Genomic DNA, 71,778 nt, shown 5'->3' with positions numbered 1-71,778 from the left:
ACCCAAAGAATAATTATGGAAATTAGGGTTAGGAATACTGAGTTCTGGTTAGCTAGTTTTTGAGCACAGATTGTAACCCTTGAGTAATCGGACCAGTGATGAAAAAGGGGAGGGTCCATTTGCATTAGGGACTAGGGTTTAAAATGGGGCCTGTGAGCCCACATTCTTGGCACCCACCAGCTGGACACTGGGTTGCCCGTTCTTGAGAGAATGCCAATAAATGAGCCTTTGACACATCACCTCCTCTGAGTTCCAGAGAATTATTGAGCAGGAGTCGTATTCTTCACAATAACCAAGTAGGATAATGGATGTAAAGCACTTTGAAAATATTAAAGAACTATGTTAAATGATAGCTATTAAATCTGACAACCTAACATTCAGCCAAGCAGTGAGTTAGGAAAATAGCCTCAAGTTCTCTCCCTCTCTACCCCTGGCATTCAATATGTAGCCTGTCTTTGCTATATCCACAGGTATTGCCAAGGAAACTCAGAACTTGGGGAAGTTCTGCTGGTTGGTCAAGCAGACTTCCTAGAATTTCCTGGGCCAGGGGCCTTGTGCTTAACCTGGGACAGATTCCCAGAGCTTCTGGATCCCTTGAGTTTAAACTTGAGCCCACAGGGCGACAGAGAAGCCATGGCTGTGATATTGGCTTGGAGGAAAGAGTTTTGGAAGCAGTCAGATCACGAGATAAAGACAGGGCTGGGACTGGGTTGCTGACCCCAGACACAAGCCAAGAGGAATGAAGATGGTGACCTATGACCAAGGACAGAGGGGAACTTCTGCTTAGCTAACAACTCTTTCCTAGTCCTCTGTTTCCCCCAGGGAAAAGCAGATTTGCTTTGGGTCAGTAAAAAAAAAACCCTTTAACTTCCTGTTTCTTTTCCATACCCTCTGTGGAGGTTATACAAACCCTTGCAGTCAGGGTGGGGGAGGTTTTAATTTCTCTAATTTTTGTTTTTGCTTTCATTGTCCATGTTATCAAAATGTATATGTAAATCTTAATGGCCTTTAATACTGATTTGACTTGTATGCTTGGCTTGAGGGAGAGGGAGGAGAAATTTCAAAGATGGGAGGCATTTTTCTAATCTGCAAAACTAGGTTGGGCAGAGCCACAGAGTACTATCTGAGACCTGAGACCAACTAAGAAACCCCGGACTGTGAGGCAAAAAAAGATACAATCTGGGATCCCAGAAAACTGCAGCCGCTCTCTACAGGATGGCTTGAAAGAATTGCCTAGCCCCCAGAGAGGAAGAGGGAGAAGACTGCTGTAGGCACCATTTGTCTAACTAAGGAGTCCCCTGTTGTGTCTGCCCCACCCCCCCACAACCCCGCTGTGTAGTGGGTAACTCTAGTAAGGCTGAGAGCAAGCTGGAGCTGGAGGGCCCCTGTCTCCTCCCTTGTGAACAAGCAGCCCTCATTTATAGCACCTTTACATTTGTAGTCCTTTCCACAAAACATCTTGTGCCATTGGTAATTCAAGTAAAATTACCTCCCATTTTACACATGATCCTGAAGCTCAGAAAAATTAAATGATTTGCCCATGGTCATGTAGTGTCACAGCCTGGATTATGAACCCAGGCTTCCTGGGGTTTGAATCCAACAATCTTTCCATTATAACAATCTGCAGCAAGGACCACATTACCCAGGTGTTAGTGGGGAATGGAGGTCTGTCCTGATTCTGTATTAACCTCATGCTTCATCACTCAGTTCTTTTCCCAGACAGGCAGGGTGAAGGCCTACTCACTTTTTTTTCCCTTTCTTTTTTAATCCGATCTAGGTCTTTCTCTATACCTCACAAATTGCTGCAGAGAGCATGGCCTGTTGACACTATTAAAAAGCACCCACCCCTTCAGGCTCCTTCCTACCACCTCTGTCTCTTTTTCCTTCAAATGGCTCCTGATTTGATAGGGCTGATGCTGTCTGCTCTGGCTAATGCAGTCTGCGGAGGCTAATGTACTTAAAGCTCAGCTCCCGGGCGAGGCATGGCCCTGGAATCGGGGGAGGTAACAGAGCTGAACCCCTGCCCTCAGCTTCAGCAAGGACAGCCAGCCAGAAAGGAACTGGCTGGCACCCAAGATCTCACCTCAACCAAGAGTCACTGTTATTCCCTCTTCCACTTCCTCCCTCTTTCTTGGGACAGGGACAGGGCACACAACTCTATCAGGAAAGTGTGGGGTACTTAGCCTGAGCCAGTCATCCGTGGAGAAAACTACACTCACAAGACTCCTGTGCCACAGGGTCATGAGGCTGCTCATTTAGGGTAGACTACCCTACTGGGCCATGCCCAAGCTCTCTGCCTAAAAAGTATGGGCTCTGCCCCTGCAAACATATCCATTACTCCCCCCCCAGTTCTTCACACAGCACTCCCTGGAGATGGTGGGAGGAACCCAGGGACCTAGGCTGAATTGTGAGATTTCTTGGGGTGAAAAAAGAACAGCAGGCATTGTAGGATAACTGGTTTGTGATGTAGGAGGCAAAAAGGGGTTAACAGAAAAACCCAAGAGCCTCCTACATCAGTTTAGACCTAGAAAGGATTTGAAAAGTCATCTTGTCCAAAGCGTCTTAAACTGTGGGCGGCAACCCCGTAGGGGTTGGGTAAATGAATGTGGGGGCCTTGACAGCAGTAAAAGGTGATTTATACCTATTTTATATACCTGTGAACCCTGGGGTCACATAAAAATTCCTTGGATGAAAAAGGATCTGGAGTGGAAAAAGTTTAAGAAACCCTGATCTAGTCTGTTGCTTCTCCCATTTTGCAGATAAGTCACCTGAAGTCTGAAAGGTAAGTGAGTCGCCCAGTCATATGGGAAGTAAGTGGCAGTAGCAAAATTTAAACCCAGATCTTTTGACCAAAAGCCTATAATATTCTTTCCATTGCACCATGCCGTATGTGTGGTCTAGTGGGACCTTTCACCTGGATTCCAGCAATGGTGACAAATCACATCCACGCAGCCCTTTGAGATTTACAAAATGCTTTCCTCAAAATGACTTGGTAAGGTCCATAGTCTAAGTATTATTTTTCCCGTTTTACAGATGAGGAAACTGAGGCTCACCAAAGCTGTGACCCACCAGTGGTCACATATGAGACCAGAGAGTCTCCAGTGGAAGGGAACCAGGATCCAGGGACAAGCCTTTGGTCTGGGAGTTCACTTCTTCAACTTTCCCACTAGAGAGAGGTGCTAAGTAAAGGTCTCCTCTCAAGATGCTTGGCTATTTCCCCTTGACATGGCTAATCATGGGCAGTACTGACCCCAAGAGGCTCTGTCCGCAGTCAGAGCACTTCCTGGTGCCATCAGTCACTTCCCAGCCCCCATTGGTGAGTCAATAAGTAACTAAGGTCTGGGTTGTGTTTATGGACATTCCCCTAGTGCTGTTTACCTAAATGTGCCCTCCATAGCCCAGCTGAGAGCTAGGCTAATCTGGGTAGGTTAGAAAGAAGACCTTTTTCCCAGCCGGTCAGTACCAGCCTCTGAGTCTAAGATCCAAACCCCTGGCCAAGGGTGGCTCTCAGCCTGGGGGTGGGGTATCCTGGGGGCCAGCTTAGAAGGCAGGTAGGCAGGCAGCAGAGCAAATTCTAAACAGTTTTGGTGGAGCCCAGGGTGGGTAAGGGGGGAAGGAGAGACTGGAGAGGAGAAAGGGATGGAATGAGTTATATAAGGACTGCTACAGAGGAGAGTGAAATTTTATAAAATAAACCATGAAGACAAGATATAGCAGGGCGGAAGTGGGGGTTGGGGAGGGGGGGTTGGAGAGGGCACTGGTAACTGTCTGGAGCTTCAGCATCAAAGAAGAATCCTAGGTACCTAGCAGCTGCTGTCAACAGGAAGTCAACAGATACAAAGATGAAGAATAATAGCTGATTGAAAAATAATAGCACTAGGGGGCGGCTAGGTGGCGCAGTGGATAAAGCACTGGTCCTGGATTCAGGAGGACCTGAGTTCAAATCCAGACTCAGACACTTGACACTTACTAGCCGACTGACCCTGGGCAAGTCACTTAACCCTTATTGCCCCGAAAAAAAAAAAAGAAAAAGAAAAATAATAGCATTTGAAGGTTTGAGACACTATTTAAAATAGATGAAGAGGTTTTATTGATATCTTTTGTTTTTACTACACCTAGATCTCCCCTTGCACCCTTCCATTTCCCCCTTCAGAAAGCCATCCCTTATAACAAAGAATTTTTTTTAAAGAAAAAGATGAGAAAAATTCAGCAAAACCGATCAATACTTTGAAAAACAAACTGACATTATAGACAATGTTACACACCTGTGGATCTCCATCCATTATTGACATTTATTTTCTTATATCCTTACAATAACCCCGGGAGGGAAGGATTATTATCCCCATTTCACAGGTCAGGAAAGTGTGACTCAGGAAGGTTAAGTGATTTGTTCATGAACCCACAGCTGGTAAATGAGTGAGATAGGATATGGACCCAGGAATCTCTCCTAACTGCACATCCAGGAATCCATCATACTCTATGTGTTTATAATAAGACGCAATCAATTATTCTTACAGTCTAGTAGAGATGGCACATAGAAACGCATGATAACAAATACTGAGTGATCCATGACGTACGCACAGAGAGGGGTGGGAGTAAATAAGTAAGGAGACCTTATAAGGGGGAGTCAGTCGTTTTTTCAGTTGTGTCTAACTCTCCAATGACCCCATTTGGGGTTTTCTTAGCAAAGATACTGGAATGATTTGCCATTTCCTTTTCCAGCTCATTTGACAGATGAGGAAACTGAGGCAAACAGGTTGAAGTGATTTGCCCAGGGACACACAGCTAGGAAGTGTCTGAGGCCAGATTTGAACTCTGGAAGATGAATCTTCCTGACTCCATTCTATCCACTGTGCCAACTAGTTGCCCTAGGAATGATATATTCTCTCTAAATTCATAGTGAAACTATGACTCCATGTCTGGTATGCCAACCTCTGTTGAATGCAACTGAACATTTTTTTTTAAGTGAGGCAATTGGGGTTAAGTGACTTGCCCAGGGTCACACAGCTAGTAAGTGTTAAGTGTCTGAGGCTGGATTTGAACTCAGGTCCTCCTGAATCCAGGGCTGGTGCTCTATCCACTGCATCACCTAGCTGCCCCTGACTACTATTTTTTTTTTTTTTAGTGATCATCTGAACATTTTTATAGCAGCCACTTCATACTGCTGCCTCATAATGTGCCTGTAATCATTTAAGACCTCCAAATCTTTTTTTATACAAATTGTTGCCCAGTCAGGTCTTTTCTACATCCTATATATGTGCAAATAATTTTTAAAAACCCCACAACTAAATATAAGAATACATTTACTTCCATTAAATTTTATCTTGTTGGCCTCAGTCCACTGTTGACATTATCTCTCATCTAATATACCATCTCCTCAGAACCAGTCATATAGATGTAATCTGTCATCTATCCCTTCTCTCCCCAAGACCTTCCTTCCATAATTCATGGTTTCACCCATTCCTCCAGTCTTCCCTTCCCTTGCCTCTGCTCCATTCCCTCCAGATCTAAATATAAAGAACTTTCCACTCCTTATCAATCACCCCTCCTCCTCCTAACCTCAGAGTCCACCTCCTCCAGGAAGCCTACCCTAGTTAATGTTGCCTCTCTTCCCAAAGCAGGATTGTAGATCCCCTTCTGGTCTGAGGGCAAACCAAATGAATCAGACTTCATCTGTCTGGCTTTGTTAGAACAGAGAGGGGCTAATAAGGGGGGTGGCAGGGGGCAGCTAGGTGGCGCGGTGGATAGAGCACCGGTCCTGGATTCAGGAGGACCTGAGTTCAAATCTGCCCTCAGACACTTAACAATTACTAGCTGTGTGACCCTGGGCAAGTCACTTAACCCCAATTGCCTCACCAAGAAAAAAAAAAAAAGAAGGGGGGTGGCCAGGATCACCTTCCTCTCTTCCCCCCAACCCTTTCCCTCTCTCTTCCTAAAATAGAACCACAGAATATTGTGGCAACAGGAAATGACTAGTTACTAATGTAGGAGTCATAGCAGAATCAGCTGTCTGTGTGCAGTCAGAACATCAACTAGTTAGAGTAAAGGTCAAAATCTATATCAAATTAGAAGAAAGGATAATGATGAGAAGACACTAAACATAACTGCAATAGCTTCAACCTGACTTGAAGACAAGCTGTTCATCCCAAGCTGACAACCGCCAAAAGCCCACCCCTCTTTTTTTTAAACTTTTGCAAAGGGAGGTTGTTGAGCAGGCATAGTATGCTTGGCTGATGCAATCCCCATGTAGAAGAGTCTGGGGAGCCCACTTCTGGAAAGTCACAATGATGTGTAATGAAAGGACCTTGTCCCTAGATTTGGACCACGTGTAACGGCTTCCAGTCTGCCAACCACATGGCAGAGGGGAGTTTTGATTGTCCTTAGAGCTGGAACTGGGGTACATTTTTTAAAAGGTGCCAATCAGTCAAAGTCTGTGATTCTTGCTCTTTTCCTCCCTGATAGCGTTTGAGGAGAGAGACACGTTGTACATCTCTGCTTGAGAAGAGCTCTTTGGTCTTCCCCATCAGAATCTGACACATCGGCCTGTGAATATAGGTTTCTGTTCTTTTCCTCTTTGTATTTGTTCTTTCCGATTTTAAGGAAAAGAGTATTGGAGACAGCTGTAAGCCTGTGAGCTTTGAAAGGTTAGAACGGTGAGTCAACAGAGGTCTAGGAACTAGTGTTCACGCTGGGTCAAAACCCAGTCAAACAGCCCATCAGTGAGGCCCCGAGGAATGATGTTCAGGACCCAGCCCAACAACAACAATGTCCAAGAATGACTGGAGGGAGATACCAATAGTAGCTGACATAAAGACTCATCCAGACTCTGAACCACATTTGGAAGTGAACTTGGTAGAATGACTGCTATGCAGTAAGGTTGAGCCCAGTCTCCCCAGAGACTGAGGCAGTATAAGGGAAAGTATGTCCCCAGACTGATATGGGGAAATATTTGTACTTTTGTTCTTACTATATCATCATAGTAAATAAACCTTTGTAAAAGCAAATTGATGTTTTTTGGTTAAATGGGACTTTAGCGAACACTCATAATGCCAGTTTCTCTTGTGACCAAACTCCAGGCACATGAGAATCTCAACATGGTTTTTTTTTCCCAAAGTCTTTCTCTCATTGTAAATAGGCTACAGACTACCTGTGCCATGTATGTCGTTCCATTGCCCTTTGGGTTACCCCACAATTTTGTCTCTTTTAGAGATGCTATAGCAAGCACACATCAGCATGAATGTTAAAAAAATAAAGATGGGTTTTCATTAATTAGGGAAAAGCTAAACAGATTATGCTACATGAACGTTAATGGAGTGTTTCTAGACCATAAGAAATGATGGCTATGATAATGATGTGGGTTGCCTGGGTCATTTTTGTTGTCCAAGGATGCATCTCTCTATTAACATACTCCATTGTGCTCATTCTACCCACTGCCACTGTGTGTAGTTATGGGAGAGTTTCCCCCACGTTATGGCAGAATTTTTTTTTTTACTATTTTTCTTACAATACCATGTCAGTAAATGCCTTTCTTTGTTTTGAGCTAATTTTATCTATTGGCTGACTATTGAAGGTAAGCATACCAATAGGGGCTTGTAAGTTATAGTTTTGAGGAACACGGATCTTGAACCTGGGGTAATCATCCCCTTGGGTACCCACTCACCCTGGGAGTGAGAGTTGAGGAGCCAGCCCCTATAAGATATTCTAGGGCTCTTTAGTCTAAGTGCAGGGGAGATGGGTTGTTTTTACCTCTGCCTCTATCTCTGACTCAAGGGTTTCCCTCAGGAGGATAAGAAGAAATGGTCCAATTCTTGCTCTGGAGCCATCTGCCTATACAGATTATTATTATTTTTTTTTTAGTGAGGCAATTGGGGTTAAGTGACTTGCCCAGGGTCACACAGCTAGTAAGTGTTAAGTGTCTGAGGCCGGATTTGAACTCAGGTACTCCTGACTCCAGGGCCGGTGCTCTGTCCACTGCGCCACCTAGCTGCCCCCTGCCTATACAGATTATTAATACTAAGGCTCTCTCCATTCTGAGAAGGCATGCTGACAATCTCTTATCTCAGGGATGAATGGGCACAGGGCTAGGGAGCATAGGAAAAGGCAGGAAGAAGGAGGACACTATGCCCCCACTGATCACAAACCCAGGGACACGCAAACTTCTTAAGTCCTTTAAACCCAGAACAATGTTAATGGACCCTTTGAATCTCAGATACTGCGGAATCTTTAAAGATCTGTTATAGCCCTGGGATACAGCCCTTTGTGGGCCTAACCTTTGAGAGCTCTTCCCCCCACTCCCACCCTGCCTAGCTCCTAGACTCTGAGGAGAAGGCAGGTTTCCCTGCCCTAGAGGGCCGTTCAGGGGTCTCCTCTGTGTCTCAGCTCAGGACCTTGCTCTCTAGCTCAGAATCTGTTTATATTTTATGAATTCAGTTATGTAAATAGGGTTGTCATTGTTGGGGGGAGGGCGGCAGGAAATATGTATGTCTGGTTCAGTTGCTTTCCCTTCCCTTCCTTCTTCTCCCTTTCCTCTTTCCTTTCTCTTCTCTCTCTTCCCTCACATTCTTTCCCCCTCAGCCCACATGTTACCTCCTCCTCCTCTTCTCTCCCTTTATGTCTCCTCTCTACTTTTTTCCTCTACCTATCATTCTTTTCACTCCTCTCTGTTCTCTCTTTTTCTCCTCTCTGTTCCCTTTTTCTCCCTATCCTTCTTTTCTACTATAATTCTCGTTTTACCCTGCACTTCCCCAAATTCTGGATACCCTCTCTCTCTCTCTCCCACAATACACATATATGCATGCACATGCTTATATGTATGTAGATGCATATACATTATTCTTCAATCTCTGCTCCTTTCCTTCAGTTTTTGACGGTGAGGGGGCCCTTCTCTTTGGCAAGGCCAACTCTTCTATATATATACCATTGATCCCATCCTCTCATCTTCGTTAGCAGATTTCTACCCAAAGACTGTCATCCCCTGGCCTCCCACCTCTAATCTTCAATCCTAGTAAGTTCCTTCCTACTGCCTTCAAATATATTCATCTCCCCATCCTTTAAAAAAAAAAAAGCAAAAAAACTTTCGCTAGACCTTTTCATCCTCTAAAGCTATCATTCTATATCTCTCTTTTCTTTCTCAGCTGAACTCTTAGAAAAAAATCATCCACATCTACTGCCTCTCTATCCCCACCATCATTCAGTCCTCAAGCTTTTGTAAATTGGTCATTCAACTGAAACATTTCTCTCCAAAGCTACCAATGATTTCTTTTTCTTTTCTTTTCTCTTTCTTTCTTTTTCTTTCTTTCTCTCTTTCTTCCTTTCTTCCTTTCTTCCTTCCTTCCTTCCTTCCTTCCTTCCTTCCTTCCTTCCTTCCTTCCTTCCTTCCTTCCTTCCTTCCTTCCTTCCTTCCTTTCTTTCGGCCAGATTTGATCTCAGGTCCTCCTGACTCCAGCTCCAGTGCTCTGTCCACTGTTCCACCTATCTGCCCCGCAATGATTTCTTCTTCTTTTTTTTTTTAGTGAGGCAATTGGGGTTAAGTGACTTGCCTAGGGTCACACAGCTAGTAAGTGTTAAGTGTCTGAGGCTGGATTTGAACTCAGGTACTCCTGACTCCAGGGCCATTGCTCTATCCACTGTACCACCTAGCTGCCCCTCTATCTTTTTTTTTTTTTTTGCAGGGCAATGGGGGTTAAGTGACTTGCTCAGGGTCACACAGCTAGTATGTGTCAAGTATCTGAGGCTGGATTTGAACTTAGGTACTCCTGACTCCAGGGCCAGTGCTCTATCCACTGTACCACCTAGCTGCTCCTCTATCTTTTTTTTTTTTTTTTGCAGGGCAATGGGGGTTAAGTGACTTGCTCAGGGTCACACAGCTAGTATGTGTCAAGTATCTGAGGCTGGATTTGAACTCAGGTACTCCTGAATCCAGGGTTGATGCTTTATCCACTGCGCCACCTAGCTGCTCCTCATTGTTTCTATCTTGACTACTACTTCCTCACAAACTCTGGTGGAGAGAGCCCAGGACCCAGAGCCCAAGAATCCCAGGAACAACAATGATCCCCGGGTCACCAGCCCCACAACCCTTATAAAGGGGAGGAACCCTTATGGAGATGTGGCCTGGCAATTAATTACCTCTCCAGATGTTACAGCCTCCTCAGAAGTCACAGCTATTGAGCCCCTGGAAAAGAAAGTTCTCACCACCAAAGCCCTTGGTACTTCCAAATTTAATTAAACACCCATTTGACCAATTGAAATGATATTAAACAAGTTGATTTGCTATTCCATGTAAAAATCTTTTTGTGTGTGTGTGGGCTCTGTTCTATATGTGGAAATGCTTTTCTGGGGAGGGTTTAAGTTCAAAATTGTTCAAAATTAAATTAAGAGGAAGAAATAATGTTTCAAAAGAAGCATTCAGAGAAGGAAATGATAAATAGAAGTATGTATAGAATAATTTTACTTATATATGTAGCCATCTCTAAGGTGGGGAGGAGATGGAAGAAAGAAAAAAAGGGGAAAAATTTACATAATAACTTTGCTATATATTTGGAGGAAACAGCAAGATTTACATGGTAGATTTACAGATTCATGTGCAATCACCTTTTTTATTTTACTGTCTCCTTGAAAGCAAGTACTGTCCTATTTTTCTTTTTTCCCTTTACAAAGCACTTTGTATATAGGAAGCACTTCATAAATGCTTTTTCATGCATTCATTCTCTGCCTACCAAGTCCTTTGCCTCTTCTGAACTTCTCTATTCCGTCCAAGGCACCACCATTCTTCCAGTCCCTCAGGTTTATTACCTCAGCATCATTTTCTACTCTTCACTCTTCCTTACCCATACAGCCAATCTGTTGCCAAATGTTGCTGTTTCTACCTCCACAATTTCTCTCAATCAGACCCCTTCTCTATACTCACACAGCCACCACCCTAGTTCAGACCCTTATCCCCTCAATGGCTTCCTAGATTGTCTTCCTGCCTCAAGTCTCTCTCCACTCCAACACATCTTCTGCAAAGCTGCCAGAATGATTTTCCTTAAGCAAAGATCTGACTGTCACTTTACTGCTTAATAAACTTCAATAGCTTCCTATTGCTTCTATTATAAATATACAAACTCTGTTTAGATTTTTGTTTTTAGTGAGGCAATTGGGGTTAAGTGACTTGCCCAGGGTCACACAGCTAGTAAGTGTTAAGTGTCTGAGGCCGGATTTGAACTCAGGACCTCCTGAATCCAGGGCCAGTGCTCTATCCACTGCACCACCTAGCTGCCCCCAATAAATTACTTCTTTCTCCTCACCTATAAGAAGAGAGACATGAACTAACTGGTCTTTAATAGCCCTCCTAGCTCTCAATGGTCTTTTTTCATACTTTTATGTTTCAGTGCAATTCAACAAATATTTATTAAGTGCCTATTATGCCAGAGCACTGTGCTAGACTATGGAAATATAAAGACAAAACAAAGCAGTTTTACATTCTACTGAGGAGATAGGACTTGTATGATTCTATGCTTCTGTGATTGGAGGAAACAGGAAGCTGGTTGTTGCAACAGGAGACAGTACTAGAGGGAGGGAGAATCAAGGGCAGAAAGCGATGAGGACACCAGGCAGGCAGATATAGCTGGACAGATTTGACATATTCCTGTGCTCATCTGCCCACAGGGTTCCAAGAAGAAAATCCCTTAACAGGGCTTGTAAAGAACCCTATTAACATGATATGAAGGAAAGAACTCTTGTCAAAGAAATAGCAAGAAGGAAGGGAAGAAGGAAAGGAAGGGAAGGGAAGGGAAGGGAAGGGAAGGGAAGGGAAGGGAAGGGAAGGGAAGGGAAGGGAAGGGAAGGGAAGGGAAGGGAAGGGAAGGGAAGGGAAGGGAAGGGAAGGGAAGGGAAGGGAAGGGAAGGGAAGGGAAGGGAAGGGAAGGGAAGGGAAGGGAAGGGAAGGGAAGGGAAGGGAAGGGAAGGGAAGGAGGAAGAAAGGAAGGAAGAAAGAGAGAGAAAAGGAAGGAAGGAAAGAAAGAAGGAAGGAAGGAAGGAAGGAAGGAAGGAAGGAAGGAAGGAAGGAAGGAAGGAAGGAAGGAAGGAAGGAAGGAAGGAAGGAAGGAAGGAAGGAAGGAAGAGAAACTGAATGTTGTTCATTACAATGACCAAGGTTGGCTGTGGAGTAAAGTTGTGCTATTTTATTTTTACTTTGGTCTGATAGCAAGATGATAACTCTTGCTTTAAAAAAAAATCATCTAATGCAGGGTAAATTTTGGTCTAGCCTCTCATTTTCATTCTGTATAGATCTTTATTTTTCAGATGTTTCATGTTCACATAGATTGTTGGGGTTCATTTTTGTGTACATTCTGTCACTATTCCTTTTTATTGAGTTCTTTAATCCACGCACATTTAAAGTAATGCTTGTGTTCTCTTCCATTTGTTTCTTTAGTATTGCTTAAAAAAAAAAAAAACCAAAACCAAACCTCCTTCCTCTTTTAAATCAGCACTTTGTCCCTGGATTAGTTTTATTTCAACTACTTTGGCGCTAATCTATTTCCACAGGCTTTCTCCTCCTCCCCCACTCTGATTTGCTTTCTCTTTCTTGGACTTTACTTAAATTGTTAATTTTTTCCTTTATTTTATATTCAATTTCTCCCCCTCTTTTGTCCTTTCTATTTCCCCATTCTGCTAAGTGGTTATTTCAGAATTTTCCCTCTAATTTCTTATGCTAATTAATTTTCTCTTTCTTTGAAAAAAATTTCCTCAAAAAATTCTGAACTTAACAAATATCAAATAAAATAACATTTCCATATCCATATTAGAACAGGAAATGAGAATCTCTATTATGTACAGCTTGCTTTTTTTTTCAATTATGTGATAAATTCAATATGTACCTCTCAAAGCTGTTCTCCTTGTCTATTATTCCTTCTGGCTTTCCTTCTATTATTTTCTATATATTTAAAAAAATGCTTCAGTGATTTCTTTATTGTCTTTTTTTGGGGGAGGGGGGAAGACCCTAGCGCTCTTTCTCTCTCATCCTCTGAAAATTGATTGAAAAAAATAAAACATAACAAATATATTTGCATAGTCAAGCAAAACAAATTCTCACACTGTCCATGACTAAAAAAAGTGTGTTTTATTCTGCATTTTGAGTCCTTCACCTCTCTGAAAGCAGGTGAATAGATGTTTCCTCATCTATCCTCTACTATAGCTGTTGCTAATTACACTGATCAGAGTTAAGTCTTTCAAAGTTACTACACCTTTTTCTAAGAAGTTTTTCTTTGTTAGTCTCTTTATTATTTCTCTTCCCTTCCAGCTTATTCTGGATTTTATTTTCTGGTTTATGCTCTATACCTTGATTTGTTCCTTCTTTCTTCTGTGTCCCTCATGAGCCCTAGACCTTCTACAGTAGTACCAGGTTGGAGCTCCCTCTCAACCAATTTCTTCGTTATCTCCTTTGTAAATCTTACTCCATTTTTCTTGTTTTCTGCCATGCCTCCCTCTTCACTCAGCTCATAAGTAAAGCAATGCCTAGAGTAGGATGATGCTGGATGCACATGCCTCTCATCTCCCTCCCCTCTTTGCAGAGGTGAGGGACTATTGATAAAGAACACTGTATGTATTTCTGATTTATTTGCTGGTTAGTTTTGCCAAACTGCTTTCTTTCTTTCTTTCTTTCTTTTTTTCCAATGTTTGTTCCAAGGGATGATTCATTGAGAAGGAAAAAGATTTTATAAGTACATATACATATACATATACACACAGAGATGCACACATAAAAGAAGGTGATGTAAAAACAAAACATATCAATAAAAAATAAAACTTATTTTAAAAGTTTGTTCAATTGAATTGACTTGAATAAAACAAGCTAGCCTCACCTCCCTTCCATGCCAAAATATCCACTTTTATGCAGGCAGGATTTTCTGACCTTTACTCTCTGACCTGTGACTACTGGATAGCTCTTTAGGCCAAGATACACAGATCTCAGGTCCTATGAAAAGCAAAGAAGAATGTGTCCACGAGACTCGGGTACAGGCCATTCACGAGAGTAGGTGATTGCTCACAGACTTATAGAATGTTAGAATTAGAAGGTCCCTTAGAAGTCATTGAGCCCAACCTTATTTTACAGATGAAGACACTGAGGCTCAGAAAGGTTTTACTGACTTAAGGCCTCTCACAGAAAGTTGGTGAGAGGGTATTGTGATCTCCTCCCAGCCATTCCCAGACAGCTCCATTCACTTGCCTGGTTCCACTCCACATCCTGGAGAGGGACAAGTGAGGCAGAAGGAAGGGAAATCCAAAGACTAAGATGCATTGGAAAGCTATTAGACCAACAGTAGCCAGATAAATGGGGCAAGGATAGGTAGTAGAGGAGGTAGGAGTTGAGAGGAGAGCATGCATCTCCATGACCTGGAAATAAAAACTCCTCTTGTTATAAACAACAAAAGCGGAAAGTAACCTTGAGTGTGTGTGTGTGTGTGTGGGCAGCTAGGTGGCGCAGTGGATAAAGCACCAGCCCTGGATTCAAGAGTAACTGAGTTCAAAACACTTGACACTTACTAGCTGTGTGACCCTAGGCAAGTCACTTAACCCCCATTGCCCCACAAAAAAAAAAGGAAAAAAAAGAGTCAGTGGGGGCTTTACTGCTAGGAAGGTTCAGGGTGGGAAAAGAGCTAGATTTAGAACCTAGTCCTGGCTCTACTAATGACAAATCCTGGGCTCATCAATTCACCTATCAGAGCCTCAGTTTCCCCCTTTGTAAAGTGAAAATAATAATAATAATAACAATAATAATAATACCTTCATTCTTTGCCTTGATAAAATGGAGTTAATGATACTTGTATCAACGAGTCTAATCCCAGCTCAGCTTCTTATCACCTGTGTGACCTTGGGCAAAGCATTTAACCTGTCTGGGTCTTAGTTTCCTTTATTTTACAAATAAGGTTTCTTCTATCATGATCTTCTCTCTCTCTCTCTCTCTTTCTCTCTCTCATGAGCCTTTAATGAAAATAGAGTTAATATCTACCCTATTTTCCTCCCTAAAGTCTTGTGAGAAATGAAATAAGGCCTATGAAGGTGGTAAATCTTGAAGGACTAGATAAATGTGATTGCCTGTAATTATGGTTATCACGAGACCTTTGGTCACCTGGAGACGAATACAGTGTGGATAGGGTTAAAAAAGACCCAGTGGGGGGCAGCTAGATGGTGCAGTGGATAGAGCACTGGCCCTGGAGTCAGGAGTACCTGAGTTCAAATCTGGCCTCAGACACTTAATACTTAACTAGCTGTGTGACATTGGGCAAGTCACTTAACCCCAATTGCCTCACTTAAAAAAAAAAAAAGACCCAGTGATGGTGGAGGGAGGAAGCAAGCGTGTAAGGAAGAGAGTTTTTAAGGCAAATTTTGCCTCTTTCCTGATTGGACTTGGGGCCAGCCCTGGACTCTGGGCGCTTCCCAGGTAGGGAAGCGGCTCCTTTTCCCAGGTATGCGGGGGGGGGGGGGGTATGCCCACCCACTGACCATCCTGCCCCCCTCACCATCAGCCAGCAGAGTCCAAGCTGGGCTCTAGCCCCACCATGCCTTCTCTCCCCGCCCCCCTTCGTGCTCCATCACCTCTGCCTGAGCATTGGTGTGGTCAGCAGGGGTTCATAATTACTTCTCGTCATTCATTAGCGGTGGCTGGTGATTAGTAAGGGGTCAGCTTCTTCCAGAATTTCAAACAGCAAATCAGGCCGGACCCCCTGGGAAGAGCTAATGATCAGAGAACAGGGGTAGGAAGATGGCCCCGGAGGGGGTGATTGAATGAATGATTAATAACCCCCCAAACATATCATTCCTCCTCCCCGGGTGCCCTCGCACTCACATTTCCATCACCCCTGACTCTGGTTAGGGGAAGAACTTAAATATTGGCTCTCAGAGCCTCGGAGGGGTGGGGGGTGGTCTGGCAGTAGAGGGGCTGGAACTGGGGTCTCGGACTTCGGGAGCCGCCTGGCCGGTGACGCTATCCGGGTGGAGTAGGGGGGAGGCGGCCCTTGGGGACGTCTCCTCCTCCTCCTCCCCCCCTCCTTCTGCAGCCACCGCCACCACTGCAGCCACCGGTTGTCGCGGTCTGGAAAGTTTGCGCTGAGCGCCAGGGAGTCGGGAGCGAGGATCCCGAAGCCCGATCTCGGGGATTGGTGGCGAGGGGAGCTGCGATCCGGCCCCAGCCCCAGGACCACGAGGAAGAGGACGAGGAACAGGACCCCCCGGGAGCCGGGAGGCTCACGTTGAGCACCTGCTGGCGGCTTGTAGGGTGAGCCTGGGAGAGGGGCAGAGGGAGGGGGGCGACTGCTCAGCCAAGGTGGGAGGGGGCAAAGAAAGGGGTGAAGGGGAGGAGAGGAACAGAGAAGAGAGGGGAGGAGAGAAGGGACACTAGGAGACAGTTGCGGGGGGGGGGGGTGAGGGAGACAGAAGGAATAGAAATGGAAGGGGAGAGAAGAGCAGAGAGAGATGAAAGTAGAGAAGAATAGAGAAGGGAGATGATAATCAGAAGGAAGAGAAGTGAGAAAAAAGGGAAAGATAGGGAAGAGAAAGGGGAAGAGAGAGGAAGGTGGTGATAGCCGGGGACAGAGGGGGACACCGAAGAGGAGACGGGAGATGAAAGTGGAGATGGGAGCAGTAAGGGAGGTAGCTGCGGAGGGGTCTACTGGTGAGGCTATGTCTGTCCACATGGGACTACCAGTCAATATTTTTTCCATTCCAACAATTTTCTTCTTAAGTCCAAGGGTTGAGGTTGTCTCTCCCCTCCACCCCCCAGATCTCAGGGACATTCAGGCTGACCTCTTCAACTCATTCCATACCTCCCCTAACTCTTGCCAAGACCAGGGGAGTTCACGCTGTTACCTTTCTGGGAATCCACTGGGTTTCTCCTCCAAATGCCTGGGCTCCCCTTCTGTCCCTTGCTTTCCTGGGATCTTTTAATCCTTGCTCTTCCCTCTCCAGTTTTTCACCATCTAGTCCTTGGAGGCTGCTGCCTGATCTAGGAGTTGGGGTGGGGGGAACTGCCCAGAGCCCCTATTTTTCTCCCTCTGGCCACTACATCCTAGCCCCTCACAGTCTCAGTTCTCCCAGGCCTTTGCCCGTTTTTGCCTGACTCACCCTCATACACATACATATACATGTTTACACACACACACACAGAGACACACACTCAGAAAACACTATTTTAAAACACCATCTGGTCTTTCCTGCTGTGCATACACCATTCACACTCGCCCATATACACACTCCGAGGTTTTTGCCCTAATAACCTCAGTACCTAGAAGCCCCCCCCCCACTTTCCTCTGTCCATCCCCAAAGGTGGTGAGGTGGGGGTGAACAGACGCAACAGTAAATCTGTCCCTTCCTTCCCAGCAGCAGCTCCAGGGACCTGAGGTAGACTCCATTGGGGCCCCCCTCCTGCTTCCTGAAATGAGTGGGGTGGGGGAAACCTTGTTTGGGGGCAGCCAACCCCTCAGTTCTGGGGAGCCAGATCTCGTCCCCAGAGTAAAGGTCATTGCCCTCTGCCACCAAGATGCCTTTTCTTAGGAGGGAAAAGACATCGACTCTCCTTAGGCAAAATTTTCCTTTCCTTAAGTTGTATTTGACCTCTGACCCTCAGTGCCCAGATTTCCATACGCTAGGAGCCTAACAGCTCGGAGGCGAACCTCTCCTCCAGAGGAAAGGGAGATGAACTGGGGAGGGGAGGCATAACCCAGCCCCCTGGCTGCCCCAAAGCCCTTATTTGTAGGCTCCAGGAATCCAGTTGTGTCAACACTGCATGAGCATGTGTCCTAGTGCCCTCAGGTCTATGACCTTCTGCTGCCTGCTGGGTTTCACACAAACAACCCCCCCCCCCCCCATACACACACACACCTTGAATTTCATCTTCCCTTCTAGGAGCCCCTGGGAAAGGGCTCTGGGTACCTGAAGTGGGAAACTTTTCCTACTTGTTGTCCACCTTCTCAAATTCACATCATACTTCTGCCTCCTGTCCCCCACCCCTGTGCCCTCCACTGCTCCCCCCCTCCCCCCCAGGCACCTCAAAGGTCTTGCTGCTGCTGCTCCCAGTCTCCTGTAGCATCCTTGGAGGAAATTGGTGTGATGGTCCCTCTAAGCTCTGATACCTTAGTTACCTTAGTTGAGCAGGGCCTGAGCACCCAGTGGGAGGCCTGGGCACTGGCCAGCCCAAAGAGACTCCACAAGCAACCATGCATGAACCTGTTCGGTCAAGCATGGACACAGGCGTGTGCATGCAACTGTGTGTAGGGGGTGTGAGTGTGAAAAGCTGGGCATGTGGCCAATCACACATACACTTGTGACTGGTGCCTCTTCTGTACTCAAAATCTGGGGGGCATGTACTGAATATATCCTTCCTCTTGCCCTCCTTGGTTTGTTTTCCCCCTGACCAGTCCTTAAAGGCTACTGCTTGGAGAGAACTGGGGGCAGCTTCATGGAGCAGTGGACAGAGCACTGGGCTGGGAATCAGTAAAAACAGTCTTCTTGAGTTCAAATTCAACCTCAGACATTTTCTAGCTGTGTGAACCTGGGCAAGTCCTTTAACCCTGTTTGCTTCAGTTCCTCATCTGTAAAATGAGCTAGAGAAGGAAATGGCAAACCACTCTAGTATCTTTACCAAGAAAACTCCAAATGGGGTCACAAAGAGTCGGACATGACTGAAATAACTGAACCACAAAAACCAATGGCCACTATTCCCTCCTTCATGCCACTACATCCTAGACTCCCAGGCTCATCTCTGCCTGACTCACTCCCATACAATGTATGCATACATTGAATTGACAAGCATTTATTAAAGTACTTTGGCATTCTTAAAAAATGGCTATGGAGACAAAGATAAAAAGTAAAAAAAAAATTCCCTGCCCTCAAGTTGATTAGTCTGAGGAAGACAAACTAAACTTAAAAAGAAGATACACATTTTTTTGAGCACCATCTAGCTTTCTCCACTACACATGCATCTTATACACACACACACACACACACACACACACACACACACACACACACACACACTTTTTTTTGTCCTAAGGTGTCCAGCACCTTTCTCTCTCTCTATTTTTTTTTCTATATTGCCAATGTGGATCTCTGTATCCTTCTTGTGGCCTGGAAGAGGAATAGAGGATTCTAGGGTCTTAGGCCTTCTAGGCCCTAGTAAGCCCCAAATCATATGTTGGCTTACTGTACAGCCCACCAAGGTTAACTGTGAGCTACTTGATAGCCTTCAAACATCCTGAGCCTCTACACACAAAAGTGATTTTTAATTTTGTTTGTTTATTCACCAATCTATTTTATAAGCAGTCATTATCATTCTCTCCCACTTGCCCTTCAACTGAATAATTTTTTTAAAAAAACCCTCATGATAAATATGCACATTCAAACAAAACAAATTCCCCCTTGTTGACTTTGGGTTTTTTTGCGGGGCAATGAGAGTTAAGTGACTTGCCCAGGGTCACACAGCTAGTAAGTGTCTGAGGCCAGATTTGAATTCAGGTCCTCCTGAATCCAGGGTCAGTGCTTTATCCCCTGCCCCACTTTGCTTCACCCCCCCACCCCGTTGACTTTGTCTGAAAACGTATATCTTTTTTTTTTAATTTTTAATTTTTTGGGGGGAAAAAGGTATATCCTATTCTGCATTTTAAGTCCATCACCTCTCTGTCAGGAAGTGGCTGACATGTTTCGTCTCTAGTCTTCTGAACTCATGATTTATTGTTCTATTGATCAGAATCCTAAGGTCTTTCAAAGTTGTTTTTCTCAATAGTGTTGTTATCATTGTATAAATGATAGCTCTGCCTATTTCACACTGCACTGGACCATTGAGGTCTAGGAACAGTGTCTTTCTAGATTGTCCATTTCATAGTTTTTCATGACATGAGTATATTTATTCCATCATATTCATATCCCACAGTTTGTTTAACCATTCCCCAATAGGTGGCCAAATTAGTTTCCAGTTTTGGCTGCTATGAAAAGAATTGCTATAATTATTTTTACACACATGGGTCCTTTTTCTCCTTTTTTGATCTCTTTTGGGGATAGACCGGGGGCGGGGGGCACAGGTTGGTCAAGGGGTATAGAGTTTAATAACGGGAGATATGGTTCCAAATTGCTTTCCAAAATGGCTGGACCAGTTCACAGATCCAAGTGTACGAATGTACAACCCCCTCAGCATTTGTCATTATCTTCTTTTACCATCTTTGCAAATCTCATGGGTATGAGATGGAGACTCGGATTTGCTTTGGTTTTCCTATCTCAAATTGTTAGTGATTTGGAACATTTAAAAATATAGTATTGATAGCTCGGATTTGTTCCTTTAAACATAAGGGGCAGCTAGGTGGCACAAGGGATAAAGCTCCGGCCCTGGAGTCAGGAGGACCTGAGTTCAAATTCAGCCTCAGACACTTGACACTTAATTAGCTGTGTGACCCTGGGCAAGTCACTTAACCCTCATTGCCCTGTAAAAAAAAAAAAAAGGAAAAGAAAATAGCCTCTATCTTTTGGCCATTTATCTATTGGGGAAGGGTTCTGAGATTTATAAGTGTGATTCAGTTCCTTATAGATCTTCATCCAAAATATTCAACTGAGATTTGTGTCTCAAAATCACCCCAGGGGTGCAGTTTACCTACAGAAGGAGGAGTTCACTACCTTGGCAAAGAATACAAAAAAAAAAAAAAAAAAGAAAAGAAAAGAAACTAAGCCTCTGTCTTTAAAGTGAATAGGAAAAGGGGGAAATAAGGTGGGAAAGTGATATTCCTGGAAATTTGACCAATCAGTACATATTGGCCTTGGGGTTATTTGCATGGTGCCTGCTCATTGGTTCCAAGGTGGTCAGTGTTGGCTGAAGGGATCAGTAGCTGCTATGATGTTATTATTGGAATAATAATTTTGCCACACATTTTTTCAGACTAAACAGAAATCTCATTATTCAACTTTCCCCCCCTTTTATCACCATTCAGAAAATCACCTGGTAGCAGAATGAATGGGGCGGGGTGTGATTCCTGAGTGAACTTGGGCAAGTCAATTACCTGTGCCTGATTTTCCTCATCTGTAAAATGAGGGGGCTGGACTCAGTGGCCTCTAGAGTCCCCCTCCAGTTATAAATCAATAATCTTATAATCCAACCATCCTGAGCCAGATTCCTCCTGCCAGCCACATTTCTTCTCCTATTTACCCTACTCCCATTCCCCAGGGACTGGCATGAGCTTAGAACTGGTGCTGCCAAGCCCTCGAGGTCAGGTTCCTTGGAATCTGAGAAGGTGAGAGTGTGCCGGCCGGATGGACCAGAGCTGTGGCCTTGCCACGCTCCCTCCTCTGCCTGGGGGCTTCCCTGACTTCGATGCCAAGAAGCCCAGCCAGAACCACATATGTCCTGCTGGAGAAGAGGGCACCTCTCCTGGCACTTGCTATTGGCTGGCATGTTCCCCTGCCAGATACACTGGGGGCCTTGGCATGGTATTTTGGGCCTCAGTAAGGAGGGATACAACGCAAGGAGGTGTGGCCATGGTGGTGTTTTCTGTGGTTTCGGGCCATCTGGTCCAGACTAGCTTCCCTTCCCTGGCTGGGGGTCAGGCAGTGAGGCAGAAGTGGGCCCACGGAGGGTCTCTCCCTCTTCTCCATACTTCAAGCCTTCTGGCCCTAATTATACCACCTAACCTGTGATGTTCTGGGAACATCTTGGTCTGCACAGCCCAAGGCTGGACAGTGTATTAGTAGTAGAGAAAAGACCAGAAGCCAGATCTCCTGATTCCCAATCCCATGCTCTTTGAGCTCAGCCCCTCTTCCCAAGCATTCCTCTCCCTCTTTCTGAGACATAATTGATGCTTGGATTATTTTCTGCAGAGGGCTGGCACCTTTCTTCCTTTTCCTATTCCCCTACATGCCCCACCCCCACCCCCACCCCCTCTAAGATCCATCTCATTTAAGGGCTTTTTTTTTTTTTTTTTGGTTTTGGTTGTTGTTCAGTCATAATTTTGTTTGTTGGTTTTTTGGTTTTTTTGCGGGGCAATGAGGGTTAAGTGACTTTCCCAGGGTCACACAGCTAGTAAGTGGCAAGTGGCAAGTGTCTGAGGTCAGATTTGAACTCAGGTCCTCCTGAATCCAGGGCCAGTGCTTTATCCACTGTGCCACCTAGCTGCCCCTAAGATCTCTCTCAAAATGAGAAGCTCAGAGACCAGCACGGTCCTCCCTGACCAGCCCAGCCCAGGACTGGTCTCATCATTGGGAGCTCTGCGGTCCCAGTAATCTCCTTCACCCTGTTTTAGGAACTTTTCCTCAGGGCTGTCCAGGAGGCTCTGTGTCTCTCCCCAGAAAGCTAAGAGGAGGCTTCTCTTTTTTTTTGCGAGGCAATGGGGGTTAAGTGACTTGCCCAGGGTCACACAGCTAGTAAGTGTCAAGTGTCTGAGGCTGGATTTGAACTCAGGTACTCCTGAATCCAGGGCCAGTGCTTTATCCACTGTGCCACCTAGCCGCCCACCCCAAGGCTTCTCTTTCTTGGTTCTGTCCACCCTAGATTGACAGAGATTACAATAGAAGAAAAAAGATAAGACAGGATGAGTAGGTAATATGGGGTTCAGGCTAAGGTCCCTAGCCAGATGGCCCTGCCAGGCCCCAGAGCCTCTGCCTGTTCTGGCCAATACATACATACCCTACCCTTCTCACACCAAGAGCTCTGAGGCAAACCCCTAATGTCCATGCCTTTGCAGGGTCAGAGAATAGGGTTAGAGCTTTGGTGGAACAGGTAGTGAGGGCACTGGTCTAATGATAAAACCTCAGCTCTGTAACAACCTGAGCGTCACCACAGCCACATGCACCAGAGAATTCCCATAGGAACATTGCTGTGGCCATTCCCAACATAGGGGACAGAGAGGACCCAGGAGGGTCTGTTCCCAATCTCTTATTGATTCTGGTTTATAGAGTCCCAATAGAGCTGGGCACATATTGGCCAGAGAAGCCAGAGCAGATGGAGCTGTTTGATCAGATGTCAGGATGAAATCAGGTGCCCGTTGGTCCTCTCCCTGCCTACCTGCTAGTTTTGCCCTTCCGTCCTCAGAGCCTAGGGCATTCAAACAGGAGCCCGGCTAGGTGAATGGGCACTGAGGACAAATGAGGTGGCGGAACCAGAGTCTGGTGACCTCACTGCTTCTTTGTGTCTGTCCCCCAACCCTGACTCACCCTTTTGTCTTCTTTCTCTGTCTCCAAGAACCTCCCATTATTTTCATCTCAGCCTTATTTCCCCACTACCCTCAACTTCCCAATCTGCTCCATCTTTTTAGTAGGCTTCTCTCCCTCTTCAGTCAGCCCTCTGCATTCTCTATGGAAATATCTTTGGGGTTTAGGACAGGGACTAAGTAAGGATGATTGGGTCCTGTTTCTCACCTAGCCCCCCATGCCGGGTCTATTCCATAAGGACAGGGTTCTTAGGGAAATGAGAAGTCCCTGGGGCTGAGGATTGGAGGGTTCATGATTACAAAGGATCATAAAGGGGGGTAGTGGATAGAGCAGTGGCCCTGGATTCAGGAGGACCTGAGTTCAAATCCAGTCTTAGACACTTGACACTAGCTGTGTGACCCTGGGCAAGTCACTTAACCCCAATTGCTTCACAAAAAACCAACCAAACAAACAAAAAAAACAACAACAAAGGATCATGGTTGTTGTGAGGATAGAATGAGATAATATTCGAAAAGCACTTTGCCACCCTTAAACCTTGGCTATTATCATTTTAATTAATTTTAAAATTAAATATTTTAAAAGATTAAAATGAATTTAAAAATTTTAATAAGTGTTTATTGACAGACTGATTGATCCTTTTACAGATGAGGAAACCGAAACCCATAGAAAGTGGTTAAGTCAATCTCCTCCAAGTTTCCACCAGTAGTAAGTGGCAGAACAGAGATTTGAATCCAGGTCATATAACGCCAAATCTGGAGCTCTTTTCACTGTGCCACACTGCTTCTGTGAGAAAACGTGGTGGCACCGAGTGTAGCAGGCATGGCACCTCCAGGTGGCTGTTGACAATTATGGTTCAGACGCGCTGGCATCCCAGAGATGCTGCCTTCTGGGGGAGGGAGGGAGGCTGGTGGGGCCTAGGCTGAGCCAGCCCCTGATGAGATGTTAGGTGGATTTTCATCCTTGCCAAATTCAACTTGGGAACAACTTCACAGCCTTTGGCTAAAGACAGGAGTCATCTATACCACAGAGAAAAAGAACCTTACTTCATTCTCCCCTTTTCTTTCTCCTTTGCCTTCTCTCTTCCCTTATGGGCTCCTTAATGGGCTTCTGTGCTATCCTGACAGCCCTAGTTTTCATGCCCTGCCCTATGGGTTTGCTCCCTGTTAGCAGAGCATCTTAGTATAACAGGGCATGATGAGTTGGGTAGAGGGGCTCCCTGTACTTGGCTTCCTATTACCTTTTTTTTTTTCTTTTGGTGAGGCAATTGGGGTTAAGTGACTTGCCCACGGTCACACAGCTAGTAAGTGTCAAGTGTCTGAGGTCAGATTTGAATTCAGGTCCTCCTGAATCCAAGGCTGGTACTTTATCCACTGGGCCACCTAGATGCCCTGCTCCCTGTACTTGGAATACAGTAGAGTGTATATGTGTATTGTTGTTCTTCAGTCGTTTTCAATCATGCCTGACTCTTTGTGACCCCATTTGGGACTTTCTTGGCAGAGACACTGGAGTGGTTTGCCATTTCCTTCTCCGGCTCATTTGACAGATGAGGAAATTGAGGCAAAGAGGATGAAGTGATTTGCCCAAGGTCACACAGCTAGTGTCTGAGGCTGGATTTGAACTCAGGTCTTCCTGACTCCAGGCCTGATGCTCTGTCCTTCTAGCCACCTATCCACTGGCCTGGGGATACATTGATCCAACCTGATGACTTGGTTGCCCATATCCTTTCTAGAAAGGGCAAAAAGCACAGTTTTGGAATTCCCCTGCTCCTAATTGGGAGATCCCAGCACAACCTCTAGCTTCCTCCAGGGCTGGGGGGAAGGGGGGGGCAGGCAGGGGAGGGAAGGGGCAGTCCAGCCACAGGGACTGCCTTGCTAAATATGGTGATTGGGCCCTTTGAGACAGCTGGGACTCTGTGATCAATGGGGCTCCCTCCCTGGGAGGCCTCCCACAGCCGCTTGCCACTGGGGGTCACAGTCATCCAGCCGAGATGATTTTCCCAAGGGCTAAAAATAGGTAGGGAGGGAACAGGGAGAGGGAAGCTCCCAGTCATTCACCCAGACCCTGGCATCACCCCAAGGGACAGGAGCAAGGAGAGAAAACTGCCCTGGTGCCCTCTCTGGCTCCAGAGGGGAGATTGGAAGGGAGGAGGGATCCAGGATCTGTGTTTGGAGCATCAGAGGAGAAGCTGTCCTAGACAAAGCAAGAGTAGCCATGCTCCTTGTGGAGTAACAGAGGGGCCCTTGATAAGGAGCTCAGGAGCATGGCTGATAGCCCTCGTCCTAATTAGAGTCCCTGACCAAACAGATGAGACCTGCCTGAGAGGCATTCAGCCGAGGGGCAGCTCTCCTTGTTGGAGGTGTGCTGGGGAAGTCGGGAAGGAAGGCTGGTGACAGCTCCTGAAGCCCTCCTCCCTACTGGCAAGAGGAAGCCAGGGCCCGAGGGAGGGCGTTCAGAACTATGACTACCCCCCTGGGTGGGGGGTAGGGGGAAAACTGTGGACTGAATGGACTCTTTGTTAGTTAAAAGACAAATCCCAAGGCCTGAACCAGCTATAGAGGAATTAACTGGTTTCTTGAGGTGCGGATTTGTGCTTTGCTTGGCAGATCCCAAAGAGTGTAGGGGACCCACCAAGTACTGACACCTAGCGAATGGGTTGGGCACTGGAAGATGATAGGGACGACTCAGTAACTCCCCATGGACAGTAGCAGTAACAGCAGGAGCTCAGTAACAGACCTATGGACAGGCAGCCACACCAACGCTAACCCTGCACTGAGTTGCTGGGAAGGGTAGAAGAGTATTCTCACAATCATTTGGGTGTTATTATCATCCCTGTTTACAGAGGGGGAAACTGGGAAGGGCTTGGAAGCAAGAAGAGAGACAGAAGTGCCCCTTCAATATAATAAGACCCCTACCCCTTCAATATAATAAGAGCAGCTCCATACATGTAGAAATTTGTCATTGCTCATTCCATTCTTTCCTTTTAGCCTCACAGTATGTCTGTGAGATTGGTAGGAAGAGTGCTATTATTTTTTATGGATGAGGAAAACTAGAAAAGGCAAGTTTAGACTTGAACTTAAAGCAGGGATTTTTAGTCTTGTTTGTATCACAGTCCCCTCTCACAATAACATTTTCAAATAAAATAAAATGCAGAGGATCACAAAAGGAATCCAGTTCTATTAAAATACAATTATCAGGGCAGCTGGGTGGCGCAGTGGATAGAGCACCAGCCCTGGAGTCAGGAGTACCTGAGTTCAGGTTCAGCCTCAGACACTTAACACACACTTACTAGCTGTATGACCCTGGACAAGTCACTTAACCCAATTGCCTCACTAAAAAAAAAAATACAATTATCAAAATTTTTTTTTTTACATATAAGGTATTTTATTTTTTCCATTACATGTAAAGATAGTTCTCAACTTTCGTTTATACAAGCTTTACAATTTCAGATTTTTCTCCCTCCCTCCCTCCCCCCTCCCCTAGACAGCAGGTAATCTGATATAGGTTATATCTATATATCTATATACATATAGATATATATACACACATATATATACACATAATTACATTAATCCTATTTCTGCATTAATCCTGTTACAAGAGAAAAAATCAGAGCAATGATTAAAAACCTCAAAATAGAAAAAAAACCCAACAGCACCCAAAATAAAAGAAATAGTATGGTTCAATCAGCATCTATACTCCACAGTTCTTTTTTTTTTTTTTCTTGGATTTGGAGATCCTCTTCTATCATGAGTTCCCTGGAACTCTTCTGTACCATTGCATTGGTGAGAAGAATATAGTCCATCACAGTAGATCAACACTCAATGTTGATGATACTGTGTATAATGTTCTTCTGGTTCTGCTCATCTCACTCATCATCAGCTCACACAAGACCCTCCAGGTTTCTCTGAACTCCTCCTGCTCATCATTTCTTACAGCACAATAGTATTCCATTGTATTCATATACCACAACTTGTCCAGCCATTCCCCAATTGATGGGCACCCCCTCAACTTCCAATTCCTTGCTACCACATAAAGAGCAGCTATAAATATTTTTGTACATGTGGGTCCCTTTCCCCCTTCCATGATTTCTTTGGGAAAAAGACCTAAAAGTGGAATTGCTGGGTCAAAGGGTATGGACAGCTTTATCGTCCTTTGGGCATAATTCCAAATTGCTCTCCAGAATGGTTGGATCAGTTCATAGCTCCACCAACAATGGATTAGTGTTCCAATTTTCCCACAGCTTCTCCAACATTTATTATTTTCCTTTTTTGTCATTTTAGCCAATCTGATAGGTGTCAGGTGGTACCTCAGAGTTGTTTTAATTTGCATCTCTCTAATCATTAGAGATTTAGAGCATTTTTTCATATGGGAATAGATAGCTTTGGTTTCTTCATCAGAAAACTGCCTGTTCATATCCTTTGACCATTTCTCAATTGGGGAATGACTTGGATTCTTATAGATTTGATTTAGTTCCCTATATATTTTAGAGATGAGGCCTTTATCAGAAGTACTGGCCTCAAAAATTGTTTCCCAGCTTTCTGCCTCCCTTCTAATTTTGGATGCATTGCTTCTGTTTGTACAAAAATTTTTTAATTTAATATAATCAAAATCATCCATTTTGCATTTTATAATATACTCTATCTCTTGTTTGGTCAAAAACTGTTTTCCTTTCCAAAGATCTGATAGGTACACTATTCCTTTCTCTCCTAATTTACCTATGGTATCACCTCTTATGTCTAAATCATGTATCCATTTTGACCTTATTTTAGTATAAGGTGTAAGATGTTGGTCTATGCCTAATTTCTGCCATACTATCTTCCAGTTTTCCCAGCAGTTTTTGTCAAATACTGAGTTCCTATGCCAGAAGCTGGAGTCTTTGGGTTTATCAAACACTACTACTGATATAGGTTATATCTATATATCTATATACATATAGATATATATACACACATATATATACACATAATTACATTAATCCTATTTCTGCATTAATCCTGTTACAAGAGAAAAAATCAGAGCAATGATTAAAAACCTCAAAATAGAAAAAAAACCCAACAGCACCCAAAATAAAAGAAATAGTATGGTTCAATCAGCATCTATGACACTACTAGTGTCATTTACTACTGCATTTCCTGAGCCTAGCCTATTCCATTGATCTACCACTCTATTTTTTAGCCAGTACCAGATAGTTTTGATGACTGCTGCTTTATAGTAAAGCTCCAGGTTTGGTACCGCTAACCCACCTTCCTGTGAATTTTTTTTTCATTATTTCCCTGGATATTCTTGATTCTTTGTTTTTCCAGATGAATTTTGTTATTATTTTTTCTAGCTGTATAAAATAATTTTAGGTAGTCTGATTGGTATGGCACTGAATAAGTAAATTAATTTAGGCAGTATTGTCATTTTTACTATATTAGCTCTGCCTATCCATGAGCAATTGATATCTTTCCAATTGTTTAGATCTGATTTGATTTGTGTGAAGAGTGTTTGGTAGTTGTGTTCATAGAGTTCCTGGGTTTGTCTTGGCAAGTAGACTCCCGAGTATTCAAAATATTTTTTAAAAATCCAATTTTTGTTAGAGTAATATGTTTAGCAGTGGCCTAATATAACTACAGGAATTTTTAAGTAGCAATGAATGTAAGTGATATTTTTGGTAGTTGCGACAACTGTAATTTTTTTTTTTTTTTGCGAGGCAATTGGGATTAAGTGACTTGCCCAGGGTCACACAGCTAGTAAGTGTTAAGTGTCTAATTCATTGTTGGTGGAGCTGTGAACTGATCCAACCATTCTGGAGAGCAATGTGGAATTATGCCCAAAGGGCGATAAAGCTGTCCATACCCTTTGACCCAGCAATTCCACTTTTAGGTCTTTTTCCCAAAGAAATCATGGAAGGGGGAAAGGGACCCACATGTACAAAAATATTTATAGCTGCTCTTTATGTGGTAGCAAGGAATTGGAAGTTGAGGGGGTGCCCATCAATTGGGGAATGGCTGGACAAGTTGTGGTATATGAATACAATGGAATACTATTGTGCTGTAAGAAATGATGAGCAGGAGGAGTTCAGAGAAACCTGGAGGGTCTTGTGTGAGCTGATGATGAGTGAGATGAGCAGAACCAGAAGAACATTGTACACAGTATCAACATTGAGTGTTGACCTACTGTGATGGACTATATTCTTCTCACCAATGCAATGGTACAGAAGAGTTCCAGGGAACTCATGATAGAAGAGGATCTCCAAACCCAAGAAAAAAAAAAAAGAACTGTGGAGTATAGATACTGAATGAACCATACTATTTCTTTTGTTTTTGGTGATGTTGTTTTTTTTCTATTTTGAGGTTTTTAATCATTGCTCTGATTTTTTCTCTTATAACAGGACTAATGCAGAAATAGGATGTATATATATATGTGTATGTGTGTGTATAGATATATATCTATATGTATATGTATATAGATATATAGATTACCTGCTGTCTAGGGGAGGGGGGAGGGAGGGGAGGGAGGGAGAAAAATCTGAAATTGTAAAGCTTGTATAAACAAAAGTTGAGAACTATCTTTACATATAACAGAAAAAATAAAATACCTTATATGTAAAATTTAAAAAAAAAGTGTTGTGTCTGAGGTCAGATTTGAACTGAGGTCCTCCTGAATCCAGGGCTGGTGCTCTATCCACTGCACCACTTAGCTGCCCCCAACAACTGTAATTTGATATGAAAAGAGCCGTGATTTCTAACTGATGACAAAGTTACAGATGCCACTAATGCTACTGTGGTTTGTTGCCTACGTTTAACACCGAAAGAAATGCTAAATTTCAGTTAGAGGTCAAGGAGGATAAAGGTGCATTTTCCCCCTCATTGAAGTTCACAGACCCCTTGAAATCTATCCACAGACTAGGTGGTCTGCAGACCTACCTAGTTACATAAAATGGTCAAGAGGGAGGTGAAGAGCAGAACCAAGAGAATGTTCTATATAGTAACAGCAATATTGTTTTCAGAAAGACTTTGAGGGGGCAGCTAGGTGGCATGGTAGATAAAGCACTAGCCCTGGATTCAAGAGGACCTGAGTTCAAATGCAGCCTCAGACACTTGACACTAGCTGTGTGACCCTGGGCAAGTCACTTAACCCTCATTGCCCTGCAGAAAAACCAACAAAAAATAAAAAACATAAGAAAGACTTTGAGCGACCAAGTCGTTTTGATTATTATAAATACCCAAATTAGCAACAAAGGACATGTGAAGAAAGATACTATCATCATCCAGAGAAAGAATTGATAAGTAGAATTATGTAAGAATAATGTTACACACACATACATAATATATATGTGTGTGTGTATATTATATATGTGTATATATATATATATATATATATATATATATGTATACACACATACACGCACACACCTATTTGTGGCTAATGGTAGCCTTCTCTAGGGAGGGAGAGAAAAAAGAGGAAAAAAAGAAACTTCCATGAAAATTTTATTATATATTTAAAGGGAATAGCAAGTTGTAGATAATAGATTTGCAGTTTCATGTACAATCATCTTTTTTTTATTATATTGTATTATGGAAATGCTTGTTTTATTCTATAAATTAAAACTTAAATACTTTTTAAAAAAATCCCTGGCAGAGGGGGCAGCTAGGTGGCGCAATGGATAGAGTACCGGCCCTGAAGTCAGGAGGATCTGAGTTCAAATTTGACCTCAGACACTTGACAGTTACTAGCTAGCTGTGTGACCCTGGGCAAGTCACTTAACCCCAATTGCCTCACACACACACACAAAAATCCCTGGCAGAACAGGGCATACAGGCTATCCAGGGGCAAGACAGATCTTCTGACTCTGAACCTGTGATCTTTTTTTTTTTTCATTTTAATTCGATTTTTATATTTTCAGGTCCGCGTCTATACCTCAGTCTCTCTGCACTCTGAATTCATCCCGTTCCTCTCTTGAGGTGAGTAACATGTCTTATCATGAATCTACTGGAATCATAGATGGTCTCTATGTTGGTCAGAGTTCCAAAGTCTTTCAGAGTTGTTTGTCTTTACGATATTTTCGTTGTTTCTTGTTTTATAAATTGTTCTTTTGGTTCTGATGAACCTGTGATCTTTCCCCTGAAGCCTGCTTCCTCTAGCCCCCAACAAGAGCCTAGATGCCCTTGGGGAATTTCAGTGGATAGTGGCCACAAGACCTCTGACCCCCATCCAGATGTGGGGGACAGCTGTCCAGAGGCATGCCTCTCACCCATGTCTTGCTGCTACTGCTATTGGTCTCCTATCAGGTGAGCGCTGCCCCCCCCCCACCCTGGGCCCTTCTCTTGACCCACTGTTCCCCGCCTGGGCTCCTTTACCATTCATCTCTCCCTCTGTTCTTGCCCCTCAGCTGCAGACTCCTTCTGCCCAGGTGATGGATTTCCTCTTTGAAAAATGGAAGAGCTACAGCGATGAGTGTCATTACAACCTGAGCCTACTTCCCCCTCCTACGGGTGAGGCACCCCTGCTCCAGGGACACCTCTCCAGCACGACCCCAGGCCCTCCCTGATTCTCAAACTTTCCACCCTGACAGCCCCTTCAGGAAGCTGTTTGGCAAGGCAGCATGTATTTTCCTTTTTTGTTTTTTTGGTGGGGCAATTGGGGTTAAGTAACTTGCCCAGGGTCACACAGCTAGCAATTGTTAAGTGTCTGAGGCTGGATTTGAACTCAGGTCCTCCTGAATCCAGGGCCGGTGCTTTATGCACTGTGCCACCTAGCTGCCCCTATTCATTTTCTTTTAAAGATCAGTATCACAAGGGATAGCTCCCTGGATAGGGGGATAGGGAGGGATATAACTGGATGAAGATGACATTGAAGGTTTCAGTAGGTTTTTTTAGTTGTGTCCGAATCTTTGTGACACCATTTGAAGTTTTCTTGGAAAATATGCTGGAGTGGTTTGCCATTTCCTTCTCCAGTTCATTTGACAGATGAGGAAACTGAGGCAAACAGGGTTAAGTGACCTGCCCAGGGGCACACAGCTAATAAGTGTCTGGGGCCATATTTGAACTCAGGAAGATGAGTCTTCCTGACTCTAGGCCTAGCACCACATAGCTGCCCTGAATGTTAAAGGATAGCTACACAAATAAAATTTAAAAATTAAATAGAAAAACGTTTATTTGGCACCCGCTGTGGGCAAGAAATTGTTCTTAGCGCTTGATTGGGGTGCAAGGAATGAAATTGGACTCACTCCCTGGCCTCAAGGAATACAATCTAGAAGAGGAGAAAAGATACAGACACAAATATTTATGGTTCAAATTAGAGTGGGATAAGTATAATCCCCTGTAATACTGTGAAAAATTTAAGAAGGGAAGAGGGGGCCTCCACCTTCTCTATGTCCACCATCTTCATAGAGGCTCCTTGTCTTAGAGGAAAGCAATTCTGGGGGCTGGGGCGTCAGAGCTGTGCCATATGTCAGCTGAAAGTTAACAGTCTCAAACCAGAGAGATTGGGTGGGGTGAGAATAAAGGGGAGGCAGGGCCAGAGCAACCCCCTTTCTCCTCCTCTTTCTCTGCCCTGCCCTATAAGCAGAGCTGGTCTGTAACAGGACCTTTGACAAATACTCCTGCTGGCCCGACACCCTCCCCAACACCACAGCCAACATCTCCTGCCCTTGGTACCTGCCTTGGCATCATAAAGGTAAACTTTAGGAACTGAGGGAGGGGCAGGGGGATGGGTCTCACTGGAGAGGAGCCTTAACCAATGCCAGTGTGCCCCCCTCTTCTAGTGCAGCACCGATTTGTCTTCAAGAAATGTGGACCTGATGGGCAATGGGTGAAGGGGCCCCAAGGCCAGGCCTGGCGCAATGCCTCTCAGTGCCAGATGGACATCAATGACATCTGGTCACAGGTCAGTGGGGAGCCTTGGCTGGGGAAGGGGGTCAGCTGGGAGTGCCCAGATGAGGCAGGCCCTTGACGACACCTTTACCCCCCAGAACAAGTCTGCTCTGATGTACAGCAGTTTCCAGGTGATGTACACTGTGGGTTACTCAATGTCCCTGGGAGCCCTGCTCCTTGCCCTCCTCATCTTGCTGGGCTTCAGGTACCTGGGGAAAGGTGGTCTGAGAACATGGGCGGGGTGGGCCAGGATTCTTGGGGCCCTTATCGAAAGAGCATGAAAACCTGTACAATCCCAGGAGGCTGTGGGAACTATGCCACATAAATGGTAGCTTCAGGTTTGCAAAGCAGTTTACATATATTATTTGTTTTGTTTTTTTTTTGCATTTTTTTTACATATATTATTTGGTTTTTTTTGGGTTTTTTTGCATTTTTTTTTACATATATTATTTGAAGCTCACACACAGGCAAAAAATTAGGAAGTTGATATTACTATTATGCCCCGTCTGCAGATAGGGAGACTGAGGCACAGAACTGTTACATGACTTGCATCCTTATGAGGTCTCAGGAGCTATAGGAAGTTTCCAGGGAGTAGTCATGTGGTTTCTGTTTTTTTTCACGCAAGTTCTAGGGGGGAGGATTGGGGGGGGAAATGCCTACAGTATGAGGGAAAACCTTGGTTCTGAAGTTCAAACCCAGACTTGGGTTCAAATCTTGGCTCTTCTATTTACTACCCATGTACCTCGAGTTGGTCACTCTCTGGGCCTCTCTAGGCTCCAGTTCATTGCCTGTAAATTGAAGGGCTTGAGTGATCACTAAAATCCTTTCCAGGAAAAATGATTCTAAGGAATTTTGCTTTTGTTATTGTTCAGTCATTTTTGTGATCCCATTTGGGGTTTTCTTGGCAGAGATACTGGAGTGGTTTGCCATTTCCCTCTCCAGCTCATTTACAGATGAGGAACCTGAGACAAACAAGGTTGAGTGACTTGCCCAGGGTCACACAGCTAGTAAGTGTCTGAGACAGGATTTGAACTCAGGAAGATGAGTCTCTCTGACTTCAAGCCCAGTGCTCTAACCACTGCGCCACCTAGCTGCCCGTTGTGGGAGTTACAGGGTGGTAAAGCCAACAAAGAGGAGTCTGCATTTGGAGGCATGTTTGTGGGGCGAGTGAAGAGTGGGGAAATTGGTGCACATATTAGGAGGGGCAGGAAAGGAGTCTGGAAAGTGGTTGGGCATCTAGTCTGAAAGGGTGGGTAGGGTTCTTTCATTCCTGCTCTTCCCCCACAGCAAGCTGCACTGTACCCGTAACTACATCCACATGAACCTGTTTGTCTCCTTCATTCTCAAGGCCAGCTCTGTGCTGGTCAGTGATGCCCTGCTCAAGACACGCTACAGCCAGAAGATCGGAGACGACCTCAGTGTGAGCATCTGGCTCAGTGATGAGGTCAGTGCCTCTGGTCCAGCCCAGCCCAGCCCAGCCCCACCCATACCAGCCTTTCTCTCTCTTGCTTCTCCTGACCAGTTCTGCTCATTCTCCTTTGGTGGATCACTGTCTGTGTCAGGCTCCCTCCCTACTTGCCACTGTGCCCCTGAGACTCTGTCCTGGACCCCCTTCCCTTTTCCCTTTATGCTCTTTCCCTTGGTAACCCCATCAGCTCCTCTGGGTTCACTTATCATCTCTATGCAGATGACTCCCAGATCTACATAACCAATCCTGGTCTCTCTTGTGGAGTTCCAGTCCTACGTCACCAGCTGCCAATTGGATGTCTTGGCGATGTCTCAAACTCAACATGTCCAAACCAGAACTCATTATCCTTTCCCCCAAACCCACCCCTCTTTGGAGCTTCCCTGGTTTTTTGTTTGTTTGGTTTTTTTGGTGAGGCAATTGGGGTTAAGTGACTTGCCCAGGGTCACACAGCTAGTAAGTGTTAAGTGTCCGAGGTCGGATTTGAACTCAGGTACTCCTGACTCCAGGCTGGTGCTCTATTCACTGTGCCACCTAGCTGCCCACGCACCAAGTTTTGCATGCTGAGCTTGCAGCTGGATATTATGCTCCTCAATCCTCACCCTGCTTAGCCAATCATTTGCCAGATTTCATCTTTTTCTTCTTCTTCTTCTTTTTTTTTTTTTTGGTGAGGCAGTTGGGGTTAAGTGACTTGCCCAGGGTCACACAGCTAGTAAGTGTCAAGTGTCCAAGGCCGGATTTGAACTCAGGTCCTCCTGACTCCAGGGCTGATGTTCTACCCACTTCGCCACCTAGCTGCCCCTCATCATTTCTTTCTCCATGACATCTCCCAAATATACCCTCTACCTCCTCTTGTTCACACATGTCACTCCATCTCTCATTTACCTTTCTTTGCAATGCCTACCCCTCATATGTGGCATGTCCTTCCTCCTCTTGGAAGCCCAAGTTTCCTACAAAATTCAGTGTAAGCACCTACTTCTGCATGAGGCCTTTACCAGTCCCTCCAGCTGCTAGTGACTTCCCTTCCAAGGTTACCTTGGATCTGCTTTGTACATTTCAAATATACATATGCATACACACACACACACACAGAGTGAGAGAGAGAAAGGAGGGAAAAAGAGAAGGAGGGAGGGAGGGAGGGAAAGAGGGGGGGAGAGAGGGAGAGAGAGACAGAGAAAGAGACAGAGAGAGGCAGAGAGGCAGAGAGACAGAGAAAGGCAGGTGAGGGCAGGGACTATTTCAATTTTTCCTTTATAAACCTAGTACCTAACCCATAGTCATTGCTTTATAAGTTGATCTCTCCCAAGCCCTTCCCCTCTCCTCTAGTCAGCCTACCCACAGAATTCCTTCAATCCAAATACAATTAGTCAATCAGCAAGCATTTATTAAGCACCTACTGTAAACCAAATGCTATATTAGATGCTGGAAATACGAATGAGAAACAGTCCCTCCCTCACGGAGTTTTCATTCCACTAGAATTGTTTCCTTTCCTTGGCCCTTGATGCAATTCATGAATTCCTACCTCTTCCATCCTCTCCTTAATATAAGAAGCTCCAGTTCTGGGATCTCCTTGACCCTTCAGGTTCCCCACTAGTCCCCATGCCCCAATTTCCTCTTTTGCCCCCAGCATCACTGCACAGACCTCCATCATCACCACCTCTCTTCTCCGAGACCTGCCCCCCCCATCTAGTACCCAAGTGACAGGTCCCTCCCACCCAGGAAACTCCAGCTTGGAGGGTGGGTGTGTGTAAAACCTGGTATGGGGTACCCGTGGCACCCCCTCCCATGTCAGTGTATTGCCAGGCGGTGGCGGGGTGCCGAGTGGCCACGGTGGTCATGCAGTACGGCATTGTGGCCAATTACTGTTGGCTGCTGGTGGAAGGAGTCTATCTGCACAACCTGCTGGTGCTGGCTGTCTTCTCAGAGAAGAGTTACTTCAACCTCTACCTGGGCATTGGCTGGGGTGAGCAAGCCAAGGGAAACTGGAGGGAGGTGTCGAGACAATGGGCCTCATGGCAGGGGGGCTGGGAGATTGTGGTGAGGATTCTTCAGTGGTTAAGTCCTGGCTCCCTAAAGGGAGCCTCATCATATCTTATCAATTGTCTCCACAGGGGCCCCCATACTATTTGTCATCCCCTGGGTCGTGGTGAAATTTTTCTATGAGAATATCCAGTAAGTACCAAAAGCTAATGGGGGAGGACCACAGGGCTTCTGAGAAGTAGAGGGTAGGGAAAAGTTACATCCCAGAGTGGGTGAGGTATATAGGTAAATTCAGGATACCTCTGACTCCAGAGGGGGACCCCCACTCCCTTCATGATCTCTGCCTTGGGAGACTTCTCAGATAGGGTGTCAGGGCTTTTTACCTACTGGATAGACTCCCTCCACTCCACCCCTCCAATTTCTAGACTCTTTTTCTTTGCCAAGTTCACTCAGGGTATATGTCTTTCTATTTGTATAATATCTGGGTACTACACCTCTGGGAATGTTGAAGTGTGGTGGGTAAGAACTTGACTCGTGTCCCTTGTGTCCCTTTTTCAGTGAAGGTGTCTATATGTGTATTTGTGTATGGGCAATTAAATCTCAGGCTTTAAAAGTGTACGGCTATGAGTGTATTTGTGATCAGGTGTGTGAATTTGTCTATGTTGGTGTCCTATTGGTCACCCAACAACAAATGTGGTGTCTTTCTAGTCCCCAAAGAGGACTGGTTTCTGCATGTATGTGTGACATCTGGTATTTACTTTCTCGTTCAACCCTCTCCTTCAGCTGTGTGCTGTCTGGCCATGAGGATGGGTATCCCTGGGTCCTGTGGCTATGGGAGCTGGAAAATGTGTTATGACTGGTTATCCATTTGTGTACTATGGAATGAATTGGATCCATGTTTAGTCATCACTGGGTTGAAGACGCACATGTTACAACACAGACACTGATCCCTTTTCTCAGGTGTTGGACCAGCAATGATAACATGGGTTTCTGGTGGATCCTTCGATTCCCTGTCTTCCTAGCTATCCTGGTGAGTGACAGCATCCTCCAACTGTCCCCTCCCCCTGCCAATTGTTTCTATGCTTCTTCTCCATCACTTTTGCCGATTGGTCAATCAATGGTTTGGTCAATCATTTGACTAGCCAGTCAATAGGTCAGCTAGACAGTCAGCATATCAAACATAAGATCATAGAGTGTTAGAGTTGGATGAAAATTTATAGATCATCTAGTCTAAGCCCCTAAAATATTGATAAGAAAACTGAGTCTGAGAGAAGGGATCATATCAAACCTATTCCCAACTTCCCTGTTTCCCTCAATAGTGCCAACAGCCACCAAGGCTTGACAGAGTAATATCTCACTGGTCTCTCCTTCCCTTTCCCTCCTTATATACAATCACTCAGTCCATCTTCCTTCAAGATGCTTTTCCAAGCCTGTCCCATTCTCTCTATTTCGACTGTCAAGACTTTGTCCCATTCCTGGACCACTGAAATGAATAACCGTCCTGACTGACCTTTCTACCATTAGCCTCCAATCTCCACTTCATTCTTACCCAATCCCTAATTCATTTTTTTGTAGGGCAATGAGGGTTAAGTGACTTGCCTAGGGTCAGACAGCTAGTAAATGTCAAGTTTCTGAGGCCAGATTTGAATTCAGGTCCTCCTGAATGCAGGGCCAGTACTTTATCCACTGTGCCACCTAGCTGCCTCCTCCCTAATTCATTTAACAGTTGTTTTTGCATGTCACTTCCCTACTCAAGACTATACTCAAACTAGTTCCCCTTTACTTACAGATTAAAGTTAAAATTCCTCATATTCATTCTTTACAGTCTTTTTTCATGCTATTTCCCAACCTTATACTTTCCCTTACACTACCCCTATTCAAATCTTCCTTATCCTTGAAGGTCCTATTTCTGGATGAAGTCCTTCACAACTACCTCATTCCCAACTGCTCTTGACTGAACTTGTCAACACTTACCATTTGAATTACACACATGTTAGCTCTGAATCACATACTGTGTTTGACAGTCAATTGGTTGGCCAAGCAGTCATTTGGCCAAGCAATCAGTAAGCTGATTGTTTGGTCAGGTTGTCAGATGGCTAGCCATTCAGACAGTCAGTAGGTTAACATCAGTTGATTGTTTAGTCAGCTAGTCAATTGATCAGTCAGGTTGCTTGGCAGGTCAGTTGGTTAGGCCATCAGTTGGTTGACCAGGCAGCCAGCCTATTGTTTGGCAATTCAGTCCCTTAGTTGGTTTGTCATAAGTCAGTTGGTTAGTTTAAGTTCAGATATAAGCTATACAGAAGCCCCCACTAATATATATGCACAAGCAGTCCCCCCTTTCTAGCTTCTCACATTTCACCATTCCAGTTGTATACTATTTAAAGAGACCCATCTTACCCTTCTACTGTCTTAACCTCATCATTCCTTGTTAGCAACAACCCATTTGTTTGGCTAATCAGTTGGTTCTTAGCTCAAGATCAGTCAGTTGGTCAGTTGCTCGATGAGGCACTTAGTCAAAGGCAGTTGACCATCCGGTATATCTCTCATGCTGCCATGTCCACTTTGTGGCCAGACTTGTCAGTTTTACCCTTGCAAAATATCTAGACTACACCCCCTTCTCTCTGCTGACACTGCCACCATTGTAGTACAGGCCCCATCACCCCATGCCTGGGCTATGTCAAGGGCTTCTGGTGGCTTCCTGGTTTTTATAGGAACAAGACACTAACTCTTGGATTCAGGCATTTCTTGGCTGTCCCCCATGCCTAGAACACTCTCTCTCCTCTGTTCTGCCTACCAACCTCCCTAGCTTCTTTTAAGTGCCAGCTGAAATCCTTTATTTTACTAGAAATCTTCCCTAGCCCTTCTTAATTCTAGTGCCATCCCTCCATTAATTACTGTTAACATACTTCTGTTAATTACTCTTATTTATTCTGCATATGGGGCAGCTAGGTGGCACAGTGGGTAGTGTGCTGGGCCTGGAGTCAGGAAGACTCATCTTCCTGAGTTCAAATCTGGCCTCAGACACTTACTAGCTGTGTGACCCTGGGCAAGTCACTTAACCTCATTTGCCTCAATTTCCTCATCTGTAAAAATGATCTGGTGGGGGCAGCTAGGTGGCGCAGTGTATAGAGCACTGGCCCTGAATTCAGGAGGACCTGAGTTCAAATCCGGCCTCAGACACTTGACACTTCCTAGCTGTGTGACCCTGGGCAAGTCACTTAACTTTCATTCATTGACCTGGAAAAAAAAATTGAGCTGGAGAAGGAAATGGCAAAGCACTCCAGTATCTTTGCCCAAAAAAACCCTAAATGGAGTCATGAAGAGTCAGACACAACTGAAAATGACTGAACTGAATGTTGTATATAGCTTCCTTGGGTATATGTTTACATATTGTCTTCCTTATTAGATTGTAAGCTCCTTGAAGATTCAAACTGTCTTTTGCCTCTTTTTGTATTCCCATCATTAAGCACAGTGCCTGGCACATAGTAGGTGTTTAATAAATGGTTATTGCTTGATTGAGTGGTCATTTGGTCTAGTCATTCAGTTGGTTATTAGTTAAGTAGTGATTTTGTTGATTGAGTAGGCAGTTGATTGAGTTGGTCAGTCATCCAGACAGTTCAAGCTCAAATATAAGCTATAAAGAAACTACAACTTACACAAACACCAGGGGTCTCTCCTTTTTTAGTTCCTCACATTTCATCAATCCAATTATGTGATCAACAGTCAACCGGTCAGTCACTCGGTCAGTCATCTGGTTACTTGGTTAGTCAGTGGGGCAACAACACCATTTACTGACTGTCTTTCTATGTATGAAAACACATGATAAGTGTTGTGTGGAGATATGAAGACAGGATCCCTGCCCTTTTAAAATAATAGGAGCATAGCTGTGTGACCCTGGGCAAGTCACTTAACCCCAATTGCCTCACTAAAAATAAAATAAAATAAAATAAAATAAAATAAAATAAAATAAAATAATAGGAGCAGACATGGGAAAAACGTCAGGGACATACCTCAAAGATCCAGAGGCCAGTCTGAATGGTCAGGATGCTAATCAAACCTTTTCAAAATAAAAAAAATTTAAATTACAAAAACAAGCAACCCAATGCTCCCTTCTTAGCTACACTGGCTTTACAGAGTGGAATTCTGTTCTGATTAAGGCAGCACACAGAGAGAGGAGAGTTTCACAAGACACATGGGCAGTGATTAAACAGGCAACTGCTATCAAGTTAGAGAACTGTAATTATTTACAGTTTCCAGGGAAAGGAAGGGAATGTGCATTTCTATTGAGCCAGACACTACATTAAGTGCTTTTTACAAATACGATTTCGTTTTATCCTCACAACAGCACTGTAAGGCAAGTGAGGAAACTGAGGCAAACAGGGTTAAATGACTTGCCCAGGGTCACACAGCTAAGGAAGTGTCTAAGACCAGATTTGGACTCAGGTCTTCCTGACTCTAGACCCAAGCCTCTATGCATGGAGTGGATCCCCTAATTGCTTCTTTCAGCTTGAAAAATCCTACAAGTTTCAGATTTGGGAATGGGGAGTTGCCTACTTTCTCTTTCTGCAGATCAACTTCTTCATCTTCATCCGTATTATCCAGATCCTCATCTCCAAACTTCAGGCCCACCAGATGCGATACACTGACTACAAGTTTCGGTGGGTGGCTGGAGGAGTGTGGGTATATGTGAGTATGTGGGTGCAAATATGGATGTACATAACTCACTGGACTCCAACTCATTGCCCATTCCCTGCCTCCCACATGGATAAGGGGCATTAATAATGATATTTATGAAAATTATGATAATGATGGTGGTGCTGCTGCTGCTAGGGATGGGGAGTAGACTTTTACTTTCATTGATTTAGGGAATTCCAGGCTAAGGAAACTCCCTCAATCAATGCAAGTCATCACCTTCTCTGCAATTTATAGTCTTAGAGGAGTCTAGGGCAGAGGTGTCAAACATGAAGCATTGTGACCCTTACAAATGTAACTGGGAAATATTTACCAAAATAAATGAAATTTAATAAAACAAATAATATCCAAATTTGAAATTAAGTCGATATGTAGCTCTCTGGGATCCTTGTGTATGGATTAATGGTCTCCATTTCTATTTGAGTTGGACACCACTGAGGCAGGCTAAAATACTATGAGGTAGATAGCAGAAGTCTCATTCTCCTTTTATAGGTGAGCAAATTGAGTTTCAGAGAGGTTTAGGGAGGTGCCCAAGGGTATAGACAGTAAGCAGCTGTACTCAATGCTTCAGGGAAGCATTCAGCCCCAAGGCGAGGAGTTGGGGGTAGCTGTTAGGGAAGGGGGAGGTCGGGCTATGGCTTGGCCAGTGGGATCCCGCTCCCAAAAGGGGGTCTTCTAGATCTCTTCCGCCTGCCCTGTTCTCCACCACTGTCCCCGGGGTGTAACTGTGGCTACATCTTGTGAGTGACTTCATATCCCTTCTGGCAGACTGGCTAAGTCAACGTTGACTCTGATCCCTCTTCTGGGCATCCACGAGGTAGTGTTTGCCTTCGTGACAGATGAGCATGCCCAGGGCACCCTACGCTCCGTCAAGCTCTTCTTTGACCTCTTTCTCAGCTCATTCCAGGTGACTATGCTTCTTGACACTCACAGCCCTAATGTCCCCAAGCATAGGGACTAAGCCCAATTCAGGACTGATGCTCTATCTCCTCTGCCCTGGGCCTTCCGGAGTCCTTTTCTCCAGAGAACCTATTCTGGTAGCTGGTAGCAATGGGGGACATGGGGGCTGCTCCTTTCTCCCCTGATCCTGCTCTCTCTTCTACCCAGGGCATGTTGGTGGCTATTCTCTATTGCTTTGTCAACAAGGAGGTAAGTGTGACAGTCTCAGTCTGGGAACCCTCCCCACCCTCCATGTCCCCCACATCAGGCCAGCCTATCCACCCTGATGGATAAGGAGCTAAGGAGGGCCAAAGGAACAAAGCCGAGCATCAGCTCCGGCATCTCACCCTCAGTCTGAGTGCTGGTTTATCAGCATAGACCTTTCAAGTTCCAGAACGCATGGCACATCAGAGATGGAAGAGACCTTATCCCAGTCCCTTCATACAGAGTAAGAAATAGAGACCCAGAGAGGGAAAGGGACTTACTTGGGTGATACAGCTGGTTAACATGACAGAGCCAGACCTAGAACACAGGGCTCCCAGATGCCCTCTCCAACATGCAATGGCTTTCAATAAGATTCCAGCACTGAATTACTCTCACCACACCCTCCCACGCCTCCCTCTGCCCATGCCAACTGTGCTCTTCTAAACAAGCTCCTATTCCAAATAATACATGTCAGTCAGTGTGCACACTTGTGCCCATATGTATTCCTACCGGGATTATCTTTTCCCAGCCCCATGGTTGTGATGTTCTATGTTCCCACCTCTGAGTACATATATGTGAATATGCCCAATCACTGGCTTGCAGGTTCAGGCAGAGCTGCTGAAAAGCTGGCACCGTTGGCAGCTCGGGAGGGCCCTGGAAGTGGAGCATCGTCACACATTCAGCCACATGAGCACTGGCCGGCCAGGGTCCACCTGCCCTGGTGAAAAGCGTCAGCTGGTAAGCTGTAGCAGCACCAGCAATGGGGCAGGGGCTGGTCAAGCAAACATCCTAACCCAAAGCTCTTACCTTGAGAACCCTGGGGCCAGCCCTAGTGACCCAGGCACTGAGGGCAAGGAAACCCACTGCTATACCTTCCCTGGAGTAGCAGAGAGCAACTTCTGAGCCTTTCTGTGTGAGGGAAAGGCTTCTGGACCCAGAACCTAGAACACAGAGCCTGGAACCCAGAAGCTGGAGTACCAGGTCAGGAGAAAGACAATACTGGCATCTGAAACCTAGAAAGCCAAGGTAGCCCAGCCAGAGAAAGGGGACATTCATTACTCAAAGGACTTGGAGGCAGCATGGTGCTGTGGAAAGGCCACTCAGTTCATATTCTGGCTCTGTGGCTAACTAGTTGTTTGACCATAGGCAAATCTTTTCCCCACTCTGAATTTTATTCTCCACATTTGTAAATGAAGGAGTTGGATTAAATGATTTTCCGGGTTCCTTTCAGCTCTAACATACTATAAATCTAGAATCTAGAGTCTAGAATCTGTAGCCCAGAAGCTGGAGATCTAAGGCTGAGAGAAAGCCTGGCAGATGGAGTGAGGTGTGGTGGGAGAAGGGAAGTAGAAGGTGTGCCCTGGTATCCTCCTGCCTAGGTACCAAGCAGTGCTATCTGCACTTTCTGTAGCTCTCACTTTCTTCCCTGCAGAAGAGAGCAGACACATAGAGAATGTGGACCAGTATCTCTGCATGGAGTCGTATCTGTGTAGCAGTGTTAAAGGGATGGTGTGGCATTTAACCACTCCTATTTCCCCCTCATCCTACTACTGACTTATTGTCCAGATAGGTGTTTCAGTATAAATGCTCCTTCTCCATTCTGGGAAGTAGTATCAAAAGATCTGTAATTCTGTATCTTTTTGCTAGCTCCAAGTCCCCAACCAAAGACTGTACTTCTGGCAAAACACCTCGGTGTTATATTTATCTCTATGTCTTTTCTGGGGATGTTTCCACCTCAGTAGCTTCTTCACAACTATATTCTTAATAAGTACACCTTGACTAACAGGTGAGGTAATTAATATGTGAAGAAAATATATTAACATAATTAAGATAAAAAGACAACGTATTGTCTTAATAAAGACAAAATAAAGGTCTAAAACAGAGAGAGGTAAACAGATTTTCCTCAAGCCCAGAGGAAAAATTCTGGGCTCATGTGAGAGAGCTCAAGGGGGTATAGGATTACTGTCTTGGAATCGGTAATGGTGAGGGTAGAAGCTTGGGAAAATTGGAGGGTTCAGCAACACAGCTTCTATCCTGACATATGTTTTGCCCAAGCAGCTTCATTACCAGAGTTCTAGCCCCTTTCTTCATGGTGGTTGCCTCCACCCATACTTTCCCTCTTCCCAGCTCTGCACGGCTTCTTACAGCTTCCCTTTCTCTGGCTTCTTGAGTCTTTTGCTGATCCCTTCAGAAAATGGGACTTTCTTCAAGACTCTTTTCTGGACTCAGTGAACTGACTTCGAAAAGTCACGCAGAGTTGTGGCCTATCATTCTTCATACTATCATGTTGCTTCCTTTCTGATTCATTCAAAGGACCTCATCGTTTGTACCTCATAAAGGGATCGCCCGGCATGGCACCTGGTTCAATACCACCAGCCCCTTTTCTGTGATTGTCTGTGAAAGACCCTCCCCCTTATCTACATTCCTTCCTCCCTCCCTGATACCACATCAAACTCTGCCCCAGAACCCAGAAAGCATCCAATTGATCTCTGCACACTTGGGCAGAGAATGTGGATCAGTCAGCTGGGGTGAAGTAGATGGCAGACGTCCAAGGAGAAGAAAGCCCTGGATTCCAATGGGCATTTAGGGATCAGAGGCAGGCCCGTGGTGGAGGGGGGATGAGGGAGGGGAAGAGTCAATGTGTTGTGTATGATGTATGTGTGTTTTTATGCATGTGCATTGTCTTCATGTATATGTTCCTGCATGCATGTGGGTTTGTGTATGCTGCAAAATAAATAACTCCCACAGTTCTTTCTGATCTGTGCTTTCCTTGCTTTCCTGGGGGTGAGGGTGGAAGGAGGTCAAGGGGTGGTAACTTAGAACGAAAAGAAGAACCATCACTCCCTATTTCGGGCTAAAGTCAGATGGGTATCACTGTAACAACTCCAGGCCCAGGAGAGGAGGACAGAGACTGACAGGGGGAGCTCATGCCAGACTTCATTCAATAGCCCGGATCATTGGGGAAAAGGAGAAACAACTGCAATGTCAGTGAGATGGCATCAGCTCCTGTCTCATTAGTGCCACTTTCATAATGTTGGAACTTAGAAGCCTGGAAAGAATATCAAGGACGGGGCATCCTGTAGGCCAAAGAGGCTGATTGAGGGTGTGGAACGTGTAAAAGAAAAAAAGCGTCTTCAAAACCTCAGGGACTTTGCCAGGCAGATGTGCCAACTTTTAGGAATGTCCAGAGCCTGAAAGAGGAGTTTGGAGGGTCCAGTTTGTGCACCCCTAATTTGGTTCTCCAGAGAAACTGATACCAGGGACTAACGTGACTATTATGGCTGCTTTGGCCACTACGTGAGTTGCTGGGCTGATGCAGACCATGGTTGGTGAGCTAACCCAAGAACTCTCAGAGACAATTTTCCTCCCCCATGATTCTAACTCTGCCTCACTTAAATCCAATTCACAAAGGAGCCAAGTGATGTCACCTATGATGTCATTGGTCTTCCTCAAAAACAAAAGACAAATAACAAGTTGGAAAAGGAAACAGTCTAGTGGGGAAGAACCAAACTGTTCATTTGCTGAGCCAATCTTTTGAGTTTTTGCCTCCCCCTCTTCCCTATGAAGGAAACAAGCAGAAACACTTGATTCCTGCTCCGGCTAGCAGTATGGCCTGGAGTTGAAGGCTCTCCTCACATCCAGCCCACCTTCCATTCAGCTGTCAAGCTGGTCTTCCCAGAGTGCAGGTAGGATCATATCACCCCTGTCCCCCAAGTCGATCAACTCAAGTGACTTCCTATTAATTCCAGGATCAAACAGAAAAGCCCATTTGCCTTTTCAAGCCCTTTATAAGCTGGTCCCTTTCAATCCTTCCAGTCTGCTTATACCTTACTCCCCTCCACATCCTCCAAATTCTAGTGACACTGACCTCCGTGCTGTTCCTCCAACAAGATGCTCCATCTTCTAATAATCCAACTCCTGAGTCCATGTAATTTCACTATGGAATTCTCTTTCTCCTCCACCTCCTGGCTTTTTTCAAGTTTCATCTAAGATCCCACCATCTGTAAGAAGCCTTTCCTGGTCCCTCTTCTTTGTTGGTTTTTTTTTTGTTTGTTTGTTTTTGTTTTTTTTTAGTGAGGCAATTGGGGTTAAGTGACTTGCCCAGGGTCACACAGCTAGTAAGTGTTAAGTGTCTGAGGCCGGATTTGAACTCAGGTACTCCTGACTCCAGGGCCGGTGCTCTGTCCACTGCGCCACCTAGCTGCCCCTCCTGGTCCCTCTTAATGCTAGTGCATTCCCCCAAGATGATCTCCAATTCGTCCTGTGTTTATGGAGCTTTTTTGCAATTTGTCTTCCCCATTAGATTGTAAGCTCCCTGAGAGCAGGGACTGTTTTTGCCTTTCTTTGTATCCCCGGTGCTTAACACAGTGCATGGCACATAATAAGTGCTTAATAAATGCCTGTTGATTTGACTTGACTTGCTTGGCTGCTCATATATCAGGGAAAAGTACTTCCTCCCCCTTACACTATTTTTTTCATTGCTATCATCTATTTCCCCTTCACATAAAGAAAACTGGTAGCCACCAATCCATCTTGTATAATTAATGATAGCAGCAAGGATAGAGGTTTGGGGGGGAAAATGTGTGTTGGGATAGAAAATGAGAGACACGTACCTCCTCAATATTAAATGAGGAGGTGATAGAGGTAGTGAACTCCCAGTGGAGGTCACAAACACTTTGGGTTTACTTTTCAATTGTATTGCTAAGCCAGCTCAAGTTGATTTACAGGGAGATATTGAAAGCAAAGAAAGATTAATATACTAAAGCGGATTTTTAAATACCCAGACATATCGAAGATAAACCCCTTCAGGTAGAAAGAACCAGGATGCAGGAATAAGACTGTACATTACTATGTGTATAATGTGGGTCCCCTTTTTGGACTATTTCTTGGTGTTACATGAGAATCTCCCCTTTTTCTTATATACCTTCCAAGTTATTTGTAGGTATAAGAGGAATGCCCTTCACCTATTAGCAACATCTCTCTGTCTCTCTCATTCTGTTTGTCTCTGTCTCTTTTACTTTGTCTCTGTCTTTCCATATATATACATATATAATATGTATGTATACATATGCATATGCACATTTATATAGATGGATAGATAGACAAATAACATGTCACAAAGGATGTCTAATGGAAATAGATTGCATTTCTCAGACTGGACCTTCTACTCGCATATCTCCACACACTCTCTTTCTCCATGATTTTATTAGTACTCTTGAATTTAATTATCATCTCTACAAAAATTATTCCCAGATTGGCATAGCCAGCCCTGATCTCGTTCCTGAGTTCAAATTCTGCAGTATCAATTGCCTACTGGATCTTTAAAACTCGATGTCCAGTAGGCAACCCAAACTCAATATGCCTAAAACAAATTTCATTATCTTTCCCCCCTCTTTATAACTTCCCTATTTCGGTTGAGGGGACCACCATCCTTTGAGACCCACAAGTTGGCAACCTTGGAGTCATCTTCAATTCTTCCTTCTCTCTCATTAGATTAGGTATCTAATCAGTTACCAAGTTTTGGCAACTTCCTAACATCTCTCACATCTGTTCACCTTTTTTCCATTCTCTCCTCATCCTCTTACACTTGGATTCATTCCAAAGCCTCCTAACTGATGTCACTTTTCCAAGCCATCCTTCACACAACTTCCAAAATGATATTCCTAAAGCATAGGTCTAAACAGGTCACTCCCCTCCTCAATAATCTCCAATGGCTCCCTATTGCCTCACCCCCATCTCTTAGAATCTCTAGCTTCCTTCAAAGCTCAGCACAAGTGCCACCTCCTAGATGAGATCTTTCCTCATCCTGCCAATTGCTAGTGCCTCCTCACAGAAATTGCCTTGTATTTAATGTGTATATATTATATATGCATGTATATGTGTGCATGTTGTTCCCTCCACAGAATGTAAGGAAAGGGGATGGAGACACTATTTTAATTTGCATTCCCAACACCTAACACAGAGACACAGTGTGTCATCATGACTGGCACTTAATAGGTCTTTAATAAAGGTTTGTTGTGATTGATCCAAACATATGGTAGAACTCACTGCAGAAAAAGCAGAGCAGCTCAAAACATCTTGACTTGCTTTCATGTTAATTTTATTTTTTAAAAGTTGGAGGAACTAACAAGAGGAAATTCCTTATTGGAAGGGAGGAACTGGTTGATGGGATAGAAATGATGGGAACCACTCTATTGTAGTACTTGTGACACGGAAGAAGAAGAAAATCTAGGTATAGTCTAATATATGTCCTAATTTAAAACAAAACAAAACAAAAACAAAGTTCAAAGAGTTTAGAGGAAGGATGAATAGGAGCTCATGGATTTCAATTCTTTGGATAATTCAACCCAGGAGGAAAGAGAAACTTTCAGGAATGAAAGCTGATGACACAGTGTGGAAGAGTGAAAAGGGTGCTGACTTAAGGCTCAGAAGATCTCAATTCAAATCCTGCCTCCTTGACCTTGGACAAAGCATTTAACTTCTCTGGGTCTCAGTTTCTACATCTGTAAAATGTGGGGATGCCAAGTACAATGAGCTCTGTATGTAATCCCTGCTACCCATAAAATGGGAGGAAGCTGAGAGCAGTGGATTGGCTGAGCTCTGGTGTTCTAAGCTACAGTAGGCAAAGTGGATCAGGTTTTCTGCGCTAAGCCTGGCACCAATATGGTGAGCCTGGGGATGGGGGGAGGGGAAGGTGAACCAGCCCAAGTAGGAAATAGAAGAACTTCAAGCCAATTAGTTGTGAGACTCAGGTTTGCGAGTGGTTGTTGCATTTCTAGTGTGAGAGAGAAGACCCAGTATCAAGGGGGAAAATAAAAAAAAAAGTAAAAGCGTTGGGCTAGATGAGGTTCCTTCCAGTTCTACAACAGTAAACCTATCTAATAAGTCCAAGGATGAGGAGAAACAGAAGTTGTTGGGGCAGCTAGGTGGCGTAGTGGATAGAGCACCAGCCCTGGATTCAGGAGTCCCTGAGTTCAAATCCAGTCTCAGACACTTAACACTTACTAGCTGTGTGACCCTGGGCAAGTCACTTAACCCCAATTGCCTCACCAAAAAAAAAAATACAAAAAAAAAAGTTGTCTGAAGAAATGTGGATGCATAAAAAACTCACCACCCAACTTAGCTTTTTATAAGATTTATATAGAAGATGGAAACAAGTTCAGTTTTGTTATTGTTGAGTTGTTTCAGCCATGTCTGATGCTCTGTGACCCCATCTGGGGTCTTCTTGGCAGAGATACTGTAGTGGTTTGCCATTTCCTTCTCCAGCTCATTTTACAGATGAGGAAACCAAGGCCAACAGGGTGAAGTGACTTGCCCAGGGTCACACAGCTAGTAAGTATCTGAGACCAGATTTGAACTCAGGAAGATGAGTCTTTCTGATTCCAGGGTTGGTGCTCTAGCCACTTAGCCACCTGGCTGCCCTAAGGGAAGTTAACAGAGCATAACTACGATAGCATAGTACAGTCTTGTAAAAATAGTGTCTGGAGTGCTAATACTCAGAATGAGCTGAGATTATCGAGAGGAGCCAAGGTCAACATGAAAGGGTATTTTTAAACCATGTTGGGAAAAGAGAAGGATTGCAGAAGGAATAGGACTGGGTTGAGTGGGAAGATGATAATCATCCACAAAGAGAAAGAATAACTACTTAATTCTTTTTGCTTCTGTTTTCTCTCTCAAGGAAAACAACCTTTGCCCTAGAAATGGCAAAATATAAATAGCCAATGGAGAGTTGATACTCTAGGCAAGTCAGGAGGTAGTAGGAAAGTAGCTAGTTACCCTTGATGAATTCAAAGCACCTGGCCCAGATAGACATCTCTGGGTGCTGAAATAATGACCAGATGTGATTGCCAAGCCATTGGCGTTAATATTTGAAAGAGCACGGGAAATGAAAAACTGTACTCCAAGACTGGAGAACGGCAAACATCCCAATTTTTTTTTTTAAAAAGGGGTGGGGAGAAGAGAATAGAGTATGTAGATTATAGGCCATTGGCCTTGACTTCAATCTTGGGAATATTCTAAAATAGATCATTTAAGAGACAGCTGGTGAAGCTCTAGAAAGGGAAGCAATGGTTATTTTCATAAGATTTAGAGTTCTAAATTTTTCTCCCTCCCTTTCCTCCCCCCTCCACAAGACAGCAACCAGGTTATATATGTACAATCCATAAGTGTTCTTTTTATCAGTTCTTTCTGTGGGGGTGGATAGTAAGCTTCTGTCATTAGTCCCTTGGGATTGTCTTGGATCATTGCATTGCTGAGAGTAGTTAAGTCATTCACAATTGCTCATTGAACAATACTGCTATCACTATGCACCATGTCCTCCCAGTTCTGCTCACTTCACTATACATCAATGTTCATTAGTCTTTGCAGGTTTTTCTGGGATCATCCTGTTTGTCATTTCCTATAGCATAAGACCATTCCACCACAATCATATACCGCAGCTTTTTCCATCATTCCTCAATTGATGGACATTCCCTTGGTTCTCAATTCTTAGCCACCACAGAGTTGCTATAAATATTTTTTGTGCAATTTTCCCCCCTTTTCTCTTTTTCATGATTACTATTGTTAACTGTTTGCCTTCCATCCTATTCCCTTCCCCATGATATTTATTCTATTGTCCATCTTCTTTCATCCCATCCCTCTTCAAAAGAGATTTGCTTCTGTCTGTCTCCTCCCCCAATCTGCCCTCCCTTCTTTTGCCCCTCTCTCTTTATCCCTTTCCCCTCCTATTTTCCTGCTGGGTTAGAGAGATTACTCCACCCAACTGAGTGTGTATCTTATTACCTCCTTGAGCCAATTCTGATGTGGCTGAGGTCTTTGAGCCAGTTCTGTTGAGTGTTAGGCTCATTTACTGCCCAGATTAAATAGAATACTCCACCCAGTTGGGGATGTGTGTGTGTGTGTGTGTTAATCTCTTCTTGAGGCAACACTGATGAGTTTAAGGTCTTTGAGCCTTTTCTGATGATGTAAAATTCATTTACTGCCCTGTTCCTCCCCCATCTCTTCCCCCCACTCCATAAGCCTTTTCCTGTTTCTTTCAAGTAGGATTTCACCTCTGCCCTTCCCCCTTCCCCTGTGCATTCCCCTCACCCCTCAATTTAACCCTAAAGATGTCATCATGGGGCAACTAGGTGACACAGTAGACAAAGCATCCCCCCTGGACCCAGGGGGATCCCAGTCAAAACCCAGCCTCAGACACAAGACAGTCACCTACTGCACAACCCCAGCTATGTCCCCCAACTCCAATTTTTTATGGTTCTCTAGGATCTTGAAAAGTTCTCTAGGATCTTTGAAAGTCAAATTTGCCATTCAGTTCAGGTCTTTTCATCATGAATACCTGAAAGTCCTCTTTTTCATTAAAATGCCATTTTTTCCTCTGAAGGTTTATGATCACCTTTGCTGGGTAGGTGATTCTTGGTTGTAAACCCAATTCCTTTGCCCTATGGAATATATTCCATGCTCTCCAGTCCTTTAATGTAGAAGCTGCTAGAGCTTGTGCTATCCTGACTGGGGCTCTACAGTACTTGAATTCCTTCTTTTTGACAGCTTGAAATGTTTTCTTCTTGACCTGAGAGCTCTGGAATTTGGCTATAATATTCCTAGAAGTTTTTCTTTTGGGATATCTTCTGGAAGTAATCAGTAGATTCTTTCAATTTCTATTTTAGCTGCTTCTTCTAGAATTTCAGGGCAATTTTCCCTGAGAATATCTTGGAAGATGATGTCTAACCGCTTTCCTTGATCATGGTTTTCAGGTATACCAATAATTTTCAAATTATCTCTCCTGGACCTATTTTCCAGGTCAGCAGTTTTCCCCAGAAGATATTTCACATTGCCCTCTATTTTTTTATTCATTTGGATTTGCTTTATTGTGTCTTGGTTTCTCATAAAGTCACTAGCTTCCATTTGTTCAATCCTAATTCTTAGGCAATTATTTTCATCAGAGAGCTTTTCCATTTGGCTTTTCAAGCTGTTGACTTTTTTCTTGTGTCTTTCCTACATCACCCTCATTTCTCTTTCCATTTTTTCCTCTACCTCTTTAACTTTATCTTCAAAGTCCTTTTTGAGGGCTTCTATGGCTTGATACCAATTCATATTTTTCTCGGAAGCTTTAGATATAGGGGCCCTGATGTTGACATCTTCCTCTGAGGGTACCCCTTGGTCTTCCTTGTCACTGAAGAAATTTTCTATGGTCCTCACCTTTCTCTGTCTGCTCATCTTGCCTTTCTTTTACTTGACTTTTAGCTCCTTAAAATGGGACACTGTTTCCAGGCTGCAGTATCCCAAGCTTCAGAAGTCCCAGGTGGTATGATTTAAGGAGGATCAGGTTCTTCACTCACCTGGCCTGTTCACTGGTCTGTAGATGAACCCAGACCAACTTGCTAATCAACCAGCTTTGTGTGTTGTGGTTATCAGCTTCGATTTAAATGTTGAAGGAAGGGGGCAACTAGATGGCGCAGTGGATAGAGCACCAGCCCTGGAGTCAGGAGTACCTGAGTTCAAATCCGACCTCAGACACTTAACACTTACTAGCTGTGTGACCCTGGGCAAGTCACTTAACCCCAATTGCCTCACCGAAAAAAAATGTTGAAGGAAGATTTTATTCCAAGAGATGGAGATGAGTAGGTAGAGCGTTTCAGGGGTGGGGGTAAGGGCCAAGGGAGCAGCCAGGGCAAAGTTGTAGAGATAGGAAATTTAAGGAACTATAAGTAAACAGCAAGACCAGACCATAGAGTGTGTAGAAAGATAGAAAAGGGTCTTGGGATACCAATCAGAGAAGTTTGTGATTATTTGTTTGTAGAGTTATAAGTAGACAGTAGAATATGAGTGGAGGAGGAGGAGGTGACTGGCATGGGCAGACCTATGTTTTAGGAAAATTATTTAGCAGTTGTGTAGAGGAAGGATTGGAGTTGGGTGAGACTTGAGGCTAGTAGAGGCTAGTAGAGAGCTTTTTTTGTTTGTTTATTTGTTTTGTGGGGCAATGAGGGTTAAGTGACTTGCCCAAGGTCACACAGCTAGTAAGTGTCAAGTGTCTGAGGCCAGGTTTAAACTCAGGTCCTTCTGAATCCAGGGCCGGTGCTTTATCCACTGTACCACCTAGCTGCCCCTAATAGAGGGCTTTTGCAATAATCAAGGGGAGTGGGGATGAAAGCCTGAACTAGGTTGGTGGATGTGTGAGTAGAGAGAAAGAACACATGCAAGAGATGTAGAGAAGAGATTACAACATCTGGCAAACAATTGAATAGGTGGGGAGAAGTATGTCAGCTTCCAGAAATGAGATCTTTCTATAATAGGAGATGAGGATTACAATGAGGTCAAGAACCTCAGTGGCTAGAAGTTGAAGGAAGCTTATAAAAGAGAAGACTGTGGAAGAATTTGATAGCAGCCTTTAAGTATTTGTGGGATTGTCATATTGGAGATTGTTCTCTCTGGCCCCAGAGGGTAATAAAACCACAGGCAATGTGTGAAAATTACAAAGGGGAAAATTTTGATTTGATGCTGGGAAAAATTTCTTCATGATTAGAACTGTCCAAAAGTGAAAGACAGGGGAGGAACAGGTTGGAGATATTTTAGCAGGTGATGGGTGATTTCTTGTCTTGGGCATGTTCTGGCTAAAGGCGAAACTAGACAGCCACTGAGATCCATTGCAACTTTAAAACTCTGTGATTCTGTGAAGAACATGGACAAAGATAAAGAGATAGAAGTGACTGTGGTCAGGGGACAGAGAGTAGTCCAGTTTGACCAGAGCTGAATTCCTGGAGGAAGGAGAAGTGTAATATAAGATATGTCTAGTAAGGCAGGATGGTCCAGAATTGTACAAGGTGGTCCAAAATGTACCAGGCAAAGGAGACTGATCTTTAATTAATGCGGTATAGAGCCTCACAGATTTTATTTTTAATATTGTATTGGAAATGTAATAACCACCAATTAAGACATGATCAAATAAACATACAAAATAAGAGACAAAATATTACATGAAATCCTTAGCATTTAATGAGGTGGAAGCAAGTAGATGAACAGACAACAAAGAAAAAATGTCCACACTGTGTCCCCTTCAACAGTTTTGGAGTTATGTTACCTTCAGCTTTGTTTTCTTTTTAGATAGGAGAGATATGGACTATTTGTGTTCGACCTGTGGTAGAGCATTCTGAGCTCATATTGGTTATGATCAGCCACACTCAATCACACTTGGGGACATTGTTAGCAATCTGCCCAAAAAAGATTTAGAACTCTTAGTGGACCAAAAGCTCAATATGAGTCAGCAGTGTGATGTGACAGACAAAAAAATTAATGCAATCTTGGCCTGCCTTCAGAGAGACACAATATAGTGATGTCATTTTGGTCCTCTTTGAGAACAAAGGATGGCAACCAACCAGCCAGCCAGATAGGAGAGATGCTTAAAGTCAATCTTCAACATTCCCATATTTAATTCTCATGATTTCCAGCATTTGTGTGATTTTATTAGTAACCACATTCCTGGCTTTGCACAGTAGAGAAAAATAAAAGGCACAATTTGGACAAGTGTGTAGAGCGGCTGGTGTCCTACTTGACACTTCACTGGTCTTGTTCACCCTACCTCTGTAAAGAGCTCCCCCTGCATTCATTGCATATTTGTATTGTTTGCTTTTAAAATTCAAGATTTGTGTTGCAATTATGCCCCCAAAGCACAGTTCAAGTCCTTTGGGCTCTAAGGTGATGTCTTGACCATGCCAGTCTTCAGAAAGTTGCAACTAAAGTCCTAGCAACCTCTCCACTGATTTTCAGAGGGTGGCCAAGGTAGAGAGGTTTACAAAAGTATAGTAAACAACAAAAAGTACAACAGACTCACACTACCATCTGACACAGTGGAAGATAAGATTCAGGTAAAAAAAATGTTTTCATTACATGTATAAACTATATCTGCTTACTGCCTTAGGGAGGGGAGAGGGGAAGGAGGGAAGAATAAAAATTGGAACCCAAAACTATAAAGAAAAATGTTTATTACTTTGAAAAAGTTTTAGTTTTAAACATTTTATTTGCCGTACACTATTTATGGGACTATCTGGTACATGTGTTATGAAAAGTGAATATTGTCTGAAATCAATTTTTGTTTGGGGTTTTTTTTTTGAGATGTTAGAACAAAAGGTCACAAAATTCTGGAGAATTACTACTGGGAAAAATATTTTGTATGTTACCAATTTTATTTTGTGCACTGCATTTTCGAGGTTATTTTATGATTACTGTGTTAGGAAAAGTATATATTATCAGAATGAATTTTTTGTTATAAAGAGATATGTGTAGAAAAGTGTATTTTCAGCAATCTCTAGTGAAAGATTGTAGTTTTTGGTGGTCACAGGAATCTAACTCCCTATTTCCCATAGGTTCAATGTACTAACATTTGGGTTTTTTACTTTCATGCCATTTTTAGGGGGGTGGTGGGGCAATGAGGGTTAAGTGACTTGCTCAGGGTCACACAGCTGGTAAGTATCAAGTGTCTGAGTTCAGATTTGAACTCAGGTCCTCCTGAATCCAGGGCTAGTGCTCTATCCACTGCGCCACCTAGCTGCCCCTCGTGCCATTTTTTAAGGAATAATTACCCCCACAAAAATTGAGAGTTGATTGTACGTGGTTAGAGTTGTGCTGACCTCACATTGCATCACTTCACAAAGGTTTAGTTTTTTTTTTATTTCTTTACGTCTTTCATATTTATCATTTTTACAGCATCATACTATTCAACACATTACTAATGTACCAGTCTCAGCAGGACCACCAACAATGTGACACTGGAAAATTTTGGGACAGAGGAGTGATGGTCAGATCTATCTACAAGAAAGATTGTTCTAGCAGTGATCTGAGGAATGGGTTCGAGGGAGAGAATGACAGAGAAGAGGGAAAACTCTCTTAGAGGAAATAACAAGAGTCCAGGCTAGGGGTAATAAGCACATATACTTGGATGATAGCACTGGAAATAAAGAGGCAGAGATGTATGTATCCAGTGGTGTTCTGGCAAATGTCAAATGACAGGCTCTTTGGGAAGGAAATGTACAAACTTTTAAGCTTAATCTCCATTATTAACATTTTTCCATTACTTTCTTAAGTTTAAATAAAATAAAATAAAACAATGAATTAAGCTCTGACTTGTAGCATTTGCCAATTTCCGAGATGTAAATGTTCACACTGAAAATTTAACAATTGATTCTTGCAAGAAGGTATGAACTGGCTTCAGCACACCCCACTAAATGTTGTGGAGATAGAATCAACAAAATTTGACAATTAATTAGATGTGAAGTAAAGGAAAGGCAAGAGTCAAAGATAACTCCAAGTTATCAAAATGGAAGCCTGAGTAAACAGTGATGCCAAAGTCAGAAATAGTAGAATCAGAATCAGGGTGAAAAAATTTTTGAGGAAAGATAAAGAATGAATGGAGCTTGGTTTTGTTTATTTTTTGTTCATATTTGTTCATATTGTTCATAAGGTATTGGTAAGACAAGACAGCTAGGTGGCGCAGTGGATAGAGCACCAGGTCTGGAGTCAAGAAGACTCATCTTCCTGAATTAACATCAGACACTTCTAGCTGTGTGACCTTGGACAAGTCACTTAACCCTGTTTGCCTCAGTTTCCACATCTGTCAAATGAGCTGAAGAAAGCACTCCCGCATCTTTGCCAAGAAAACCCCAAATGGGGTTACAAAATGTCAGACATGACTGAAACAACCGAAAAACAACAAAAATTGGCAAGATAGAAATGTCAGAGTGTTCAAAGGAACTTTGTTAAGGTATAAATGAAAAATAAAGAGGGACATGGAATGATCCAAGAGAACAATCACAGAAATAAGATTCCTTTCATACAAAATATCCAGAGGTCATCATTTAGCAACTTCAACTATTTGATATAGCTAAAAACCAGGAAAGAAGAAATAAAGGCCTATGATCACCAGCATGAGTTGTCACACAGCCTCCAGGCTCTGAAGTTCATGCACTTTACTTACAGAAGAGCCCTGTAGGCCCTCAATCAGAGCCTGTTTCCTCTTACTTTTGACTCAGTTCTAAGAAACTTGATTATCTAGATTCCCAGTTGATAACAAGTTAGAAGTAAATTTGGGGTAGCTACTCAAAGAAGGTACACCAACAGAAATGAGAGATGGCTGACTTAACAAAGAGGGAAGGAGCAGAAAAAAACTATTAAAAGAAGTAGACATGAGCTAGGAAGGCACAGTAGGATGGGATGATTTAGTAGAGGGCCAATTGTCTTCCATGTTACAGTACAGCACAATAATTGTTATTCCTGATGATTTGGGGGCAGCTAGATGGGGCAGCAGATAGAGTATCAGGCCTGGAGTCAGAAAGGCATCTTCCAGGGTCAAAATTCAGCCTCAGACACTTACTAGCTATGTGACCGTGGGCAAGTCACTTAATACTGTTTGCCTCAGTTTCCTATATGTAAAATGATCTGGAGAAGGAAATGGCAAACCACTCCAGTATCTTTGCCAAGAGAACCTCAAATGGAATCACAAAGAGTTGGACAGGACTGAATAATGATCTTGAATCATCAATAAAGATTGGATCATGTTGGCATGATCTAGGTAAGAAAGTAGGCCTGTATTTCAGAAAGATTCCTATCCAAAATGATTATAATAAAATCAAGTCTGAGGACTTAAAAAACCTGAGAGAGACCTTACTTCCTGAGGGTATTGATGTCTACCACTTTATTGATGACATGATGTTGACTAAGCCAAGGTGTCAGAGAAACTAGGTGGAGTGGGGGCCCATAGTTAAAGCCTGACGTTATTCCAGCAAGAGGTGGAAGATCAACCAACCCTAAGAAAATAGGGAATCCAGCTCACTCAGTCAAGTTTTCAAGAATACCGCAGATAGGGGGCAGCTAGGTGGAGCAGTGGATAGAGCACTAGCCCTGGATTCAGGAGGACCTGAGTTCTAATCCCGCCTCAGACACTTGACACTAGCTGTGTGACCCTGGGCAAGTCACTTAATCCCCATTGCCTTGAAAAAAAAAAAAAGAAAGAAAAAAAAAAAGAACTGAAAGAATACCGCAGATAGAAGAACTCAGATATTCTAGACACAGCCCAGAAAGAGGTTCTGACAACCACTTCCCAACAGTCTAAAAAAGAAGCCCAGAAGCTTACTGTACTGATTGAGTTTTAGAGAACCAACATTCCTCACCCGCGAGTAGACTGATGGCCCCCATTTACCAAGTTACCGCAAGTCTGCCTCTTTTGAGTGGGACCTAGAATAGGCTTCAACCCCAAAAGACCTGAAGTGGACCATCCAACAGTTTCTCCCCCTAAGCCCTTATGATACCATGAAGTCCAAATTTTTGGAAGTCTCTTCATAAAGAGAAGGATAAGTAGAACCTTTGGCAGACATCAAGAGGCCGAACCAAATGACCATCAGGGTTATGGAGATACAACATCCTAAAGTGGCCACTCTCTGTACCACTTTGTGTGTGTGTGTGTGTGTGTGTGTGTGAATCGGTGTTAAGTGACTTGCCCAGGGTCACACAGCTAGTAAGTGTTAAGTGTCTGAGACCGGATTTGAACTCAGGTCCTCCTGAATCCAGGGCCAGTGCTCTATCCACTGCGCCACCTAGCTGCCCCTCTGTACCACTTTTGAAAAGCAATTGCTCACCTGTTACTGGGCCTTTGTATCCATTGAATGGATGAGTCCTTTCATCTAGAGTTGCCTCTCATAAGTTCGGTGATGCAAGATGTCTCTCTGACAAGATAGGTGGGACATAGTGAGCTTCTGTGATTAAATGGAAAGAATATAGTCAAAACATGCTTGCCGGGGGCAGCTAGGTGGCACAGTGGATAGAGCACTGGCCCTGGAGTCAGGAGTACCTGAGTTCAAATCCGGCCTCAGACACTTAACACTTACTAGCTGTGTGACCCTGGGCAAGTCACTTAACCCCAATTGCCTCACTAAAAAAACAAACAAAAAAACCATGCTTGCCCAGGTGCCTTAAGTATTAGTGTGCTTCATGAACAGGTTGCAACTCTACCAGAAACTGAAGCCTCCCATCCCAGCCTTGATACCTTGCCTCTTCTGCCAGTCCCATCTATGAAGAATGCCATTTTGCCTGGTTCACCAATGGCTCTACTTGCTATAAAAACAGCATATGCAACTGGATTTTGGTAACTATTAATCCAGTAGTGTGGTTTACCATGAAAAAAAATGGGTCCTAGAAAGTCCTCCCAATGAGCTGAGGTACAAGCTATATGGCTAGGATTTTTTAAAATTAATTTTTTGTTACATTTTAAGTTTCATACTGTCTCTCTTTCTCCCTCCCCACCCTGTACTAGAGAAGGCCACCACTTGATACAAATAGATAGATGGATAAATAGATAGATAGATAAATCGGTACAGATATATAGTAAAACCATACTATGTATAATTCTACTCATCAGTTCTTTCTCTGGGGGTGGATAACGTCTTCATTCATAGGTCCTTTATAGTTGATTTGAATATTTATAATACTCAAAATAGCTTGGTCATTTGTAGTTATTCTTTAAACAACATTGCTGTTACTATATATAATGTTCTCATGGTTCTACTCATTTCAATCTTCATGATTTCATCCAAGTCTTCCCACATGTTTTTATACAATTTTTTTTTTTTTTGGTGAGGCAATTGGGGTTAAGTGACTTGCCCAGGGTCACACAGCTATTAAGTGTTAAGTGTCTGAGGCCGAATTTGAACTCAGGTCCTCCTGACTCCAGGGCCAACGCTTTATCCACTGCGCCACCTCACTGCCCCTTCCCACATGTTTTTAAATAAACTAGCTCATCATTTTTTATAGCACAGTAGTATTCCATCACAATCATATATCACAATTTGTTTAGCCATTCCCCAATTGATGGGCATGCCCTCCATTTCCAGTTCTTTGCCTCTTCAAAGAGAACTGCTATAAATGTTTTAGAACATATAGGTTCTTTTCCTTTTCCCCGATCACCTTGGGAAACAGACCTAAAAGGGGTACTTTTGAGTCAAAGGGTATACACAGTTTTATAATTCTTTGGGTGTAATTCCAGATTGCTCTTCATAATGGTTGGATCAGTTCACAGTTCCACCAATAGTGTATATTAGTGTGCCATTTTTTTCTACATCTTCTTCAAAGTTTGTTATTTTCCCTTCCAATCATTTCAGTTAATCTGATAGGTATGAGGTGATATCTCAAAGTTGTTTTAATTTGCACTTCTGTAATCAATAGTGCTTTAGAGCCTTTTTCATGTCTATATATAGCTTTTATTTTTTTATTGAAAAATGGCTTGTTCATATCCTTTGACCATTTGTCAATTTTTAAAAAACTGATTCTGAGAGAAGGTAAGTGATTTGTTACATAGCAAGTAAACTAGTATCTGAGACAGTATTTGAACTCAGCTTTTCCTTACTCCAAGGCTAGCGCTCTATCCCCAATTCATCAATTGGGGAATGACTCATATATTCTTTTTTTTTTTTGTGGGGCAAAGATGGGCCCAGTATTTTGTCCACTGTGCCACCTAACTGCCCCATGACTCATATATTCTTATAAATTTGACAAAGTTCTCCATATATTTGAGATCTGAAACTTTTATCTGAGAAACTGTCTATAATTTTTCCCCTACTTTTCTGCTTTCTCTCTAATCTTGGCTACATTTGTTTTATTTATACAAAACCTTTTTTAAAATTTAATTTAATATCTTGATGATTCATAAATTCTTCTCCTATCCATAAGTCTGATAGGTAATATATTCCATGTTCTTCTAATTTACTTATGATATCTCCCTTTATGCCTGGGTCATGTATCCATTTTTTTGTGTGTGAGGCAATTGGGGTTAAGTGACTTGCCCAGGGTCACACAGCTAGTAAGTGTCAAGTATCTGAGGCTGCATTTGAACTCAGGTCCTCCTGACTCCAGGGCCAGTGCTCTATCCACTGCACCACCTAGCTGCCCCCCATGTATCCATTTTGATCTTATCTTGGTAAATGGCATCAGATATTGGTATATATCTAGTTTCTGACAGACTGCTTTCCAGTTTTGTTTTTGTTTTTGTTTTGCAAGGCAATGAGGGTTAAGTGACTTGCCCAGGTTCACACAGCTAGTAAGTGTAAAGTGTCTGAGGCCAGATTTGAACTCAGGTTCTACTGAATTCAGGACCAGTACCACCTGGCTGCCCCTGCTTTCCAGTTTTCCCAACAATTTTTACCAAATAATGAATTCTTATTCCAAAAGCTTAAATCTTTACATTTATCAAACACAAGGTTACTATCATCATTCACTATTGTGTGTATTGTCTTCTCTGTTCCACTGATCCACCTTTCTATTTCTTAGCTAGTACCAGATAGTTTTGATAATTATCTCCTTATAATACAGTTTAAGATCTGGTTCTGCTAGTCCTTCCTTTACATTTTTTTCCATTAATTCCTTTTATGTTCTTGACCTTTTGTTCTCCCACGGCTAGGTTTTTAAAAAGCCTGGAGGGATTGTGGGATAAGATCTTCATCTTCATTGATTCCTAGGCAATAGCCATGGTCTGACCAAGGGATCTGGAAAGAACAGGATTGAACAGTCAAAGGTGCTCCCCTCTGGGCGCAGGACCAACGGAGGAATCAGAAACACAGAATTAGAGTTGGAAGAGAATTCTATCAATGCCTCTCCTTTGTAGTCATTTGTGGAGCATGCCAGCTCCCCTCACATGCCTTCCCTCTTCTGAACTAAAGAATCAGCTTAAAGTTGTTATGAGGATGCCCCACGTTCAGGAGGAAGTCTATTGCCAATCTTGGCACACAGACTTTAATGCTTTGTTTTGCTGAGTGTGGGACTGTATGATTAACTCAGGAAATAGCTACTTCTTCTCAACAGTCCTCTTCATGTCTATCTGAGAGCCAGGTAGTCCTCGACCTGCTCCCAAGTGGAAAATTGGCCCTCTTCCCCCATCTCAGGACCAGAGGTTTTTCCTTGCTAAGCAAGAGCTTTGTCATCATGCTCCTGACTACAGGGTCAGGTGTCCCACCTCCTGGAAACCATGCTACCCCCTAGAAAGCAGGAGGGCTCTCTGGTCTAGCTGTTTCTCAGATGTACCCCCCCCCCCAGGAAGATTTACCTAATAAGGGACAGACTGCTTTTGTATCTACTTCTGGTTGATCTCTCCAGCCCTTCCTAATTCTTTCCCCAGCTCAGACTTACTCCAAGCCTCAAAAGTTCCCATCCCCTCAGAGGGTTCTGTATACTCTGAGGACACAGTCTGGGTCCCCTTCAATTGGCAGCTCTACTGCCACTAAAGGAACAAAGGTTTCATACTCCCCTCTTGCCCCCTGCCACTCCTAGGGAGGCGCTATCATGGTTGGTAGTGAGGACTGAGGGACACTGAAAGAAAGTTGATACAGGGTAAGTCTGGATATCGATATAGGTACCAGGGATAGGCTGTTTGCAAAGGGATAATGAACCCATAGCGGCTTTACTACAGATGACCCTGACCCAAGAGGAAGAATCAGTGACTCTGTTAGACATGTCAACATCTGTGCTCTGGCCTTGATGTTCCCAATGTCACCCCCTGCTTGTTGTCACTGCCTTACAGTAGGAGACCCACGGTGAATTACCTACCACATGGAACAGACTATTGAGGTCTAGGACTCAGTCTTTCCAGAAGGGTCTGGGTTCCTGGTTTTTGTTCTCTTCTATATTTGATCACTGCTTCAGTGACCCATGAGATTGGTTTTTATTTTATTTTGTTTTAGTTTTGCTATGTGTCTGGTTTGTCTTTCTCTTCTGACTTTCCAGGACCCCATTTGGGGTTTTTGTTTGTTTGTTTTGGGTTTTGGGGGGGGAGTTGGCAAAGATACGAGAGTGCTTTACCATTTCCTTCTCCAGCTCATTTTACAGACAAAGAAACTGAGGCAAAGGTTTAGGCTTTAAGGACTTGTCCAGGGACACACAGCTAGGAAGTATCTGAGGCTGGATCTACTTTGACAGCTAGTTTCCCTTATCTATGATATACTGTATTTTAATTTATTTTGTTAAACTTGTGCCAATTGCATCTTAATATGGTTTTCAGCTTTGAGTTTCTGGAACAATCTCTCTTCTAGAAGACCTTTTGGACTTTGCCACCAAAGGGTGGGGTGGGCTAGGGTCAGTATGTACCAGGGTCTCCCACCATGTAGACTAGGCTACTTTTCTCCTAATGCCCAGGGGCTTTCTGGCCTAAAATGAAGAATAAACTTGAGGAGGAGGCTCAACAGATGTTTCACAGCCATGCAGGCTGCATTGACACGTTTCTATGTGAAGACAAGGAAGCTGTGTGAGCCAGTGCTATATCCTTGCAATATCCTTGCCTTCCTATAACCAATTAATCCTTTTACTAACTGTAAAATGGACTTTGGTCTTCTCATTTCATTCTGATCTCGACCTTGAACCACCAGACCAGCCTGAGGCAGGCTCAACCTGCCCTCCAGTAGAATCCATACCAACACCCCCGCTAGAACATTCTAAATGATGATTTTCCTTAATAAACAATATTAATGATTCTTTTTAAGTGTCAGGTGGCCAAAGGGAGAAAGGGGAAGGAAATGCTGGACATCTGGTAACCCCAGGCAGGGAGACCTGAACTTCATTCTACCTCCATGGGTCAGGTCCGACCTGAGAAGGAGATAAAAAGGATGAATGACATTTAAAGGGGTGAACTCCAAATTCCAAATGTGTCCCATTCTTGCAGAGGGATCACAGAATCATAGGTTTGGAGCTTGAAAGGAACTTAGAAATAATTTTACACAGTGGGGAGCTGAGGCCCAGAGAGATTCATGATGAATAGCAGAATTGTGATTTGAAGCCAGGTCCTCTGACTAAAATCATTGCTTTTTCCACGGCACCACAAGGAAGGGCAGGGGAAGGATGGCAATTAGCAAAGGAAGCAGATTGAAGAGTACAAAGAGGTCTCGATGGACTAAGAAGGAGGTAGGGGAAAAAAATTGGCATCCCAAGAAATACCAAAGGAGACAGATGTAGCAACAGGGAGAGGGGAATAGGGAAAAGATGAAAGGGGAAAGGGGAGAGAAGAGACAAAGGAGGGGGAAAGCTGAAAGCCCCCAAAGGCAAGGGCTTCCTTCTCACTCTTGCCTCAAGGCAGCTTCAGGTCTAAGAGGTGCCAGCTGCCAGGCTGGGGTTTGGATGGGAGGAACTGTGGAAGCTAACTGAGTCAAGGGGTTTTATGTGAGGACGGGGAGTCTCTCACCCACAGCTGCACAGAGGTACGTGGGCAGGAGCCACTCAAGCAGATCCCAGGGCTAATTGGAACAAATGGAAGGACAGGAGGCCTCTCAGGGAAAGTAAATAGAATTACTCACCCATGAATGGGGCCCTCGATGGGAAATGGATGGAGTGGCTCATCCACCTCAAATGGTATTGCCTCTCCCTGATCTACCCTGCCCTCCCCCAGACCCATGTAAAGCATAAATCCTTCTTGTGGTCCATCCCCATCCTAATCCCTGCCCTCCCACAGGCTCCCACTCAAAGCCCACCTCCCCATTCCTTTTGGTGTTCTAAAATCTTTTATCCTCCTCTTAATATCTTCACACACTGATAGAGCGCTGGCCCTGGATTCAGGAGTACTTGAGTTCAAATCCGGACTCAGACACTTAACACTTACTAGCTGTGTGACCCTGGGCAAGTCACTTAACCCCAATTGCCTCACTAAAAAAACATAAAAAAAAAATCTTCACACACTGAGACCTGCACCCATTCTCCACCTTCTCATAGACTCCCAAGCCCTACCATATCCTCGTCCAAAGACCCCCAAATCCTTCTTGTTCTCCCACCTCCCTTCTCCCTTCTCAACTTCATTGTCCAACCCCAACTCTGAGTCCTTTGTCCCAGGAGATTCCATCCCCGACAAAGCCTGCTCTTCTAAACTCCCTCATTGCTTACCCATCTCCCCAGATGTCCCTTTTATCTCCCCAGAGTCCCTTTATGAGCCCAATAGGGTCCTTTCTGCTACCCAGACCCTGAGTTATCGATAGGCCAGGGCAACCTGAAGCTTTGTCCTGGGCCACCAATTTTTTTTTGTAGGGTAATGAGGGTTAAGTGACTCACCCAGGGTCACATAGCTAGTAAGTGTCAAGTGTCCAAGGCTGGATTTGAACTCAGGTCTTCTTGAATCCAAGGCTAGTTCCTTATCCACTGCACCACCTTAGGTGCCCCATGGGCCACCAAATTTAAAGGGGATTTTTAAAAAGTAATTTTAGTCTTTCAGGAGAAGAAGGAATAGTACTTACCACCTAGTGACAGAAAGAAATTGGAAAAATAACAACAATCTCATATGGCTGCTTCTCTAGCACAATTGAGCTACTACCTGAGACTACTAGGTGGGCAATTTCCCAATGGGCCTAGTCATGGGTTTCCATCTGTCCTTGATGGGGCTGACTTGAAAATGTATTTTACTCCCCTTTGTACTTCCCAAGGAGCTAAAAAAGTGTTAGAGCTCTGCTCAGACCCTTTTTCTACTTTTCAGGAGCCCCTCAGGATGACTAAGGGAACTAGGCAGAAACTAACCCCTCCTCAGTCAAACCCAGGAGAGAAAGAAGATCCCGTAGGATGCCAGCTTTTAGGAGGGATTTTGAAGAGGAGAAAGGTCCCCCTGCGGGGCAATTAGGTGGTGCAGTGGAAAGAGCACCAGCCCAGGAGTCATGGAAGACCTGAGTTCAAATCTGGCATCAGACACTTACTAGCTGGGTGACCTTGGGCAAATTACTTAACCTTGTTTGCCTCAGTTTCCTCATCTGTAAACTGAGTTGTAGAAGGAAATGGCAAACCACTCAAGTATCATTGCCAAGAAAACTTCAGAAGGTTTTACTAGCTGTGTGATCCTGGGCAAGTCACATAACCCAGATTTCCTCAAAACAAAACAAACAAACAAACAAACAAACAAAAAAACAAAGAGGGACAGCTAGGTGGCACAGTGGATAAAGCACCCGCCCTGGATTTAGGAGGACCTGAGTTCAAATCCAGCCTCGGACACTTGACACTTACTAGCTGTGTGACCCTGGGCAAGTCACTTGAGCCTCATTGCTCGAAAGAAAGAAAGCAGGAAAGAAACAAAGAAAAAAGGAAGGAAAGAAACAAAGAAAGAAAGGCACACCTGGACAGACTTGGGAGTGAACTTCCAAAGAGGAGGTAAACCTGAGGGACTACAACTCAAGTTGAAAGATAAGAGAGAAAGGTCAAAATATCAGGTGGGGAGAGAAGAAAAAAATGGGAGTTCTATGTTTGGAGTCAGCGGACTTGGGTTCAAATACTGATTCAGTTACTAACCCAGTCCTTTCGGTGTGACCTTGATAAATCACTTAATCTCTAAGGAACCCAGTTTCCTCAGTTTTTAAATGAGGGAGTTGCTTTAGGATAGATGACTTAACCTCTAAACCCTATGATGCTAAGGGGATGAATAAAACAAAAAGGAAAACTTGAAAAGCTAGCCCTGTCTTCTTTGTCCTAGGAAGGAATGCTCTGCACAATAAAATGATTAGGGCAGAGCACTCCCAGAACCTCTCTATTCCCTCATCATTTTCATCCTAGGAGTGTGAGACAGCTTTGAAGTGAGGAAGGCATCTTAAAGGGTCCAGAAGAACCAACCTTCCCTAGATGCACCTCCCTGTTGGCTCTTTCCTTCCCTCCCACCTGTCATTCTCAACTGGGAAGGCCACTACAGGCCTCCTAGGGTTAGGGTACAGATTTCTTTCAGGCCTTTGCTCACCAGCTCTGATATATCAGGGCTTTTTGTTTTTGAAGATGGGGACTGAAGGAGGCTTGCTATTGAATGCAGGCTTTGAGAAAGAATTCACAGGATTAACAGTCAGTCAAAAAGCATTTTTAAAATGCTTACTGTGTATATTAAGTCCTGGAAATATAAATACTAACAGAAAAAAATACATGGCCAACAACTTAGAGGACTAGACCCTTTCTCTGATCCTCCTGATCTCTGAAAACTCTCCAAAACAGAGAGAAAGCAATTTCAGCTACTCCACAGTCTAAGCACCAAAAACAACCTGATGAACTAATATTGGAGCAAGCTAATCCCTAACCTGCTTGCTCAGCACTTCCACTTCCATCCCCTCCACCCACCGCTCTCTGGCAGAGCGGCACAGACTAACCCATCGGCTTGTAACAGAATTCACTTCTCTATTCTGCCCCATGGAAAGCCCAAAGCCAGGAGCTTGCTCTGGGTGGGATTTCAGTGCAGCCAGTGCACTGTGCAGTGACAGAGGCATCAAGGGACCTGGGGCATGATGCTACCATGTGTGGGAGTCTCCTCCAGGCCTGGCATGGCAAAAAGGGGGATTTGACAACCAGCTGTGGCCAGTTCTGTCTCCACAGAAGTCATTTGGAGCACAGTCTAAGGCCAGGGAAAGAATTGCCCTGTACTAAAGGAGGCTGAGGAGCTTCAAAGCTTCAAAACTGCCACTTGAAGGGAAGAGAGAAGGTGAGAGGTAGAGGAAAATAAGAGGGAAGAGACTGAAATGACCAAAAATCTCAAGAGGTAGAAAACTGAGTACAGACGGATAAACAAACGGAAAAGACATCAAGAACAGAAGGGAATATGACCTCTTATCACCAAAATGAATCCAGACATCCATGAATAATTCAAGACAAAGGAAAATGAATCAACACCTGACAAGGCAGAGGACTTCCCTTTTCCAGAGAAAACTTGGGACCACAGCAGGGTGTTGAGGAATGGCTTAAGAGAGAAACTGAAATTTTTTTTGGGGGGGGGGGGCAGGGCAATGAGGGTTAAGTGACTTGCCCAGGGTCACACATCTATTAAGTGTCAAGTGTCTGAGTCCAAATTTGAACTCAGGTCCTCCTGAATCGAAGGCTGGCACTTTATCCACTGCACTACCTAGCTGTCCCAGAGAAACTGGAATTGTGAAAGCAGAATTTATGGTCTTCATGGCAGAATAGAAAATTTTGAACCCACAGTGCCAAACCCCACCAAAATTTTAAAAAGATAGGACAATTGATAGGGAATGCAAATACACAAACTATTATACAATGCACAGCATGCAAATATACAGAAAGAAGAGAAGCAAAAAGCAAGAGCGTTAAAAGAAAACATCATCTCTATAAAACATACTGATGCCAGACAGGATGCAAAGGGACACCTTAGAGATTATAGGTCTCCTGGGGCAGCCAGGTGGCACAGTGGATAAAGCACCGGCCCTGGATTCATGAGGACCTGAATTCAAATTCAGCCTCAGAAACTTGACACTTACTAGCTGTGTGACCCTAGGCAAGTCACTTAACCCCAATTGCCTCACTAAAAAAAAAAAAAAAAAAAAAAAGTGATAGCTGTGAAACAACTTACAACAATTTCTGGGATACAGCTACAGCAGTCTTCAGGGGATATACCCTAAAAACACACATTAACAAAACAGAAAGGATTAGATTAACAAACAAGCAAAAAAATAACCCTTGTCCTCAAGGAGCTTACATTCAGAAAAGGGAAGACAGAATAGAAAAGGGAGCTTGCTGAAAATCAGGCTAAAGTGGGAAGAGAGGAAGGTTCCCTCCAACAAAGACATGGTAGCAAAGTCCAGAGAAGCAGAGACAGGGTTGGGAGAGGAATGAAGGGTAGCTGGCCTGGGCCCCTCCTCTAATTGTCATGAAACAAATTAGGTTTGCCATATTGATAATGGCTTGTCACCATAGTAACCCTACTCTGTATGAAAGGAGCCACAGGCACCAATATTTGATGTATGCACTTGGTGGAGGCTCAAACCTATGGTTCCTTGGGTCTATGAATCCTTAGTTCTGAAGCCAGTAATGCCCAAGCCCCCACCCTCCCATCTTTATTGGCTCATGGAGACATCTACTTATCCTGGGCCCTACTTAGCTCCAGTCACAGTGGGCAGAGTTGTAACTAGTAATTCTGACACCTGGAATAAGAAGTACAAAAGCCACCCTCAAATCCAATTGCTAAGACCAATTCATTTAGGTTGGGTGAGGTAGACCTCAGGACACAAGGCCCAGTGAGGGGAAAGACTGGGACGTTGTAATCATAGTCCATTGTTGAAGAGGCTGCCTATGGAGCCATACATGGAAGCTCACTTGGAGTGGTACTTCGCTCCCCTTCACCCCCATCCCCACCCCCACCTTAGGGAAGGAAGAAAGAGCTCATCTGGTATTTTTCTATTTTTTAAAAGTTTAATTTTATTTTTATTGATGTCTTTTGTTTTGTCATCATGTTCCTTTCCGAATATATCCTTCCCTACTCCCCTATCCATCCAGCTGTCTTTTATTATAAAGATTAAAAAAGAGGAAAAAAAGCAATTCAGCGAAACTAACCATAGCTTCCTATTTTAACCAATTATTCTTACTAACTGGGTGCTATGCTCAGTAGTTTCTACCTGTCAGCACCTTCTAAATTGGGGCACCTTGTGACAAAAGTCCTGTTACTAGTCTGCAATTAGCCCCCAAGGAGGGAGTACAGTTTGGGTTCTCACCACTACCCCCATAGTCCTTTTTATTGATACTGTGAGTCTCTAAAATATTCCTTTTAGCAGGTGTTCCAAGTTTTCTCCCCTTCCTTTAAGTCCCCAATATTCCCCCTCACCCCAGCTGAATCCTTTTTATCAGCAGAGGAATATAGACAGGGAGGGAAATTATTTTTGTATTATATTATATTATTGTGAAATTAGAATTAGGGATTTTTTCTCTTTATTTCCTCATTCAAGGACCAGCCCCTGTAGGTCAGTCAGTCAGTCTCTGAAGGACAAGAAAATTGCCTCAAATCTCTGGGAACATGCTGCTGGATCTTGGGCCAGACCCTAACCAACTTACTGTCCAGAGTCCAACCCTAAAACATTAAGCCTGTTTGATCTTGGACCCTTCCATTAGAGTTTAGGGTGACCCAAATCACGAAGGCAAAAACCAAGCAGAGTGGCCTGGGTAGAGATGGATTCCTTTGTCCAGATTGCTGGAGGACAGCAGCAGTTAGGCAGCAGCTAGGTGGTGCAGTGGATAAAACACTGGCCCTGGAGTCAGGAGGACCTGAGTTCAAATGTGACCTCAGACACTTGACACTCACTAGCTGTATGACCCTGGGCAAAGCACTTAACCCTCATTGCCCTGCCCCCCCCCAAAAAAAATCCATTAAATGACCACCCCTGGGGGCAGCTAGGTGGTGCAGTGGATAGAGCACAGACCCTGGATTCAGGAGGTCTTGAGTTCAAATTCGGCCTCAGACACTTGACACTTACTAGCAAGTCACTTAACCCTCATTGCCCCACAAAAATAAATAAATAAACAAACAAACAAATAAATAAATATATGACCGCCCCTCATTAACTGTTCACCAATCAGGGTAAACATTTCTCTTTTCAGGGACAGTCCCTTTCAAAAAAAAAAAGATTTAAGGCATTCTATGTCTTTGGTTACCAAGAGAAATCATTGACTACCAATTTATTGATTGTCAGCTAGCCTAATTAATAAATTGATTATTAATTACCCAGAAACTCAGTCTCTCTGGCTTTTCATTCATCTCACTAGGGAGCTGAAAGGGACCTTAAAGGACATTGAGTCCATCAGTCTCATTTTATTAAGAAGGATATTGAAGGCCAGAGAAGTAAAGTGACTTGCCCAGGATCACACAGTTAGTGCCCGAGGGGAGATTCTGAACTGCCTCTTGCTGGCAGCCACAGGCTTCTGAACGAGGTTTCATGTGAGTTAAATCTACAATGTATTAAATTTGGAATCAGAAGCCCTGGGTTTTTGTCCTATCTCTGCTTATCTCACCAAGTGACTTTGGGAGAATTCTTTAATCTCCACGGGCCTTAGTTTCCCTCTTTGTAAAGTGAAGGAGTTGAATGAGAGTGATCTGTTGGGGGGCAGCTAGGTGGTGCAGTGGATAAAGCACCGGCCTTGGATTCAGGAGGACCTGAGTTCAAATGTGGCCTCAGACACTTGACACTTACTAGCTGTGTGACCTTAGGCAAGTCACTTAACCCTCTGTTCCACAAAAAAAAAAAAGAAAAAAGAAAAAAAAAGAATGCTCTATTAGGGCCTTTTCCAGCGCTAAATATTATCATCCTCTGGATTCTTCCTATAATCCAAATGCAGCAGTGACAGTAGCAATGTCCCCAAGCCAGCTGGGGGGCCTCCCGCTAAGGGTACCAACGCGCTGAAGCTGGCGACATCACAATTATTTATGGAAAGCAAGCCAGATGTTTGTTCGCTCCATATCTCTGATCCGTCCTTCCCAGGCATGAACTCACAGCTCTAAATCTCTGGCACTAAAATTGTCCCATTCCCCCTTTCACCGGGCTCACATGCATAATGCCACCTAGCTCCTCATCTACTCTCAGTAACAGAACCTATGGATCACCTGAGCAGAGCCTTTCCCGGGGGGCCGAGTCTTGCTGGCTGTCCTTGCTCAGGGCTGGGGGAGGGAAATGAGTGAAAGGGGGTGGGGGGGCTCACTGCATGATCTACCCCACCCAACAAAGCCAGAACCAACCATCCATCAGT

General features: G+C 43.9%; 1 protein-coding gene across 2 annotated transcripts; it reads left to right on the top strand.

Moving 5' to 3' along the window:
* The first annotated feature begins 15,991 nt into the window (after positions 1-15,991).
* On the top strand, positions 15,992-45,047 carry GCGR (glucagon receptor). 2 transcript variants are annotated; one of them, XM_044005482.1, is made up of 16 exons: positions 15,994-16,255; positions 31,049-31,106; positions 31,273-31,433; positions 31,535-31,637; positions 32,713-32,820; positions 32,909-33,030; positions 33,116-33,222; positions 34,305-34,461; positions 36,286-36,445; positions 36,594-36,654; positions 37,423-37,492; positions 41,032-41,120; positions 41,923-42,061; positions 42,262-42,303; positions 42,901-43,035; positions 44,611-45,047. In XM_044005482.1, the coding sequence occupies exons 3-16, from the start codon at positions 31,386-31,388 to the stop codon at positions 44,632-44,634; spliced, it is 1,365 nt and encodes a 454-aa protein (XP_043861417.1). In that variant the 5' UTR covers positions 15,994-16,255; positions 31,049-31,106; positions 31,273-31,385; the 3' UTR covers positions 44,635-45,047. The 2 variants fall into 2 exon arrangements, with proteins under 2 accessions (XP_043861415.1, XP_043861417.1); XM_044005480.1 differs by having other exon boundaries at positions 15,992-16,255; positions 42,901-45,047.
* Positions 45,048-71,778: the final 26,731 nt, after the last annotated feature.

Source organism: Dromiciops gliroides, chromosome 4 (assembly GCF_019393635.1).
Source record: "Dromiciops gliroides isolate mDroGli1 chromosome 4, mDroGli1.pri, whole genome shotgun sequence".
Classification (NCBI taxonomy): domain Eukaryota; kingdom Metazoa; phylum Chordata; class Mammalia; order Microbiotheria; family Microbiotheriidae; genus Dromiciops; species Dromiciops gliroides.
Note: the sequence above shows the minus strand (reverse complement) of the source record. Positions and strands in the feature narration are given on the sequence as shown.

Excerpts from the sequence above, each read along its gene's own strand:
- GCGR (XM_044005480.1), top strand. The coding sequence starts at position 31,386 with ATGCCTCTCACCCATGTCTTGCTGCTACTGCTATTGGTCTCCTATCAG. Across the intron at positions 31,434-31,534 it reads TGCTATTGGTCTCCTATCAG|CTGCAGACTCCTTCTGCCCA; the intron begins GTGAGCGCTGCC and ends CTTGCCCCTCAG. Across the intron at positions 33,031-33,115 it reads TCAATGACATCTGGTCACAG|AACAAGTCTGCTCTGATGTA; the intron begins GTCAGTGGGGAG and ends TTTACCCCCCAG.